We start from the raw sequence: 63,436 nt of genomic DNA on the forward strand, positions 1-63,436 counted from the left end.
AGCTCAGTCCACAACTTAAAAATAGGACTGATCTCCACAAATCATAATTTGCTGTTGTTCGTTTGTTTTCTCTTCTTTCTTTCCCAGAACAAAGATACTTCTGTGAGGAATGGTACTTGAGCATCAATGTTTTGAACCCAGTGGACAAGAAATTCCTTTGCAGATTTGAGTTCATTCACATAGATGAGGTCGTGTTTCTTACCAGGACTATTGTTTTGTCAAAACCCAAATATATTTGTGACAAGAAATTTTGCGAATAGGAGCCGACGGCCTCGTTTGCAGCACAAAATTTTCACAAATCGCCACTTGCATTCAGTGGTGATTGTGTAGGTGTAACCTTTTCCGTGTGTTTTACTTTAAATGATAGAATGTTTGCTCCTCATGGAATTTGTGAAAATTTCATGCACGCATTAAGTTCTAGTGTTACAATACCTCCATGGAATTCCTCTGAGATTCAGTCAAATATACAGTATGATTGTGCTTTCGAAGTTCACTCACTGACCTTTTTATTCTTCAGGGAACATTCCACATAGTGTTTTTCTGTCACTGTTAAGTCCATTCTGATGTGAGGTTTTGAATGGCCAGGTGAGGATAGTTGTGTCTAGAGCTGCATTGGCAGATGAGTGTTTTTATCCATTCTCTCTGTCATATTTTATTCTTGTGAAATTCTTTTGGTGTTATTGCTATGAGAGGAATGAGAGGACCTTCAGGAATTTTACAGAAGAGGAATTTTGTTCTTTTCTATGAATCATTCCAGACTGGGGAGCTCATTTAAGCATGGACAAAACAAAGTAGTACTGAATTGTGAGGTCAATTAGGGAGAATAATCTCATTTTCCATACCAGAAATGATACTCTGGAACTTAAAGTTTGAGGGTGCATTTGAGCACTCTCCAGAAGCGTACCATACTGTACCTGTGCCACAGGACCACTCCAACGCTCGCAACATGTAATTGACCATACCGTACCTAACCGTGCCAAAAATGGACCACTAGAGGACCACTTGATGTGTTCCTAAAGCGTACTGTACTGCCATACAGAGCACTCAAACGCAAAGTGGTCCAAAAGCGTACTGTACCAGAAATTGCATTGAGAATGACATGAGAAGAATGCACGTAATACGCACTATGTCATAATGCCAAGAGTTGATTCTCTTTGTTCGGAACACCTGTATGTAGTGTAAGTGCACCAGGTGCATGACCCTGTTGCTACAAAAGGTGTGACTCCTCTCACTTGGGTTCAAACATAACTCTTGAAGTGCGCTGTCTCCACAGAGTGCTGGAATGCTCCAAATCTGGCATGGTATGGTACGGTTCAATACGGTTGGGTTCGGTACTGTTCATTTTGCTGTTGAGCTCCCGATCGCGGCCGTAGTGTTCGATGTCCATTCATCCTTTCTGATAATTTTTATGTGTCTGTAAATAGAGAAACAGCTACAGGGATTATGGCAATTATAATCAGCGTTTTTTTGTACATAACACTTGAACTCGCAACACCTTATCTACATCAGTTGCTAATTGAATGTCTTAATATATATGTTGCTACGAGTTGTATGTTGCTACCAGGCATGGACTGACACAACCACCTCTGAGGCTGTGTCAGAATTGTACCGGGAGAAGTTGCATGTCGTTTTATACAAGACAGTGAAATTTTGTGTCTGTTTTTATTGTTTTGAATTGCATTGATTTTATTATGTCCATCAATAATGTGTATGAACAACTTCAACTGAACTTCTGTTTGCCGGTCTGCATTATAAAAGATTTTATTTTCCAATGGAATAAGGGAAAAAAAATGAAAAAAGGAAGTGGAAAGAATGAGATGAATGCACAAGTTCTATTTTCATACATTCAGGTTTTGCATTCAAAAGCTCGTATAAGCAGAGTAACTTAAGATGTATCAACTCTGAGCTCTATGGCATTTTGTATAAAGAGACTGGAAACAGGAATTGCTCGCCGTGTGAAACGAATGCACAGAAACACAGATGGCTATATATTTATACAAAAAACAAAAAATGACGACAAGTTTTACGTCGTCACTGTACTTGGCCTGACTGGCAATCGTACAATTCCTGCTGTATGCCTTGATATTTCTGAAAGATGTACATGCATGTCTCTGACATGCATTCTTTGCTTCTTTCTGTGGAAATCCTAATTCCTACTTTGTGCATGAAGTACTTAAAGTTTTACACTGCTATACTGGTGACTCAATAAGCTATATAGCAACACTTAAAATGCTGATATTTGAAGTATACGTACAATTTTTTCCTTGTCTTTATTTCTTTTTGGTGGGGGTAGGTGGAAATGGAAATGGGCATGGCAGTAGTTGCCCTTAACTTAAAATCATTGTGGGTAGGGGGAATTATGTCTTAGACTGAAAAAAGAAATACAAGAAAGAAAGTGGAATAAATGCTACTTTGCATCACTGATTCAAGAAATGGGACACAGTGCGACATTAGCTGTATCTGCTGGGAAAGACAAGATGATGAAATTGTTTTTTAGGGCCCAAATGTCAATAGACAAGTGTTTCCCTTTAATGATTGATAGTGGCAAGAGAGGGCTATGTACCCTTTTTGTCCAAGTTGCTTTCAAGCCAGCTGTTTGTAATTCTCATTTTATTTTTTTAAAGAACATTTATGAGACTTTAACCAATGGAAAGTATTCAGAGCAGAGGTCATATGTAGTCAGTTTCTCTCAAAATCTTTTTTTTTTTTAATCACTTAATCTCTACAGGGCTCTGAAAACATTCATGGGTGAATGTCATTGCAGTACTACATTGGGCAGTAAGAGTGTAATTTCACAGATGCTGTTTTGAAATCAAATCATAAAGTAGAGGTAACATTGGAATAAAAATGTGCAAAACTTGCAGAAGGATGTAGCCACCCAGATTGTAACAGCTTAAACATTGACATCTCATGGATTTTTCATTTTCTTTCTTTTCTTTTTTTTTTTTTTTAAACATAAGGCATTCAGTATTTGGCAAGGCTCAACATCAGGTGTTAACAGTTTTGACAAAGAAGACAGGATTTTGATCAATGAAATGTGAACAATTGAACAAGCTCAATTTGTGATGAAGACAGCTAATTACAACAACAACAAAAAAGAGGAAAGAAAAGAAAGAAGATAAACGGGTATCTTTTATATTCTGTCAACAGTAATTACTACCGTTCAGCCGATGCATTATCTGCAGAAAGAAGTGAGGGGCATTCACTTTCCTATCTTCATTGTGAAAATACATCAAGGCTGTATTTAGGCTGACTAAAGACAACATTGACACTGGGAGTCAGGAAAAAACATCAATAGATTTTGCATCTTAAATTCCAAATGACCATACTTAATTGTAACTTATTTTTTTCAGCTTCTTAATCTTTCAGTTTGTTAGTTTGTTTATTTTTTTTTTTCTAGTATGTTCTGGGCAAGTTCATGTGTGCCTTTGTTGTATGTTATGTTTATAGAGTGTCATTGCCAAATAAGTACTCAGCAATTTGATTTCTTCATCGTTAAAGGTAACGTTATGGTGATGTGTAATATCAACAAAAGTAGTATTTTTACTAATGTTGGTGGTTAACTTAATGTATTTTGTTTTGTATAAATGTTTTCAACTTGATTTTTTTTTTCTAATTTGGGATATTGGGAGTATATTTGTAATGTGAAACTATTTTTGTTGTCTATGAACATGCATCTATTGATACAAAATATGACCAGGTTCTATTCATCTAGCTTTTAACTAAAGCAGATTGTGGTCAGAAGGAAGAGAAATTTTGAAATGCATAGATAACCAGTTCTGTCAGTGAGAGTGACACCTGATCATTATGTTGCTGCTAACACTTTTGTGGAATTGTGGAACACACAATGTCAGGCAATCAGATTTGAGAAGGGAATATCTGATGTTGTGCATCAGGTCCTGCAAAATAGTCCCCCCAGTTGAAACGGACCTTTCGCGCTCAGTATTGATGTACCCCTTTTTTTATTGTTTCAACAACAGCAATACACATGCCTCACACTTCAGCACACGGTGCGCAGGCTCTGCCTCGGAGCAAGAATGAATGATTTTTTTTTTTGGACCAAGATTACTCATAGTCCATGTTTCACAGGCAGTCAGAAATTCCAAATTGTTGTAGAAAAAGCAACTTCTGTCTTGTTGTAAAGACAGCATGTCACAACACAGGGACTACCAGAATGTTCTGCATGTTCTTTTTATCTTATAAAACATTTTCACAAGGCAAGTTGTGACCAATAATTCCCAGTCTATTTCTGTAAAGAGGAAGAAACGCTTACACTCTACGAGGTGAAGAAAAATGTGTTGACTGTAGAAGCATGAGAATATATCAATCAGTGAAATCGATCAAAGATGCGGCCAGCCTCAGTCGTTGGCAGCGATACAAAACATATCACAGGGGCTGTTGGTTCTTAGTCTGATGTTTCCATTGATACTTACCCCCAACCCTGCATAGCTACGTTTGTGTCAGTCAATCATCGTCATTTCAAACTCCCCCAAGCTTAAACCTTGATGTTTTTTTCTTTGTGATTTTTGCATCACAAGTGATGCGTGTACAGTGTACAGACTTAGGTACAATTTTCAATAATATTGTCGAAGACGGAAAGCGATGCGAGTCATAGTATCTTTCTTCAGCAGTCTTTCCTGTGCTTCATCTTGATCTGTGTGGACGTGTGTCATTTCAAGCTCATAGTATTATGTACTGGTACATGTTCATGTATACTTGTGCAAATAAGCCATCAGCACTGTGGCATGACCCTGTACACCAGCCCCATTTCCACAAATCTTTTATGTGAATTGGTGTTTGTGTGTGTTTGTGTGTATGCATGTATATGTTTGTGTGGAGATATTATGTCATCCGTTGGGTGTTTCGCGGTTATCGAAGTGATGACGTTAGGGGATAGTCACTGTATATTCATGTGTCTTTGTGCTGAATGCACTGCAGTGAGCCAGTTCTCAGTTAGCACTTATCTGCAATGATCTCCAGAACCAGACTTCACAAAACATGGAATATTAAATCTATTAGAAGAGTGGTTGAAAGCAACCAATACAAGCAGAAATAAGTAATGCTCATACATGTACAAGTGCCCCAAGAGTGGCTTTTGTTTATTTGGTTGAAAAGAATACACATTCACCTGTACATTCTAATATGCACCTGGTTCATTCGTGAATACGCATTCACCTGTACATTCCAATATGCACCTGGTTTATTCATGAATACACATTCACCTGTACATTCCAATATGCACCTGGGTCATTCATGAATACACATTCACCTGTACATTCCAATATGCACCTGGTTTATTCAGGAATACACATTCACCTGTACATTCCAATATGCACCTGGTTTATTCATGAATACACATTCACCTGTAGGCCCTACATTCCTGTATGCTCCTGGTTCATTCAGGAATACACATTCACCTGTTCATTCCAATATGCACCTGGTTTATTCATGAATACGCATTCTCCTGTACGTTCCAATATGCACCTGGTTCATTGATAATTATACAAATAATGAATGTTTATGAGTGCAATGGACAGAATATTTCATGACGTGAAAGATGAAATGATCCATTCAACGAGGCGCAGCCTCGTTGAATGGGTCAAACATTTCATCTTTCACCGGATGAAATATTCTGTCCATCGCACAAATGAAAAACATTTATCATTTGTTTGATATAACGCCTAAAATAGATTCTTCTCATTTGATGTTTTATTAATTTAGAAACAAAGAGAGAATCTAAGATCATGAGAGTGCTCGCTGAGCGCTTTACGCTAGCGTGCTGTCGCATACACACACTGCAAACGCAAGCTTCTTGCTAGCGCGCTGTAGCATACTACACACACTGCAAACGCAAGCGTTTTACACGCGTGTGTGCCGGGCTCTCAGCGAGCGTGCAATGGACCAAATCGTAGGGATCCAAAATTGAACGGTAAATGGAGCCACAATTGCACGAATGATGATGTCATAGTGAAATGGTCCGAATGATCAATGTCAAACAACCAATCAAATGACAAGGATCTCTCCAGGCGTTATATAATATATAACCTTGTCATTTGATTGTTCTTTTGCTCTTGATCATTCATCCCATTTTACTATTACATCATTATTTGTGCAATTGTGGCTCCATTTACCATGCAATCTTGGATCCATACGATTTGCTCCATTGCAGGCACTTCGAGAGCCCGGCACACTACGCACGTAAAACGCCTGCGTTTGTAGTGTGTATGCAACAGTGCGCTGGCGTAAAACGCTCAGTGAGCACTCTCTCAATCTCAGATCCCACACATTCTCTCTTGTTTCTAAATTCATAAAACATCAAATGACAAGGATCTATTTTAAGTATTAAATAAAACAAATAATAAATGTTTTTCATTCATGCAATATACAGAATATTTCATTCGCTGAAAGATGAAATTATTGATCCATTCAACTCGGCTGCACCTTGTTGAATGGATCATTTCATCTTTCACCTCGTGAAATATTCTGTCCATTGCACTCATAAACATTCATTATTTGTATAATATTCATAACATCGTTTTCATGGAGACTTACAAGTCAATTTCAAGAGAAGGTCTGCAATGATCTCTATCTGCACTTGCTCAGACCAAGGAGGTTCTAGAGAATGGAGTCACAACCGTCTTATTCCCTTTGCTAGATGTTCGAAGCCGCCGCTCAAAAATATTTGAAGCATGTGCCAAACAGGGTCTGCTGTGCAGATACGAAGACAATTGACTCGTGTCTCATTGCATAATCACCAGCCACTTTCAAAGGAAGATATGTCTTTGTGATGGTAATTACTTTTCGCTATCCCTTCTCATAAAATGTATGTGGTACAGACACGAGGATGCGCGAATTGAAATCGAGCAAAAAATGCTGAAATAAAGATGAAAATTACTCGACTGGGCATACCCGGGCACTAATCTGATATATCTATCAATAAAGAATTATACTTGAAGATTATTCCATATTATTTTCACTTGTGGAAATTAAGTGGACAAATGATAAAACCAGCTTTCTAGGATGGTACAGTTTCAAACATTTTCACATGATACAGCTCTGATTTACTCTTTTGCGCAAATTTCTAGACGGAAATGACTTTTGTTTTACATGCTTTATCATTAATTGAAATTTCATTTCATTTAATAAATGAATAAGCAAAATATGGCCAACATTATGATAACGTTCAAAATGAATCTTCAGAGTGCTCAGCAAGACGGCGGCTTGGAACGTCGATCTTCAAAGGCACAAGTGCACCTGTGGAATTCTTTTGTACATCAATAGAAATCTGACAACTGTTTGAATAATCACAGCCAGTTGAAACTCCAGTGTGTATAAAACCTCCTTGCTCAGACTGTAACTGTGAACTGGCTGATTTCATACATGTTGCTGCTGATTGAACCAACATTAGCCACACTGTATACCAAGGCACAGCATAGCACAGCACATGCATTGACACAGAAAATGGTCAGAAAACAAAAGAGTAAATTGATGTATTACAAATTCACGATGATATACGCTCGACACAATATCTGTGATTGTGATACCACATTTATTAGAAATGATTTCATGATCCTGAGCATTATGTGAAGGCTGAACTATAAATAGAGGTCCTGGAATATTTGACTGCAGACAAACAACAAGATTTAAAAAAGCATAGCCTACACACAACCCTATTCCATCGAGTGACAGCTTAACACGGGTAAGCCTGATACATGTATCACGTAGAGAACAGAGGTAGAATGGAAGACACTGAAAGCACTGAATCAAATTGTTTATAACAAAAAAACAGGGTGACTTCATTTATATCTTCATTCTTCAGTGTGTGTTATGTGTTCTCGGCCTCTCTCCGCTCTATAACAGAGCCCGTCAAGTACGTGCCGTACTAACTATATACTTAGTTGGCATCCATCATCGCAGCATATAATATTCTGCATTGTCATGTGTGTTGATAGTCAGAATGAGAATATCTCAGCTGCCACTGTCAAAGTTTATAATAATATCTGAAAAAATCCCAGCAAGTCAGTTTCTTGTAATACGATAATGATTTGATCTCTCATGGTACAGTATCACATTCAGCATGATAAAAAAATGATAATGAAAAGTGGTCTTCGTAGTCAGCGAGTAGTGATACCAGGTATTTCTGCTCATAAAGCAAGACAATCCTTGGCACTGGCAGGTACGACAAGATAATTATGATGGTGAGAACTGATTACTAATTATTACATTCCATTTCTGAATGATAGTTCAATCCAAAAGCAATCAAAACAACAAAAACTATATTTGCCACTACCATGAGCCAGACTAGCCCACTGTCAAGAAACTTAAGAATAAAGAGAAACAATTTCAGAATTTTACATTCAAATCTAGGCACTCCACGATTTCCACTCATTTAACAAAGGCAGAAGCAGTAATATGATGGAGTCCTAAGGACCCTTTAAATTTGCCACAAAATTGCTTGCGCTGTTAAAAACAAGTGGTGCAACACACAAGCAGAAAACTCCATTATTTTGGAACAGTGCAAGTATTTTTCATGAGACACCATAGATTTTTCGCTTTATGTTTGATTATATGCAGTATACATACATCAACATATGGTATGGCATTACCGGTACATCAAAACTACGGAAATTACACATTCAGTTGTAAGAGAATCAAAATAGCAACAGAAATGACTTCAACACAGCCTGAATAACATCTTGAAAATATATCACCTTCAATTGCTGATATAATTCTTCTGCACTCACATGATTCATTCTCACAAATATGTGACTGTGAAGATTTCAGTTGAAAATCAATGCAGTCTTACACTTTGCACAAGATGACATTGCCTCGTTGTGGCAAGCAAGCTAAATGTGTTTGGGCAGCATTACATAAAGTACACTACTTAGTCTCTGATTTCAGGAAGTGGCAGCACTCATTTCATTCCTTTAAAAAAAAAGAGAGAAAAAAGAATCTAAATAGAGGTCATGTTTCATACATATAGCATCCACTTAACAGCACAAAAATGTATGAGTATAACGATCAAACCTGTCTATGCAGACAACTCAAAAAATAAAGTGAACAGTACTGCACCACAAGTGAGTAGGCAGCCCTTTTGAATTTGTAACACATCACAACAATAGAGCTGCTATGTTATTAGTTTTAACTGCAGGAAATGACTCCACATTGTGGAATGATCCTCAAATACCATTGGTAACAAACTACACTGGCAATTAGCATATATATATATATATATATATATATTTTTTTTTTTTTTGTGGGGGGATCTGAAGTAGGAGTTATTGACATTCATGAATCACCATAAATTTAGCCATAAATGGAAAAACCAGGGATCATTACAAAAACAGAAAAATCAACTGATTAAATTCATGTCATCGACTTGCAAAGCAGATGCACGGGAACGAGATGTTTGAGACTACTAAAATGTGCCTGTTACATCAGCTATCTTGTTTTATCTGGGATAAACATGATAAGAAAATAATAGCGATGGGACTTACAAAATTACCTTTTTATATCTGGAAAAATTCCTCACATCGACTAGGAATGGGGGCCCATGGAAAAAACAAAAGTAAAATCAATGATTGGAGGCTACACTACACAGATAATCACTATACTTTGACTGTGCTTACAACTATCTGAAATATAATGTGCATTGACATTGTATTGTGCAGGGACATTCATGTGTGTGTGTGTGTGTGTGTGTGTGTGTATGTCTAGCCACTATGGAGTGGAGGCAGAGACTCCAACTCTCCCACTTTCGATGGGAGATCTTCCATCGAAGGTCCATTTTCGCAAAATCTCTCGTTCTCCCGCTTGCGATTTAATTTCTCCCGTGCCCTGCTTAAGATGTATTTTCTCCCGATTGAAAGGATTCTTCTCACACCCAAACGCCGATGATTTGAGTCAATGAAATATTACTTACTTAGTGTCATCGTATGTTGAAAATAAGCCTGAGATAGCACAAGAGAGCATCTACAACCCTAGAGCTAGAACCCTGGATCCCGGCCGCAAGAGACTTGGCGCTTCGCGCACATCAAGTTGGAGTCTCCAGTTTGCCAGGGGTTTCAGGTGGGAGAATCTCCAGATCAGAAAGTGCTTGGGGTTGGAGTCTCTGTGGATGTTGTTGGGACAGGCTAGATTGTAAGTACATATTAATTGCTGTGTTTCTATTTACCTGAATCACACTGCAGCACCATGAATTAAAACACAACCAAGAAGCAAACATCTACAAAGACTCTTGTGTTGAAAGCAAATATAAACAATGAATAGAGAAGCACTCTGAGAGCGCAGACCTCCGCCAAGCAGCTAATTTCCACCAACGATCTTCTTCTACCACATGAGTGATTTTCACCCATGTGTATGCATGCTGAAAATCGCCAGACTTCCCAATCATAGAAGCCTTTTGCTAAGTCATAAACCCTCGCAGTAGAGCACGCACCTTAGTGCGCGTATGAAAACATAAAAAAAGCGCAGCTTGAACTCCCAAGTTTATTGACCCTACCTGTCAAAATATAGAAAACCCTTCATAAAATCCAGAAAAGTTTTTGGATCACTACCAAAATTTAATCATCTGTTCCTTGTGTCATTCTCAACCTTTCCTGCAAATTCCATCCAAATCTGTTCGTAACTTTTTGAGATATTTTGCACACAGACAAACAAAAAAACCAACGGTAATGAAAACATAACCTCCTTCCTTGGCAGAGGTAAATATCTCCTTTCAGCTGTTTTTATGATGAAGTATACACTGACATAAGTGAGACAAGATGATATAATAGCTTTTGGTAATAATTCTACTTACATCTAACAGACGCATACATTTAGTAAATTTCAATAGAAGAATGAACAAAGAATGAAAAAAGACCCTTACATCAGCAAATCTTACCCACAGAATAAGAGAGCCCTTTGTGAGTGGGGCAAAACTTTGTATGCATGAGTTGTATGTAAAATTTGAGGCCATGGCTGTATCACAGCTGGCAAATTAAAGAAGAGGTGCAAAATTAATCGGATTGGTGAAAGAATAAGAACTACTGCAGTATATTGACAAATTGTAGCAAACAATGAAGCTACATGAGTTTCCACACTCTATGTGAAATTCCCTGCCACATGATTAACCATCTCTTATCTTGATAAAAGAAAATATACACACTGCACAAAGAATTGGGAGACACGTTACAATATACAAACATTTCTGATAACCTCAATATTTTCTCTGATGCATCAACATTTGCTGCAAATGCAGAAAGAAAGAAAGAAACAAAATAATCCAGGAATTTCATATCATTTAAAAGACATATAAAAATAGTCTAGTTGCCTCAACACTTGTTGCATCAACATGATTGTGCATTTATCATTCATTGCATGTTGTATAACAGGAATGTCCTACATGTTATGATACACAATGGTGCTCATTGACATACCTGAACACACACATACAAACACACACATGAAATATAATGTGCGCATGACCAACTTTCGGCACTTCTCAGATGCTACGTTGTTACGGAGGCGTCCATTTGAGATGGTAGGCATCCTCAATCTCCTTGATGAAAGGGGGAACTGGCAGGCCGGACCGCGCGTCGTAGAGTTGACAGTTTTTGTACGTGCATGGCATGTCGCGCCAGATGTAACGCACCACCGACGCCCGGCTCCCCAACGCTATGCAGGGATCCTCCAGGAGTACATACGACGTCCCAACTTCCAGGGTAGTTTCCACTTCCACCCAAGGGGCTTTGATCCCTGCGAGAGGGCAGTTTGCTGGTGTTGTGCTACAGCATACCTTTGAGAAGAAAAAAAAATACTCATTAGGGAAAGTTTGACTTTAAACAAAAAACACTCTGTTGAAACTGTGCTCTTACACTACAGTACAATGTACAAAGGTGGACATTGTGTGAGTTTTCAGGTTTCAGAGAGGAAAACACATATTGTTTCCAGTCTTTCACATTTTTAATTTCCTTTTTTTTAAGGCTCCTAAGTTTAGTCTCAGTTGCCTCCCCTTAAAATGTTTCTTTGTCACATCAACTATACAGGCATTTTTTCCAACTGCCTATAAAATGTATGCAGTCGTTGAATTTAGACTTTATATCAAATATATATTTTTTAGTCTTTACATTAGTTGACATCAACATGGATGTTATTCTGCAAAATTAAACCGCTAATGAAGATTTTTTTTTTTCGCTCCTCTAAAAATTCTTGATTTGGAGATACAAGGTTTTGTTACCCTATAAATCTTTGTATTCTGTGGAATGGTTAGCAGCCAGAGTACAGATGACCTTGTATTTTTTTTAAACATTCAATCATGCATTGTGAAACAATGCCAGTTGTAACTGTCATCAAATTGTCACAATCATCATCATCACTGCAGCAACCCACAATACACATTAACATGCTGTGGTAATGTGAATGATTTTCACAAACCTTAACAAGACAATTTCATGAATGGTTGATTGATTTTGCCATCCAGGAGTACAAGTAATAGAATGACAAATTTGTTTCTCCCATTAAGGAAAAATGTTGGTTATATCCTGGGGAAGATATAATTGTGAGTTATATTCATGTTAGTGGAAGCATAGTGTGCTCTTCATTTCTACACTTATATCAGCTGACTACTGAATTTGTGTGTTGATATGAAATGCATGAATATTCATCATCCTCATGAATATGCATGACTCCCAGGGTAGTCATTCAAGTGTGAACATAAATGTCCATACATCACAAAAACTAAGTTCTTTGGTTGTTTGTTCATAAGTTTGTAGAATTATTGTTTTGTAAACAATGATTCATCTGTATATAATAGTTGATTTATGTTACAGAGTTTATATGAAACAGTGGAGTTTAAGAGTACAATGCAGAGAAGTTTAATTGTACAAGATGAACTGTTCACTCTGTGGAGCAATATGGAACACTGAGAGAGCTTCAGTAGTAGCCAAGTACTGAGAGGTGGAACCTCCCAGGAGCTCAGGAGAGCTGAGTAAGTTTTGTAGATATTTCTTTTATTACTTCCACTACATGTGTGACTTGTATAAGAAATTAAGCACAGACACATCCTGTGTGTAGTAGCCACATACCCAGAGAAAGGTACCTAGGCATGTAGCAATTTGTTTTTGTTGTTTACAGCAGGTTCAGCTCCGTTGTGTGTGTAAGCGTAAAATGTGCATAGTGTATACACACGCACACACAGGAATGTCGTTCACTGCACAGCAGTTAGAGTGCATTGGCATAAATGTATCAATTTGAAATGTATCATTTTTAGAGCTAGGCATTCTTGCAGCATGTGTGTATGAAGTTTGCAATACACTATACACTATATTCATAATCACAGAGAGTATGTGAAGTTATGAATGAAAAGTGCAATGACAGTGCGGGAAAGAATTTGTGGCAATGTTTATGTTGACAAAAAGGGGAAAGACCTATTGCAATGTTTATAGTATCATAGTGCATTGTTGCTACCGAGTATGTTAGGATGTATACACATTATGCATAATAGTTATACAACTTGCACGACACTAGATACGATTGTCAATATCTATATGTGATATGTGAATAATTTCTCAATATATTCTGTATAGATTTAGATGAGAAATTAATGTAAAAAATGTAAACACGAGAAATATGTGTTTTGTAATATTGTATAGATTTTACATATAGGCTTAGACCACTATATGTAAATTGTTATCTTTTTGTAGATGAAGGACTTGGTTACTCAGCTGGTTGGAAAACCAGAGCGATGAGGAGACAGTTGGGTGAGTCAGGATGGCTCGATGGTTCATATGTATAGAAATTACAATGTACTTTCTTGACAGAATACAGTTTATGCTTTTGTGTTTCACAAAATGAATATGACAGAATGTTAAAGCATGTTATTGTGAAATTTTGTACAGTGTTGATGCATTGAATATCTCACAGAGAAGAAAGAATAAGTTCCATATTGTTTTATTGAAATTGTACACTGTATGAACAAAGAAATCAATACTCTTAGCATATTGTCATGCTGTTTCTTTGCCCTGTTTCTGATTTCTTTAAATCTCACAGGGGTCGTCTATTGTAAGGACAAGGTCTCTTCTCTTGTTTAGAGGTCATCTCTTTTACGAGTGAACAAGGTCTCTTTTAGAGGATCATCTGCTTTAGTGGACATGGTCTCTTTTAGTGATCGTTGTCTTATATTCGTCTTTTAGTGGACGAGAACTTTGGATGTCAACTTTTAAAGGACGCAGTCTTTAAATGGACGTCGTCTCTTGTGTAAAGGAACATCTCTTTTAGAGGATCATCTCCTTTAGTGGACGTGGTCTCTTTTAGAGGTCAACGTGTTTACCATAGTGTTCAAGCGGTCCATTGCAGTCTTCGAAACAGACTTTACCACAACGTTTACCAGTTCATATGTTGACAGTCGTCAACACAGTCTTAGGTCTTTGTGTTACAGGTTTTGATCCAAAGTTTGTTGTTATCAAATTGTAAATAAATTCAGCTTATTCAGTTATATCCTACATGCGAGTGAAAGTGTAGTGGTTTTACCGTCCCACGTGAAAGCCGGACTACGACATTGGTGTCAGGAGTGGGATATACTGAATAGACTGGATTGGTTGATAAGACACAAGACAACGTTTAAAATGCTTGAACAAAGTGATGAACAGCGACCCTCAACTGTTGGAAATCTTCGTCGGTGTTGACGATAGACGATAAGGAATCGTCGGGATAGTCGTCGAGGAAGAGACTTTGTAAACATTGTACAATTGTGACTAGTAGATACTTGAGTCATTAATTGTGTATTTGATACTCTGTGTATACAATTGTGTATTGTTATTTCTCTCCACGTAAATCAGCAGCATGCCTCGTGATACTGATACTGGAGGAGTAGGAGCTGGAGATGCTAACAGCTCTGGTATTTCTGAAATGATAGCTGCTCTCACTGGAGCTTTTCAGAGTCTTTCTGCCACTAGAGTAGTTCCTGCAATCAAACTGTCCAAGTTCAAAGGTATTTCAGTGAAACCTGGAGACACAACGATCACTGAATGGCTTGACGAGTTCGAAGAATACTGCTCATTCTATAAGTTGCAAGGCAGAGAGAAGGTGCAGGCATTGGTGTCTCATTTGGCTGGATCAGCAAAAGATGAAATTCTCTGTCTGGAGCAAAATGAGAGAGAAAATTATGAATGTCTGAAATCCGCTTTGAAGTCTAGATTCGCTCTTCGTGAAACGGTGCAGTCTCTTACAAGTCAGTTGCACAGTCGTATTCAACAGGAAGGGGAATCACTCGCAGCATATAGTAGTGCACTGATCAAGATATACGATCGAATGGAATCGGTTGCATCCACTGATGAGCAGGCAGCTTTGTGTCAATTACGTGACAGTACACTACGGGAAAGGTTCATCCAAGGTGTACGAGACAAACAAGTAAAGAGGGAAATCAGACGAACAGCACTGGATACCACAGGGAAGTCATTTCTTGTCATGAGAAAGGAGGTGCTAGAACTGTTCCAGGACGACAGCATTTCACCATCTAAGGTTAGGATCAGGGAATGTGAGGTAGAAGCGGCAAGGATCACATCGCCTGATAATGTGTGCATGCAACACCTAAAAGACGAAATCTTGGGACTAAAGGAGACACTACAAGAAGTGGTGAAAGTAGTTGCTGAGATGAAGCAGAACTCAGGTGTTCAGCAGCGTCAGAAGAAACAGGAGAAATGGTGCTCCAACTGTGGACAGAAAGGGCATGTCAAGAGTGACTGTCAATCACCCACAGTTTGTTTTGGATGCAGAGAAACTGGGCATATCCGTCGTGACTGTCCAAAGGAAGTTAAAGATGAGAACAAGAGGAAAACAGAAGCAGAGGTGAAGGCGGTACATGACACAGGAACAGGTGATGTCATTTCTGATCTGATTGTTGAAAGTCCAACGATGGAAGCAACAATTGCTGGTGTATCTACTGGGTGCATACTAGACACTGGAGCAGAGACCAGTCTAATTCCAGTCAGCTACTATGAGGAAAAGTTGAAGTCCTCCTTAGGTCCACTCGATGGTACAGGCAGTGGAGTGAAAGTGACTGGAGTAACTGGAAATATCATTCCCATAGTGGGCTATGTGAGAACTCCAGTGGTCATTGACGAAAAGGTTGCACAAGTAGGATTCTTGGTAGTAAGTGATCAGGTCTGTTCCAAACAGAGAAGTGAATTTCCTGTAATTTTGGGATGTAATGCCCTAAAAGCCCTTATGGAGGACAGAGGGGTGCAGGACGTGCCAGGTTGGAATCTGGTTGAAAAGACCCTCGCAGGAAAGAAATGTCACTTTCTTCAGGAGGAAGTCAAACGCCATGGACATGTCGTCACATCACAGGGAATATCTGTGGATTCAGAGAAAGTGGAGAAGATAGTCAAATGGCCTGTCCCAACAACTGTAGAGGAATTGCGGTCATTCCTCGGTTTAGCGTCTGACTGTCGCTGCTTTGTTCCAGGATTTGCTACAATGGCAGCACCTTTGCATGAAATAGTAGGTGGTTCACAGAAGTCTACGTCAAAGAAGGTCAAAAGGCACAACACAAAGGGAACAAGGATATTCAGATGGACAGATGAGGCAGAAATCTCCTTCGATGGACTGAAGAGAGCATTGTCATCTGCACCAGTGTTGAGTTATCCTCAGTTCGGTAAGGACTTTGTGGTTGAAGTTGATGCTTCTTTGAAGGGTCTTGGTGCTTGCTTGGCACAGTACGATGAAAATGGACTTCTACACCCAATTGCGTATGCGAGCAGAGGACTGCGGAAAGCCGAACGCAACTATCCAGACTACTCTACTTTCAAGCTAGAATTGCTTGGACTTAAGTGGGCCATAGCGGATAAATTCAAGGAGTACTTGATGGATGGTCATGTAGTTGTACTGACTGATCACAGTCCACTTGCCAACTTACAGACAGCCAATCTGGGGGCTACCGAGCAACGTTGGATGGCCCAACTTGCACCATTTGACTTGGACATCAGATACCGGTCTGGAAAGACTAACCATTGTGCAGATGCACTGAGTCGACATCCTGCTAATGAGGTGGATGATACGTCGGGTATCAGCATACAAGCAGCGATGGTGGGAAGTACAGTACCAGTGGAGGTAGCCGCACATACAAATGAAGGGCATGAGGATCACAAGAGTGACTTTGTTCCTGGCATTTTTCCTTCACTTAGTTTGGATGAGTTAGCCAAACTGCAGGAGAAAGATGATGTCCTTCACGTTGTGAAACAATGTGTTCAAACTCATTGGCAACCAGGAGATGAGTTGCCAAAAGAGTCACCAGAAGTAAAAAGCTGGTTGAGAGAATGGAACAAACTTGTACTCATCGATGGAGTGCTATATCGACAGATACAGGCAAGTAATGGTGACACACTGACTCAACTGTTGGTTCCAAACGACATGCGAAGCATCATTTTGGAAGCAGTTCACGATAAATGGGGCCACCAAGGAGTTAGTAAGACAAACCTTGCACTACTCAGAACAAGATGTTTTTGGCCTGGGATGTACACAGATGTCCGTCATACATCTGTGAGTGTTTCACCTGCACAATGTCAATACATCGTTAAGTGAAAGTAGTGAGGATGAACAAGACAATGAGTGTCCTTTTGTCATCTATCCTTTGTCAGAATGGCAAGACATTAGAACTTCAGATGAAGTAACAATGAAATCTCTCAGGAGATCTAACAGAGCAACTAAAGGAAAGCATAGTAATCCTACAAGATTACCAAAGTTAGCTCTGAAATAAGCCTGTCAGTTATGTGTGTTATACATACATTTGATAATTCATTTGATATTGTACATATGCTGACATTCGCGGACGAATGTTATTTGTCAGGATGGATTGTGGTAATGTGAATGATTTTCACAAACCTTAACAAGACAATTTCATGAATGGTTGATTGATTTTGCCATCCAGGAGTACAAGTAATAGAATGACAAATTTGTTTCTCCCATTAAGGAAAAATGTTGGTTATATCCTGGGGAAGATATAATTGTGAGTTATATTCATGTTAGTGGAAGCATAGTGTGCTCTTCATTTCTACACTTATATCAGCTGACTACTGAATTTGTGTGTTGATATGAAATGCATGAATATTCATCATCCTCATGAATATGCATGACTCCCAGGGTAGTCATTCAAGTGTGAACATAAATGTCCATACATCACAAAAACTAAGTTCTTTGGTTGTTTGTTCATAAGTTTGTAGAATTATTGTTTTGTAAACAATGATTCATCTGTATATAATAGTTGATTTATGTTACAGAGTTTATATGAAACAGTGGAGTTTAAGAGTACAATGCAGAGAAGTTTAATTGTACAAGATGAACTGTTCACTCTGTGGAGCAATATGGAACACTGAGAGAGCTTCAGTAGTAGCCAAGTACTGAGAGGTGGAACCTCCCAGGAGCTCAGGAGAGCTGAGTAAGTTTTGTAGATATTTCTTTTATTACTTCCACTACATGTGTGACTTGTATAAGAAATTAAGCACAGACACATCCTGTGTGTAGTAGCCACATACCCAGAGAAAGGTACCTAGGCATGTAGCAATTTGTTTTTGTTGTTTACAGCAGGTTCAGCTCCGTTGTGTGTGTAAGCGTAAAATGTGCATAGTGTATACACACGCACACACAGGAATGTCGTTCACTGCACAGCAGTTAGAGTGCATTGGCATAAATGTATCAATTTGAAATGTATCATTTTTAGAGCTAGGCATTCTTGCAGCATGTGTGTATGAAGTTTGCAATACACTATACACTATATTCATAATCACAGAGAGTATGTGAAGTTATGAATGAAAAGTGCAATGACAGTGCGGGAAAGAATTTGTGGCAATGTTTATGTTGACAAAAAGGGGAAAGACCTATTGCAATGTTTATAGTATCATAGTGCATTGTTGCTACCGAGTATGTTAGGATGTATACACATTATGCATAATAGTTATACAACTTGCACGACACTAGATACGATTGTCAATATCTATATGTGATATGTGAATAATTTCTCAATATATTCTGTATAGATTTAGATGAGAAATTAATGTAAAAAATGTAAACACGAGAAATATGTGTTTTGTAATATTGTATAGATTTTACATATAGGCTTAGACCACTATATGTAAATTGTTATCTTTTTGTAGATGAAGGACTTGGTTACTCAGCTGGTTGGAAAACCAGAGCGATGAGGAGACAGTTGGGTGAGTCAGGATGGCTCGATGGTTCATATGTATAGAAATTACAATGTACTTTCTTGACAGAATACAGTTTATGCTTTTGTGTTTCACAAAATGAATATGACAGAATGTTAAAGCATGTTATTGTGAAATTTTGTACAGTGTTGATGCATTGAATATCTCACAGAGAAGAAAGAATAAGTTCCATATTGTTTTATTGAAATTGTACACTGTATGAACAAAGAAATCAATACTCTTAGCATATTGTCATGCTGTTTCTTTGCCCTGTTTCTGATTTCTTTAAATCTCACAGGGGTCGTCTATTGTAAGGACAAGGTCTCTTCTCTTGTTTAGAGGTCATCTCTTTTACGAGTGAACAAGGTCTCTTTTAGAGGATCATCTGCTTTAGTGGACATGGTCTCTTTTAGTGATCGTTGTCTTATATTCGTCTTTTAGTGGACGAGAACTTTGGATGTCAACTTTTAAAGGACGCAGTCTTTAAATGGACGTCGTCTCTTGTGTAAAGGAACATCTCTTTTAGAGGATCATCTCCTTTAGTGGACGTGGTCTCTTTTAGAGGTCAACGTGTTTACCATAGTGTTCAAGCGGTCCATTGCAGTCTTCGAAACAGACTTTACCACAACGTTTACCAGTTCATATGTTGACAGTCGTCAACACAGTCTTAGGTCTTTGTGTTACAGGTTTTGATCCAAAGTTTGTTGTTATCAAATTGTAAATAAATTCAGCTTATTCAGTTATATCCTACATGCGAGTGAAAGTGTAGTGGTTTTACCGTCCCACGTGAAAGCCGGACTACGACAATGCTAATCACAAGAAGCTCTCACATCAAATCCGTTTGTCCCCCTCGCCGCGAGGACGGCCTTCCCGTCATCGAATTCCACGAAGATGTCGCTGGAGGACACTCGCAGCACCTCCGAGGGGAAGGGACCCTGAAAGACCACGCCTTCCTCTCCGTAGGCCACTGACCGGGCCCCAAGGGTCAGTCTGTCTGCCACGTCTTGCTTGTATCTGGGGTGGATGCTAATAGGACAAAAGAGAAGACATATGTAAACAAAAGCGTAATTGCAACTGATTGACAAATGGTCCCGCATCGACGTAAATAGGCACTGACTTGATAAGTGTTTAGTAGTAGCCATGATAAACGAGACATGAAAACTCGTCACATTAGGGACGAGTTAGGTGATACGCTTGTGGTCATCAGATGACGGTCATCTGTGATGGACAAGAAAAGAATGTGATATAGGCACCTTGAAGTTATATTGAGCGTGCATGCGAAACCGTTTCTGTAACCACTCGGCCACGGGTCATCCACGGAAATGGTAAGACAAAAAAAAAACAACAACAATGTATAGATGTAACAGGGGGAAAGTCAATGCCCACTCAACTAACGTGGCCGTGTGAACATCTATTGCATTGCTAGACGGAAAAGCGGCCTTATAACGACTGAGGGCGCTATGCCATTTCTGGCAACTTGGGAAAAATACGTCCCGCAGACATCAAACCTATAATCGGCTGGTTTTGATACCTTGCCTTTAATCACAATTTTCAGTGTAATGACGTCATCAAATTACAAAACAATGACATCGTCTTGAAAGACAATTGTTCAAAGTACAACACCTCAGTCGTCGTCATTACATACTATGATCGGTTTGACAAAGTCAACCTGGAAAGTTTTGCTGCAGTCGAAGCAATGTGGTCTCCAACACACAAAAAAGAGGGATATGGCGTGTGTGTGTGTCTGTGTGCGTGTATAGGTGCGTTTATATACGAACGTGATTTCTACATGGACGAATATGTAATACAAAATTGAAGAAAAAAAAAGTAAAATAGCTAAGTATTTTGTTTCGTGATCTTGTGGGGTTCGAACCCGCAACCTCAAGTCTCTGAGACGTCGCCTTTATCCACTCGGCCATACGTCTCGACGAGAAAATATGGGGAAAGTAAACTTATGTATGTGAAAGATACATGAGGAATCGTTTTGTCCACATTCCATTTTCATTTTCAGTTTTAAACTGCAAAATTGTCAATCTGATGAGAAGATTTCAAAGAATAAAATGCATGATTACTGCAGCTTATTGTCTCAGCTACAACATACTAAAGTTTCAGAGGAAATGGAGCAAAATCAGCTGAGATAGAGGTGCTTAAACGTTGTCAAGTCAATGCATGGTTTTTAAAAAAATCACCTCCCATAGACATAACACGTAAACTTGTCCGATTTTGTGTCTTTACTTTTAATCACAATTTAAAGTATGATGACGTCATCAACTTTCAAAACCATGACATGGACTTGAAAGGCAAATGTTCAAAGCAAAACATATCTGAATTTGGGGTAATATTAAGCTTAAACAATAGAGATACGAGCAAATGAATGTCAGAAACAGTACCTCAAAAAAATTAATTCCACTTTTTTGATTTCAGATGATGATATGATGACGTCATGAGTTTTCCTGGCAATATCGGTACTTGAAACGTTATTTCCAATTCATATGCTTTTGTAATATGCAAGAGAAATATAGGGTCAATGGACGATTTTAAGAGCTATGGCGAAATAAACAAAGACATGTTTTTTCACTATATTTGCAGAAAGACGCGCGCGCGGAATTTCAACTTTGACGCCAGTGCATTCCTTTGTTATAGGTCAAAATCGATCGGAAATCAATGAATATTGTTACTCAAAGTATCAGAAATCCAAATCGGTCAAAAAAATTGCATTTTCATGTTAGTTACGCCCTCTGCGCGCGAAATTGCGCGGACGGACGCGCACGCGAGAAAATGTTTGAAACGCTTAAAATTGTCTGAAACTTCGAGATTTCCCATTGGGAAGTCGTTTTGAGCCTTTTAAAATTTTGACGCGCACAAACGCGCGCGTAATGATGACCTGGGTAACTAGCGTTAAAATGTAAGATAGAGCGTGACCTGAACTTTATGTCCACCGAAAATGATACAGAAATGATATCTAGTTATGAAGTTATGATCGATCATGTGACAAGGTCCGAAAATCACAAAATGGCGCCTAGATGACGTCATAGATATGTTACTGTCATGAAAACCTTATTGTGGCTAGATATTGTTATGAGACATGTTGACTGAAAATGTCATGTTATTCCGTAATGTCATTGTTGAGATATTGACGACACAAAATGTGGCAGAAAGAAAGAAGAATAAAAAAAAAGAGAAATTTTGACAATCACAATAGGTGATACGCTGATAGCGTATCACCTAAAAATCATGGGCGTACATACTCGAGCGGGATTTGAACCCACGACCTCCTGATCACCGGACAGGCATCATCTCCACTAGGCCACCAAGCTTTCGCCCAACAGCAAGTGTTGGTTCTAATCCTTATAGCATGCAGCGGGTACTGCGTAATTATTCAAATTCACGCAAGAATAACACAATCTCTTTTTCTTTCTTTTTTTTTTTTTTGGGGGGGGGGGTGGGGGGTGGGGGGATATACTAAAAAGCGTGGCTGCAAGAGAAATAATACAAATGTAGGGCTGCTTACGGGCCATATGGTGAACTAAGATCGGGCAGGTCGATGGCCACTGCCATGAATACATTAGGTTGGCTTGGATTGGGCACGTAGCCGTAATCGACTGTCTGGTGCCATCGAATGGCGCAAAATTCCTGGTCTGGCTCCGTCGTGGGTTTATCTGAGGTGCAAAGCTGCAGAGAATGAGAAAAGAAGAGGAAAATGTCACACATAATCAGGTCTGTTTTGAGACTTCACAGAGGCAGAATGAGACTGGGGCCTGAGATTTTAGCCATGTGTCATTATCTGTATGCAGATTAAAACAGGATTTCAACAATGTTGATTATCCTGAAGAGTAGAAACATTGTTTATACAGCATTTACTGTAAACGTCAATATTTTTGCACGATTGATTTCTTGCATTGGGGCGGCTCAAAAACATATTCACTGGTTCTTGAATTTGGGCTGTGCAATTGTCAACCCATTCATAATGTGTAGATAAAATTGTCAAAATATTTTAGTTGGTTTTAGAATTTGCTCTAGCCGAAAGTAGCACAAAATACGCAAAAATGTCTGCGTTTAAAGTACCTGCCTACTAAGAGCAGTCCATGAAGAATATTTTTGACCTTATTGTGTCTTGTACAGTACAAAATAATCGTATCCGATAACAATCACCAGGAACAGTAATATAACGTCAAAGGGATGAAGAATATTTTGTCCCTGATGGCTTTAACCCTAAAAAGGCCGGGGGGGGGGGGGGGTTGAATCAACCCCCCCCCTCGACATTTTTCGCGACTACTCCGCCGCGCGAAATTTTTTGACTGCGCCATTCACTGACTTTTTACTTTCAAGTCTCGCGCATCTTTTGACACCATTTTCGTGAAAATCGCACATACCATTACGATGCTGCATAACGTTTTATACATGCCTGTCAGACCGAAAATGGCTCAAAAACGTGATTTTGTGTATAAAATCTATGCAAATGGAATTTTCTCTTCTTATTCATAAAGATATGATTATTTTCACTTTTTTAGGCTGAAACTAATTAATTTTAGCATAATTATGCTTGAAATAGGTTCTGTCATAAATTTTGCGGAAAAAAATGATAAAACAAAAGGTCGATAAAACAAAGAAATACATAAGAAATTCATAAAGCAAGAAAATACATAAGAAATTGATTTTGATACCAAATTTTTTTCTCAAGTACATTGTTAGGAATGCTACAAAGAATGTTTTCACCAAAAATTAGGATTCTAGGAGCTTTAATTTCTGATTTAGAGCAAAATGTATGATTTTATGCATATATTAGCATAATTAATTATTATGACGAAAATTTTCATTTCTTTATGTATAGCTTGGTAGATTACACCACAGGTAATGCACGTGCCAAATTTCATGGCGATTGCGCGATCGACGGCCGAGATCTCGGGGGGGGTTGAATCAACCCCTCCCCGGCCACAGAACACCCAAAAAAGCCTGGCCTGGTTAGGGTTAAAGAAGACTCTTTAATATAGCCCAATGCTCTCATTCTTACTATTCCCTGCTATCTAGAGATGACTTTAGAGGCAGTAAAAGAATGATGTAATCAGATAAAGCCATGAAAGTCTCTAGATAGACAAAGTGTTGAAAATATTTTTTTGATAGAAATGGTATTTTGAAATTATGAATCCCTGTAAAACATGGGATCTATTCAACCAGCTTATAAGAAGCAAATCTAAACATAGTTGGTATCAAAAGACTGAAACTGTTGATAAAAAAAGGCACGGTATTGTGTGATTTGGGGGAGCTTGCATTTAATTTCTTGAGTTGCATTTAAACACAGCATTTTCAGTAAAGGGGTCTAGGTACCTGGTAATCAAAACTCTATCAACATGCCTACAAAGCAAAGAAAAGGAGTCATCTCCATCCATATTGTTTACCTGGACAAAGCCAAAGGGAAAACTTTGGTCCGTCTGTCCACCGGTCCCTTCGTACCACTTACTGCGCCAGTCCTCAATCATCCCGGGAAACAGACACTTGTAGGGCGAGGGATTGACGGCGTTTGCTTCACCTGAGGAGTGATGAGGGCGGCAGACTTTTTCTTGTAGAATTGGTTCTGGTACATCTCTTTCCTCAAGGTTTTTACTATGCATTTCAAAACTTCCTTGATTAAGGCACAATACCCCCCCCCCCTCCAAAAATACAATAAATATAATGATAATAATACTAACTAACTAACTAACTAACTAAATAGATAGATAAACGTGTGTGTGTTGTCACACACAAACACACTGCTATAGCTTCTGACCATCCGAGCATTGAGAATTTAGGGTTTCTGGGACGAACACTGAACTAGGGCTTTCTTTAGCTCAGTTGGTAGAGCACCGGGCTAGCATTCCAGAGGTCTCGGGTTAGAATCCCGATGGAATCCCATTTTCTTTGCTCATTTTTCCATAGATAAATACATACATGCATACATACACACATGAAAAAATACAAAATCAAAACAAAAATGTGTCTAGAATTGTGGTTCATGGACTTGAGCCTTAAATAGTGTGATATTTTGATAAGACACCATCTTCTTTTATCAGGAGGGATTCGTCCCTTTTAAAATCCATTCTGACATTGCTTAGATCGATAAGCCCAATGGAACAATAAATACAATTCATCTTGTAAAATCAAATACAGAATTGATTCAAGGTCTTCCCCAGAACTTTTATGTAGAAAGTGGCATTTTCTGTCATCTTAACCCGTTGAGGATGGACTGATTTTGCTATAACATGCATTTCCCATTGACACTTGCCAGAGTATACTCAGGACTCGTCCTCAACAGGTTAATGCAACTCGAGGTTGCCTTATTCAAGGAAAAAAAAATCCACCCCCCCCCCAAAAAAAAAAAAAAAAAAAACCAGCAACAACCACAAAAACCAAGAGATCCGAGGTAAAGATGGAGTAATAGATTGACAATTATGGAAAAAAAAAATAGCTATCTAGGGAGAGGAACTGGAGCAAAAGGAGGGATGGTCAGAGTGCTTAGACATGTATAATAATATGCATATTCAAATTTATGAAGTTCTTCCGTCGAGATGTTTTCATTGCAACTGATTGACAAATTGCCCTACATCGACGTAAATAAGCACTGAATTGATCAGTGTTTTAGTAGTAGCCATGATAAAAAATCATGGGCGTACATACTCGAGCAGCATTCGAGCAGGAGGTCGTGGGTTCGAATCCTGCTCGAGTATGTACGCCAATGATTTTTTATCATGGCTACTACTAAAACACTGATCAATTCAGTGCTTGTTTACGTTGATGTAGGGCAATTTGTCAATCAGTTGCAATATGCATATTGCTTGTGACTAATTTTCAGCTATTGGTTCATGGGAATGACTTCCTTTTAAAGTGACAAAAAGAAGAAGATAAAACAAACAAACAGACATTTGAGGATGCCCCACCTTGGTACCAGATGGCTCCCTTGATTGTCATGTTGATGAGGGGATGAATCATGGCGTTCCACAGCCCACTGTCATCATGGGGACCATACAGTCCTTGTTTCCTCACCCCTTTCTTGAACAGTACATTGGCGCTGCAGATGCAGAGGTTTTGGTAGAGGAATATCAGTAAAAAATAAAAATGTTTCTAGTTCTGATAGATACTTGCCAAATACTTCACTCTTTTTCTACTCGAAGCTCACATTCAAATGCCAGCCATAGTGGCAAGAACACTGAGATCAACAACCAATGTACAAGTACATACATAATGAAACATGAAATATATATATACATATATATAAGATACAATTTATACTATGGTATAAGCATAACTTGACTTCCGCTGACATGCAATATTATACTGTATTTATGATTGTATTTGTTACTCTGTATTAAAGGTATGGTACAATGCATCACCTCTAGATACCGGTAAATGTATTATACAGGGGGTGTTAACAAAATAAACATAAAACAAAAATTAAAAGAATGGAACAAAACATTTTAAAATGTCTCTGGGATCATGTAAGTATACCAAAATACCTAGATTGGTCAGTTAACCTGAAGTTAGAGTCTTTCATAGAGAGGATGAACAAAGAGTGGTATTACAGGAATGTGGATTGGCATTTGTTGGTGCAGATATGAAATATGTGGTGTGAATCAGGGCTGTTGCCTAGGAGACAAGTAATACTTTCAGACACACCAAGTTATTGTATACTGTATACGCCATATAATTAGCGAGTCTAAATCTTCATGAATCAGGACTTCCCGACAATTTCGCGAGTGGTTAAATTCGCAATCGTGGAGTATTGTACTGAATGTAGAAATGTACACATGTGCATCACATTCATATCGGGATCAGAGTCATTATTTTCATGTGTCTCCTATTTCGTGAATAGCTCCTGACTCACGAAATTCGCGAAAATAAAAACCTCACGAAATATTCAGCGTATACAGTATTCATATGACATATGGATATACGATGTATTGATACAAGACCACTCAGACACAACATCTTGATATACCATAATTGTTTTGCCTGCATCGATCACACCTCACCTGCTGTCATATGGGTCTCTCCCTTGCACAGAATGAACTTTGCAAATAAAGGACTTTGCACATGGCATGCATGCTTTGTGGTACATTAATGTAGTAGTTTGTGCCAACATGAGCGTGCACTGTGAATAAGCCCTGCACCATGCAGTTAAGGTGTTGTATTATACTGGTAGCCACAGCGCAACACGTGTACTTATACTGGTAGTGGGCAGTGAAACAGCGCCATCTGGTGCTTGGGACATCATACTTTTTACTTGTACCACTGCTGGGTTAATATAATAAAGCGGTTGCTATTATGATCACAGATCAACCCGGATACCTCGTTTTACTGCGCTGCCTATACATTACACTTATTTGACGTAAAAATGGCATTCAGACACAATATATACGTCGAATGACGTTTTTGTCTCGAATATGGACAGGTAATGTAAAGTGAATGCAGAGAAATGTACCAGTAGGTATCGAGCATTTCTGTTTATTTATTCACTTCATCTATTCAACTAAATACTGAATTGTGTAGGCCTGTACGCAGGTCAGGGTCAAACTATAGGCAATAACATCACTGCCCATGCATTGAAATAAAATGTTGTGCTCAACCAGTTGACATAATTTCCATCACAATACCCACTGAATCACTGGAAGGCCAGCTATTGTGTCCTGTGTGCAATATCTGACTGTGCACAGCGACCACAGGTCCTTGTAGAGCCCTATCTGTTCGAGTAGTAATAAGTTACTATTCTTTCTGCTAGAGTTTCTGCATCTCACTTTTAATGACCTTTTTCAGGCTGAACTGTCACGGTTTGTTTGTTTGTTTTCTAGTCATTTCTTTTTTCTGAGATAACTAATAATGTCCAGTGAGTTTTCTCATGCATACACTGCACTATAGGTCCCCCCCCCAAAAAAAAAGGACAAATTTAAAAAAAAAAAAATTACAATGGGACCCTCTGCAATGATAACTTTAAAAGTGGGGAGTCAATCCAAATACAATTTCAAGGTATGAAACTATAACTTATTACCAACATATTACTGAAAATCTCATTCGATTTGCTTCAGTGGTCAAAGAGAAATGAGGAGTTTTGTACAGCATGTCAGGAATCCCTTCCCCCGAAGTTCTGTCCATTGTGTTTGCACATTTTGCAGTTCCAAGAGCATCCAAGTGCTGGACTTAGAAGAATCAGACCCATGATATGCTTTACAATGATCCACATTTCTCAGTGACCACTCAGCCAAACTGAATGGGGTTTTCTGCACAATATAACTAAAGATGTTATGTTCTAAGACACTGAAGTAGCATTTAGACAGTTCAATCATATCGGAAGTTATCAATGTGAAAATCTGACTGTATTTTTTTTTGGAGGGACATACTGTATGTGTACAGGAGACATGCACAAGATGTCTTATCATGCATACAATAATTAAAATGATCTAAAAAAATAGTTATGTAATTGGTTTGGTCTCCACACTGTCTATAGTGGCCACTCATCTGCTATGGCCATCTGCCTGGAAAGATCATCTCTTTATGTTCCCCCATGAGTGGCCATTTCGTATTAGGTTCTTCTATATCATTATCAATGTACTTTATAAACCATAGAATTCGCAGGGTTCTTATCACCGGTACTGCAAATTTCACCAGTTGGGTACTTTTCGCATATTCAACAAGACGTGACAATAATTATGAACTTTGAAATCGACTTTAAAATGGCATGCACACATACATATCTTTATTAATTACAGTACTCTATGTTTACAAATTACCACTAGGCCTACCACAATAACCACTCACAAAATTGTTGGGAAGTCCCAATTCGTGAAAGAATTAGAATCCCTAAAATATATGGCACATACAGTTATCTGTACCTGTCTGATGTGACATTGCACTTTGCCAGGACGGAGGGTGAGGACCAGGCCTCCACTGGGGTCCCGCCCCAGTTTGAGGAAACGAGACCGATAGGGTACTTTAGGTGGTTGTAGAGATTGCGACCGTAGAGCCAGCAGAGGGCTGAGAAGAAGTAAAATCCTGGCTCCCCTTGCCCGAGCACCGCTTCATGGATTAGGGTTTTCACAAAGATACAGTGAGTTTTTACTAGGGTTAGTATGGTATGCACACGAATGTGACTCATCACTACAAAAATAAAACAAAAACAAAAACAAAACAAAAAAATTATGTGGTGCGTAATATATGTCCCCGCCGGAAGTAGCATTTAGTAGCAAAATGTACAATATAGGTAAAAAGATCAAGGCCAAAGGTCAAAGAAGTCAAAGGTGAAAATTCTATGTAGAAGTTTTGAAGCCCTCACCTAGTGCCATCACATAAAGCAAACAGAATCGAAATCGGGTTAGAAATGGCGAAGGAGTACCGCATTTTGTAGCCAATGTACAATATAGGTAAAAAATCAAGGTCAAAGGTCAAAGAAGTCAAAGGTCAAAATTCGGTGTAGAAGTTTTGAAGCCCTCACCTAGTGCCATCACATAAAGCAAACGGAATCGAAATCGGGTTAGAAATGGCGATGGAGTAGCATTTGGTAGCAAAACGTACAATACAGGTCAAAAATCAAGGTCAGAGGTCAAAGAAGTCAAAGGTCAAAATTCTGTGTAGCAGTTTTGAAGCCCTCACCTACTGCCATCACTTAGAGCAAACGGAATTGAAATCGGGTTACAAATGGCGAAGGAGTAGCATTTTGTAGCAAAATGTACAATATAGGTCAAAAATCAAGGTCAAAGGTCAAAGAAGTCAAAGGTCAAAATTCTGTGTAGAAGTTTTGAAGCCCTCACCTAGTGCCATCACATAAAGCAAACGGAATCGTAATCAGGTTAGAAATGGCGAAGGAGTAGCATTTTGTAGGCAATGTGCAATATAGGTCAAAAATCAAGGTCAAAGGTCAAAGAAGTCAAAGGTCAAAATTCTGTGTAGAAGTTTTGAAGCCCTCACCTAGTGCCATCATATAAAGCTAACGGAATCAAAATCGGGATAGAAATGGCGAAGGAGTAGCATTTTGAAGCAAAATGTACAATATAGGTCAAAGGTCAAGGTCAAAGGTCACAACTGAAATTCTGTATAGAAGTTTCAAAGCTCCCATGTAGTGCTATCATATAAAGCAAACAGAATCAAAATCGGGTTAGAAATGGCGAAGGAGTAGCATTTTGAACATTTTGATCACACACGGACGCACAGACGGACGGACACACAGACACACACACGTACGGAGCCCGTTTCATAGTCCCCTGCTCGAACTCGTTCGGCGGGGACAACAAAACCTGTTGAAGTTGTCAAACATTAATTTTTTTCTGATTTTAGGGGGCAAATGGTGCATTCTTTTTTTTTTCTTGTTCTTTTTTTTTTTGTTCCAAACTTTTCCATGATCTATCTACTTGTAGCTGTTCCACTTTCTTTCCAAAATCTACCACAGAAGCAGTAGGGAAACCAGTTACCAGACCAACATAGTTATTTTTTTCATGGAAAAAAAAAATCAAATTTAAACATGTCAGATTTAAAGTTGAGAATGCAGGCAGGCATGCTGGCACTTCACAAGTGAGCATAACAAGTTCATTCAAACACTAATGCAACCATGCCACTAAAGAACTGAAAAGTTTCCCCACTTCATAACACTCCATGACCCTTGAGATAGCAGGTAGTAAGATATCAAACATTTGATTCCTAATTAAAGTTTTCTCTTTTTTTTACTTGAAATTTTCATTTTCAAAATCACATTAATTTGCAATTTCCTCAGCTGGAATGTCTACAACTTCATCAGAGTATCATGGTGACAGCGCTCATACATGTGCACTATTGATAAGATTATTTGTATCCATATTTGTGACCACAACATATACACATTTCTCAAATGAACAAAACCAGTGATGTTTGGAGCATTACAGGGGAATTCTGGACCTGCGAGAAGTTAGTCTGAAAAAAAAGGAACATTTTACAAACACAACAGTGAAAATCTGATCCAAATTTGAGTAGAATCAGCAAAGTCATGGAATGTTAAAAGATGTGCTAATTTTTGCAAAAACGATTTCTTGAACAGCTGATTTAAATATGCGAATGAGTGAACTGATGCTCTAATGGCCAAATATTCACAATTACCCATATTTCATTCTTCGCAGACTTGTGCACATGCCCCCTTATATTGTAATGGAGGCCAAGTCACATCATTTACTAACAGCAAAGCTTAACACAAGACTGCACACTGGCACTGGTCCAACAGTCCAGACCAGTAAAAAGCACTGTCGGGCAAGTAAAATTTGCTGGTCCAATGAAAAAAAAAATCTTTGTTAGGGCCAGTAAAAAAAAACAACAACAACAACAACAAGTCGGATGAAGAGAAGATAGAAAGACAATCACACTGTTCAACAAGTATTGCCTGCTAGGCAAAGGAATGCACATATGCATTCCTTCACTCCCCACCAGACTGTAAACGGCACATAAAGTGCATGTAGGTTTTCGGTTCGGACAAGTGAAAATGGAAAAAGTGGGTACCTAGTGGACCAATAGGGACTTGTTGTACCAGTAGAAAAGAATAGGTTAGTGTGCAGCCCTGCGTAACATTCCAAGGTCTCCAGATCCACTAAATTGCACTCACATAGATTAAAAAAAAATCCCACCATCAAAGTCATATCTCTATGTGCTATTTTTGTGAATGTGCTTGAACTACATAGGAAAATCATTATACTAATGCTTTTGTGAATAACTACATCATTTTTTTGGCTGTACCAGGATCTGGTCTGGACCAGGGCTTGTAGAGTTTCATGAGGTCGTAGTAGGGCGTCGGCGAATCTTCCTGAAAGACGGACATCACCCTGATGTCTGTGTACTGGTAGGATTGCTGCAGATCCACTGAACCATTGAAGGCCTGCAGATTATGCACAGTTGCACAAAAAGGATAAGACAGGCAAAATCAGACATTTATTGGATCACACGTAGTAATTATTCCTTATCATCAATGTCATTCTTGTCTTCATAATTCATGAGAAACAAATCAAGATGCATATGTCCATAGCAAAATATTCTGAGGACAATATTATAAATTTCCTCCAGTATGATTGTTTCTTACATTCCATTTGTTTCTGTTTCAATCATTTGTTATCAAATCATTTCATATGCAGAGACTCCAACTTCCCGTTTTCGACATCTCCCGCCGAAAACCCATTTTTATGATTTCTCCCGCCCTGGCTCTTTGTCTCCCGTTGGAAGGGATTTCTTACTTATTTCTATCGTATGTTGAAAAAATAAGCCTTAGATAGCACAAGAGAGCATCTAGAACCCTAGGAACTTCGCGCTTTCAAGTTGGAGTCTCCCGTTTGCTAGGGGTTTCAGGCGGGAGAATCTATCAGAAGGTGCAGTCTCTGCATATGAGATATTTATACACACATGTTTTTTTATAATTTGTTAAATGCATAGGCCTACTGTAAATGCCATATATTTTGCGGGGTTTTTATTTTTACTAATTTAGTGAGTCGAGTGCTATTTTGTGAATATAACAACAAAAATGCAGAAATAATAACTCTGATCCTGACATGAATGTAATGTGCACACACACATTCTCAGTGCATTTCTGTACTCCATGATTGTGAATGTAACCACTCACGAAAGTGTCAGAAAATCCCCGTTTGTGAAAAAATCAAAGTTGCTAAATATATGGTGTACACAGTCATTGCATCCTGGCAATGGTTAAATGTTGAGAACAGCACATCTACCTCCTTTCCTAAACAATGAAAAAAAACAAGACAAAACAAAAACAAAAACAAAAACAGTCCTGGAGATCTATCAAGATAATATCAAGCACCACTTAACCAAGAAATATAAGTGCCTGCACCCTGCTTGTAGTATGGCAGGTTGAAATAAATACCCACGGAACACCCCAACATCTGTTTACCTGCTTCACATCAAAGGCCATGTTGCTTTGACCACTGCACACCCAGACGTCTCCGAACATCACATCTTGCAGGTCAATGGCCTCCGTGACCCCATCACTCTCAGAGGTCACCTTGATGGTGAAAGGGCCGCTGGGTGGCTGAGGGTCAAGGGTTATTTTCCACACTCCAATGGTTGTGAAGGCAGCTTCAAAGAGACAAAAGGACAACATGATTTTTCATGATGTTACGATCAGAATTATACTGTACTTGTACATGTGAAGTCAATTGTCAACCATGCAACTTGTAGTTGTTAAAGGACAAGTTGACCTTCATAGACATGTGGGTTGAGTGAATACAGCAATATTAGTAAAACACATCAGGGAAAGTTTGAGGAAAATCAGACAATCCGTTCTAGAGTTATGAACTTTTGAAGTTTCTGCTCACTGAAGGCTGGATGAGAAGACTACTATAACTTGTGATGTCACATGAGTACAACGATATAAAGAAAATATAAAGAAAATTCAACATATTTTCACTTTCCTCGCTTAATAAAAGGTCTTTTGACTTCCCTGTTTTAGAAGGCAAGGGGAATATTATTACCCTTAACATATGTCTGTGACAAGTTGAGGAAATGTACACTTTTTTCAAACAGTAAAATTTTGTGAAATTCTCTTTTTATTTTCTTTATGTCGTTGTATGCATATGACATCATACACTGTAGTAGTCTTCTCATCCAGCAGTAAATTCATAACTTATGAACGGATTTTCTGATTTTCCCCAAACTTTCACTGATGTGTTCTACTGATATTGCTGCATTCACTCAATCCACATGTATATGAAGGTGAACTTGTCCTTTAACTGTATTACAGACAAGGTCACTTTTGATGGCTTCAAATCAAATGTTGCATTTTTCTCCAACATCATCAAAGTGCCCCATAGTTTGCAACTACAGAAATCAAAGTAAGAAGGTGACAGTAAATGTACTTGTTTTTGCATAATTTTGCCAAAGAATGATATGTCATCTCATCACCATACAACAAATGGGGCTTATTGGTATCACTAGTTCGTAACCAGGGTTTGTTTTGTGTATTTACCTCCTCCTGCAACGGTTGGGTAACGTTTTCCTTTGAACTCCAGCGTTACGTTGGCTCCAATGTCAGCATAGCCCCACACCACTGCCCCGGAAGGCTCCATTTGGAGAACCATGTGATCCGAGTAGTATGCTGCCAACTTGAAGTTGCTGGCGGTCGGTGCTACAAAAGAGAGAATAGAGAATGTGGTGTCTATCATGCACACAACAAAGTTTGCTAACTTACTTTACAACACCATATATTTGCGGCATGACAATTTCGTGAATTGGAGCCGACAGCCATCCTCGCAGCATGAAATTTTCGCGAATAGCCACTGCTCCTGGCATCTAATGCATATTGTGTATATACAAGAACTTTTGCGCGCATAATTTTGCAGATCTTGGCATGCGAATTAACATTCCTCATTTTACAGTATGTAACTCTGCTGCTCAGAGTGGGTCCCTGATCTATGCTCTTTTTGCATGTGCCTTCAATCTCAGCCAAAGTTGCATACATTACATGTTTAATCTTATTCTTATATTCTTTGATTTGTTAAAGACAAATGAAGTTTCTTGTTTTGAGGGATCAGGGTCATTGGCTCATAATTGTGATATTTTATTCTATTCTAGCTCCTAAAAGAGAGGAGGTGGTATTCTTTATGGTCAAAGCTAACTTGGCAAGATCTTTCTCATTTGTTAATCATTGGTCATTACAATCTTAAATTGACATTGCTTGATACCTAAAAATTATTTTACTGATCATTGTTTTTATTTGACATCTCTTCTGACACTCTGGTTTCTGTGTTCAATCTCCCTACTACTCCTACTCCCTATACAAACTTAAGTTAAGTACATGTAACTACATTTGTCATACTCTGCTGCAACAACTGGGTGATCATGGTGGTGATCTCAAATGTAATTTTGTGGGCCAATGGCAATGCACCAATGCACCAATGTCAATGATTTAGACCTATCTAGTTCATATAGCAAGATTTGAAGGCCCATTCTCAGTAAAAGCGTTCAAATACAGAATTTTGGTGTCGCCGACATTCCATGACAGTTTGCGGTTCCCTGAAACCTATTAGATACTATTTAAATGTTTATAATATATCACGAGGACTTTATTTGTTAAAAATAAACACGATCAAATGCGGATGTCTGCCTTTTTGTATAAAATTTTGCTGTTAAACTTCGTTAAGACCCCCAAAACGCAGTGTCGCCAGCTATTTCAGAATTATGTTTTATTGCTCCTCTCCGTCCACAAACACACTTTCCAAATATCATTTTCATGGACGATGAGCATATCATATGTGCTAATCACAATACTCAAAAAGTTCCAAAATCTTAATTGACTTCTTTTTTTATAGCCTTTTGAAACCTGTCGCCAAGTTCACCACCAGATACGTTACCAGTTTCTTTAGTGTTACAGCATTGCGAAAATAACAAGACTATGCAATAACCCTGTGTATATGAAACCTGAGGATGTACTTCATACATTGCAAGTACTTAGATTTTTTGTGCAACAGCTCTTTTTTTTGAGAATACGGTACAATGTTTGAAATATCAGTTTTCTACATTTTTATTTGGACAGATACGTTACATACATTTCATGCCACCCACTGCGACAGATATTGCAATGTCAGACAAATTGTATATTATACATTACTCCTCGGAATGACGCATCGATTCAACATTAGCCAAGTTTAGTACAAGTGAGAAATATGTGGTAGATATCGCTCTCATAATAACATGATCGAAAATATATGTTACCACAGATACGTTACCGCAGATACGTGACCAAATTTTGCTTATTGGTCTTGTGCTTTCTGGGGATCAAATCTGGTCAAAATTCATCCCTACACATTACATGCTTCGTTTTGTTGGACCTCAGGATTATATTCTTACACCAAAAGGACAGAGAGGTGAAAAAGAGCAACACTTCCACATGGTTTTTCTTTCTGCGTCAGTGTCTCACAACTTAATGCCAAGTTTTCTGATAGATACGTTACCACATAATCAAAATGCTGAAAAAAAATTGTAAATGTTTTTACAAACAAATTGTTATGTGCTCACAAACTCCAAAGTTCTATTCTATAAAACCCAGCCACTTTCATATTCTATGCAACAACTTTGAACGTTTATTTTACAAGACGAAGCTATGATTCAGCATATCAGTTTTTTGCTTTTCAGATTTAGCAGATGCGTTACGTATAATTCGGGGCACCCACGGTGACAAATAATGTTATGTAAAACAAAGTGTTCATAAAACAATTCTGCACAGAATGACGCTTCCATAAAAAATTAAAGTTATGTTCAAATGAAGAATATTCAGTAGAAATTGCTCTGTAACTTCACCGACAGATTCATTTACGGTACGCCAGATACGTTACCAAACTTTGAAAGAGTAAAAAGTAGTTTATGAAAAGCTTCCGAGAAAAGTTTCAGTGTTCTGTTGCATATTCATTCTAGTGTTTTTCAACATATCGAACTACTCAAGATTCATTGATAAGTTGAACAATTATTTATTCATTTTCATTAAAAGGGGTGAGCCAAATACATTACCGTAGGTCAAACAACTTTTTAGTATATCGAGTTCATAGAGACTGTACCTACTTCCTTCTAAGTGCCTGCAAAAATATATTTTTTAAACCTTGTTTGCATTATCCATCAAAACTTAATGAATATTCAGTCAGATGGATACACATTCAGACGTAAGATGAGAATATTCTGTGAATGAAGAACTCAGCTTTCACATTTAGGGCTCTTTTCCACTACATTTCATAGTTTAAATATTACGTACAATGTTTAATATGGTTAATTTGGGCTTACATCATTCATTTTTACATCAATTCATAAGGTAAATAACTAAACAGGTGATATTCATTAATTCATACACAACTAAAATTATTACTTATATTTTACCAGATACGTTACCAAAGGCGATTCGATGTTTTTCAATAGTTATTTCCCCAGGAAAGCAATTAATATTTGTTTCCTGTGGAAATTCCAGATCGGACCGTTCCCTTTGCATGATTTGTGGGATTCCAAACTTTATTTGTAAGCGAAATTTGCTAAAAATTCAAAGTGAATCTTAAGGTTATATTTCATTTCAGCAAAAAACATATTTCAACCTATCACACAGAAATAATTTCTACCAATTAGCAAGGGATGACAACATCTTTACCTCTTGAAAAACCCCATCTTTAGGGGGGACAGATGTCTTTTCCTGAACAGAAATTGGATGAAAACAATAAATTTAATTCAAAGTTAGGAATCCATTACAACATGTAAATTTGCGGTAACGTATCTGATTGGTGATCAAAAATCATATATGATGCTCTATTTCAATTCATTTGTACTCAATGAATGGCCATCATTTAGAATGTTCCACTTTTTGTTTCGTATTTGACCGGTTTTGAAGTTACCGAAAACACATCTGACTTTGAATGTATTACTTTGTGGTTGATTTTTCGGTTTTACTCACATGGAATTGAACACTTAATCTGAGAATGGCCCTGAAACAGAAATGCAGTCAGCTAGCAGCAGCTGCTGCAGCAACTCACCTGATGAAACATGGCACATCAGCATCGACAACAACACAACCAGGAGAAGAACTGTTTTAGTCGCCATGGATGGTTAATTTACTGCTTCTTCACCCTTTGACTTTTGTTGACCTCTCTCCTCTTCCTGTCGCAGTGTCGTTCGCGTTCTTTTCTACAGATCTACAGGTTGTCACCTGATGTATTGTCACGTGATCTTTATGTTGTCTTTTTTGTTACTAGTATCTAATGTACGGCGAGTCACGAGACCTCATTGGTCTCCACTACACTGCAACAACTTCTCCAGTATGCTGCATGCATGCTGCGGGGCGCCGGGCGTGCTACGCACGGCGTTTCACAGCTCAGCCCAATCGGCTCGCTCCAGTTCGCCTACACACTTCACACAAGCTGGGACAGAACACCTGACAAGGCAACAAATAGGCCTTCTTTTTCAGCGTTTCACATTCTCCCTTTTAGTCTCAATTCGTTTATGACTCGTAATAACCATGCTCTTTTCAACATATTCATCAACATGTATTTGTTTAGTAGTTTTCCTGACTTTAACAACATCATGGACATCTGCCGCACGAAGAATGGCAAGCTCAGGAGCAGCGCAACAGGGTAAATTTAAATTAATCTGTTCTGTGAAGTGCATGAATACGAAATAAGAATAAAAAATATAAAAATATAAAAAAAATGAAATACATGAATGAAATTTCTACTGACTGAACAACTTGCAATATCTATCTCTTATAGGAATTAAGGTAGTGACATTTCATCCCCATCAGCTGTTAAGTATTCTACTAGTGTATATCTTTGAAATAATTAAAGGGACTGTACAGTACTGGTTGAGGTAAGGGATTCATGTTTTGAACATTTCTAAGTGAGATAATGAGAAACCTCTTATGAAATATGAAAGAGCATGTAATTTTAAAGAGGATTCAACGCTTATTTGATGAAAATTGGTTTTGAAATGGCCGAGATATCCAAAAAAGTGATGATAATAAAAGGCGACATGCCACAACTTTATTAGGATCGCTTTGTTTCACCTTGTTTTTGGATATCTCAGCCATTTCAAAACCGATTTTCATCAAATCAACTTTTGATACCTTTTAGAAATGCATGCTCTGTGACATCTCATAGAGTAGTTTCTGAATATCTCGCAAAATGTTAAAAGCTAAATCCTCACCTCGACCAGAACTGTACACACCCTTTAAGGAGATAGATCGAGTAGACTAGGTCTAGTACTAGACCTAGTCTAGTCTAGTAGTAGTAGCACTAACCACTAGTACTGTAGATCTATAAAATTATTATTCACATTTGGCTCTCGATCGAGCAAAATCTTGGGAGAATTTGGGGCACATAGCCTTTATATAGTATACTCTAGGATTGACCGAAAGATCAGTCTGTATCTGTCCGTCGGGGAATGTTCCGCGGAGACTGCGTCTGGCTTCACGGATCCCCTCCGTATACAGACCGAAGTCAATGATTGCGGCTCCTGTGTGGAGCAGTCGCGCACAGATCAAACGTTACGATAAACCAAATTTCAGACAGCTTTTTTACATTCAAACAAGTATGACATGACATGACACATTATGCAGCAATATTTGGGATAAATTTCTCACATTGTGCAATCGAAATACTCACATAACCTCGGTTATAATGCAGAAATTTTATCGATATCGCAACATCGCCGTTCGCGAGCAGTAAGTCGCCATTTTGAATCTGTAACAATTGCTAAGCCAATCACATGCGAGGTACGTGTTTTAGTAAAACAAACACGTAGAAACTACCTCGCATGTGATTGGCTAACAGATTCATAGTGTATGTTTCTGCAGTTTGAATGTGACGACGCGACAGGCTGTGTTTTACGTTGAAAATTCTCCTAAAATGTTGGATTATTCATTAATCTGGTGAGTGTAACATATTCTTAAAAAAATAATTTCACCATACAAGCTTAAATTTGCCGACCTAGGGCCGTGAATTAGACGCAATCGAGAAGGGTGAGGTACCTCACCCAATTTTCCATAGAGACAGTGCTTAAGAACATCCACACAGCAATGGGTACTGCAACCTTCCGTCTGTCTACGGAGGACAGCGTTAATGGCAAAATATGAAAGAGTCCTCCGGACAGACGGATCTTTCTGTCTAACTCTAGGAATGAAAATTTTGAGGATTGAGACTGAGAGTTTAATATATATCAGTCCGGGAAACCCGCTCATGAGGACCGCTCCTGCGTACAGGACTGCCCCGCCTCATGAGGACCGCCCCCACGCCTCATGAGGCCCCCTATTCACTTCTATTCATCTCACATCTGACGTATGAATTGTCGCAACTTTGCACGGTGATTTTTTGTTACACACACATGTCCACTATCCATGATGAAAAGAAGAAAAAATCCTATCTGGTTTTTTTTTCAAAAATCGAGTTTTAATCAACCGATGCAGAGCGCCCATCAAAACATCCGTGTCCCGAGGGCCCCCCCCCCCCCCCCCCCCCCCCCCGGGCCTCGTGAGGTGTGGGGGCGGTTCTCATGAGGCATGGGGGCGGTTCTCATGAGGCGTGGGGGCGGTCCTCATGAGGCGGGGCAGTCCTCGTACGCGGGAGCGGTCCTCATGAGCGGGTTTCCCGGACTGATATAGTCTGCTGATAGAGTAGTAAATTAACTTTATTATACTTATACTTGTATGATCATGATGATAGAGAAGGGGTAAATAGCTCATTTGATTTTTTTTCTTTCAGACAAGAGACTTTCATGTGATATGTACAGTGGTTGCAGTGATTTCCTCATTTTATGGATGTCAAATGATATAATGAAGAAAACTACATTTAAAATAGACCTAAATTTATATATGATTCACAATACGACACACGTCTCCTGTTGCAGTGCAGTGAAAGTGACAGTGGTGATTCAAGTAGCTGTCATGGGATGTCGCAATCTGTGCTGACCCTGAATTAAGTTTGCAGTTAACTTTCTATCTTACTGTTCCCCATGTTTTGACAGTTACATCTTCTGTTGTAATTTAATAATAAAGATATAGCCGTGAAATTGTTCAGAAAGTATCAGACAAGCAAAAGAGATAAAGAGATTGTATTAAATGGAATGTAAACACTGTTCAACTACTCAAGGTTACAATTTAGCAGAACACATTGAGATGTTGTTGGTTGTAAACTTTAGCAGTGTAATATCTAGTCAATAGTACCGGTAGTCATTAAAATTACTCTTTACAGAAAGGATGCTGCTATCATTAAGCTTAATGCTTTGAAAACTGCTATTGATGTTACTGAATCTTTGGTGGATGAAATTAACGTCCCATCCAGAATTTGTGTCATACTTATTGGACTGTTTAACTTTCTTTTGCAGATACATTTCGTCTGGCCACATACTACTCTGACCACATGGTTCTGCAGAGGGCCCCAGACAGTGCTGTCATTTGGGGCTTCGCTAAACCAGCCACCAACATAACTCTGATATTCAAGGAAATGAAATACACAGCGATTGCTGAAGTTGGTGAGTATATCCCAAGGTATAGGTATTTTAATCAATCAAAGTCTGGTTGTGCAACGTATCTCAAAGCCAACAAAGATAAAGGGGACAAATTTCAGGCTAAAATTCCAGAGGTAAAGATGGCAGAGCCCACATGAAATTGTTACTTGTAGTATTTTCACTTCTACTTCAGTTTTCACTGCAGTGTAGTGACATGTTTGCCTCAAACCTTTCATTCTTACCTATGACATATTCTACTGCACCAAATCATTTGTTATGGGTTATACATGCACTGTACATCCATCAGTTCTGTGAGATATCGGTCTCAGTTTTGATGTTCATGCAGGATCGAATCATAAATCATGGTTTACAGTAATCAAACTTTATATTAAAGGAGGGATGGGCTTATTGTTACATGAGTCTGATGTTTCAAAGTCAAATGAGCTCGTTTATGTGGTAGATCTTTCAGATAGTGAGGTCTGGATTAGCCTAAGTAGGGGATCACTAGATAGTATTTTTTTTTTTTTGGTAGTTTAATGATCAGTGTTTTGTTCAGAGCATTAAAGGACAAGTTCACCTTCATAGACATGTGGGTTGAGTGAATGCAGCAATAATAGTAGAAGACATCAGGGAGAGTTTGAGGAATATGGGACAATCCATTCAAAAGTTGTGAGTTTTTGAAGTTTTTGCTCATTCACGGCTGGATGAAAAGACTACCAGGTACTATAGCTTGTGATTTCACATGTCTACAACGATATAAAGAAGAATAAAGAAAAATCAACATATTTTCATTTTTCTCGCATGACCAAAGAACACCCGACTTCTCTCTTTCAGAAGGCAGGGGGGAATAATATTACCCTTAAAGGTAGGGAATCCCATTTGCACGCCTTAAATGAAGAGTTGTATAAATACAGTGGTATGTTGAAGAGAATATTCATTTTAGAAACTCCCATAAAGTATTGAAAGTGGAAGGTAACATTTAGTACATTTTTTTGACGGTTAGATTTTGAATTGAATTGTTTTCGGGGCTCACCGTAAATTCCAGTACATTACTAGGCTACCTTTACAGACCCATGTACTGCATGTGTGTCCATCATGTATATTTTGTGAAGAAAGTTCATCAACACTTACAAACATTTCTATATACATTCTTACCACACACTCTATATGTTATTACATCAGCTCTTGTACTTTTAGATTTGTGTTTATAGATCACAAATACAGAAGAATGCAACAAAAAGGCTTAAGTGTGGCTGACACACAGAACTACTGAGTAGTTGAGTTTTGTGCATTATTCAAATTTTAGATAACTGTTGACTTCCAAATTTCTAAGCAGTGGCCTAAGCAAGTCCCCTGAGGTTCATATTTAATGTTTTGCTGCATTTTGGGAGGTCTGTAAAAGGTATCCCCTACCTTTAACATACGTCAGTAACAAGTCGAAGAAATGTGCACTTTACTAAAAAAGTAAAGTTTTGTGAAATTCTCTTTTTATTTTCCTTATTACGTACGCATGTGACATCAAACACTGTAGTAGTCTTCTCATCCAGCAATGACTGTGCAGATACTTAAAAAATTCATAACTTTTGAATGGATTGTCCCATTTTCCTTAAACTTTTGCTGATGTGTTCTACTAATATTGCTGCATTCTCTCAATCCTTATGTAAAGATGGACTTGTCCTTTAATGCTCAAAAAGAAGTACACATTGCAAGGAAAAATGAAATGCTGTGAGCTGAAAGGGAACAATGTGGATTGTACTCTTCATACCTAGAGTTTTTTCTACCTACAAATGCAGTTTCTCTTCTTTTTTTCTCAAATTTGTGATAGTTTCCTACTCCTCAGAGGGTGTGTGGAAAGTGACCCTTGAACCACAGCCCCCAAGTGGACCCTTCACCATCAAAATCACCGCAGACAATGGAGGGGTGGTGGAGGTCATTGAACTCCAGGACATTCTGTTTGGGGATGTGTGGGTGTGCAGTGGCCAGAGCAACATGGCGTTTGATGTCAAAGCTGTGAGTAGACCAAACCCCCTTCAATCAGCATCTTGCCAGTCAGTATCTAAAATAGCAATAATAGCAACTCCAAGTCTGTCCAGCCTAAACTGTAAAACCTGACACATTCGTTGAATGAAACTTTCACAAGTTGGAGCCAATAGTCCTTTTTCGTGGCATGAAACTTTCACAAATTGGCAAATGGCATTCAATGCAATGTGTAGACAAAAACTTTCATGTGTACTTTACTTTTATGAATCTTGGCACTTCATGAAATTTGCAAAACTTTTGTGCATGCAAAAATTTCTGGTTTCAGAGTATATCATCCTGTGCAACGATACTTATATTTGTTTTAAACTGGTGAAAGAAAGCCATCAATGTCATATGACAATACAAAATCAGTACCATCACCCACCCAATATTTTCAAGCGAGCAGATTAATGGTAACTATAATGTTTACATATATATGTCTACAGTACTTAGCGCAATATTTCTATGCACTGGCACAAAGTTATGAAATGGAAATACTAACAATGATTTAGCACAGGAGCAAAGCAAAGGAGAGAAGAAGGAAAAAAAAAACTGATTAGAAAAAGTTATTCAGATACTCTTTGTACATGCTTTAGGCTTAAATGCGTTGTTTGTGTTTGATTGAAATTTCATTGCTCAAGAAACAAATTCATAATAATGATAATTGAAGTTCATATTATTTTAGCCACTTCAACAACCTATTATGTAAAACCAACATTTATTAAGCTTCACCTTTTAAGAGGAAAAGGTAGGCCCTCCTGGATTTATGAATGAAGAAATTGTTTGATGAGGGTCGTATTGTTTATCTGGCTGTGATTTGCTCCATTGCATGCACGCCGAGAGCCCGGCACACTTCGCATGTAAAACGCTTGTGTTTGCAGTGTGTAAGGTTATGCGATAGCGTAAAGCGCTCAGTGAGCACTCTGATCTCGTGATCTCAGATTCCCTCTTGTTTCTGAATTGATAAAACATCAAATGATGAGGATCTGTTTTAGGCGTTATATAAAACAAATAATAAATGTTTTTCATTTGTGCAATGCACAGAATATTTAATTCGGTGATAGATGAAATCTTTGATCCATTCAACGAGGCTGCGCCTTGTTGAATGGATCATTTCACTTTTCACCTCATGAAATATTCTGTCCATATTGCACTCATGAACATTCATTATGGGTATATTGTTAAAACATTGCAGGCCTTCAATAGCAGTGAAGCTCTTGAGCAGTCCTACCAGTACACCAACATCAGGCTGCTAGCTATCACTGAAGTGATGTCCACCACGCCCCTCTATGACCTCACCAGCATCTACGAGCCCTGGTCCCTGCCCACTCCAGGTGAGACATGTCAAGGCTTGCTGTAACTATACACAGCCCTGTCGCTGTACACAATGCAACAGGACTATACCAGTTGGGATCCAAAACTCAAAGCGACGCACGTCAATCACGTTGGGTTTTGATTCATGACATCATTTTTGTCACCTCAGATGCATTCCCAGGCCCGGGGGGGCACATATCCCCACCTCCAATATAACTTTGTTATTGTTTGATGTATCATTGTCATATTTGGCACATGGGTAGAGCAACTCATACTCTACGTGACCGAACATTTGATTTTTTTTTTCAAGGTCACCCATAGAGGACACTATTCACCAAAATATAAAGAAATATATTGGAAATATGCTAAAAACATGATTTTTCTGTATAATTTCTTTAACCCCGGTATGTATGTCTTATTATAGATCAGCCATTTTCATATTTGCCACAAGTGATGTCCAAGTCGAATTTCATTATTTGTTATGGTTGAAATTTATCAAGGTCACCGCATATGGGGCGCTATTCATAACAACATTAAAAATACATTATGAGACATGTGATGTATTGTTTGGGATAGGTACATGTATAGTCACTCATCACATGTCATATTTCCATAATATTGGAATTTCAAATTTGCAGATCAATAATATGATAGACAGATGATATTACAGGCATAACTTCAGTGAAGGAATCAGAATGACGCAAAATAGAAGGGCAATCTTTGGAAAATACTGTTGTTTTCTATTAATTATATCTATTGTTTTATGTTTTAGGAGATAAAAGAGTATCAGCCATTATGACAAACGGGTTGGAATAAACAATACTCGAAATTATTTCTTACCTAAAGAGTAATTTCAATAAAATCGTAAAATGTATGCGCCTTCAGCACTCTACAGAGTGGATTTGGTGCAAAATATGTATTGTCATTATTTCAAAATTTCACACTGTAAACTGGTAATGATGTTGATCAACAAAATTCCAACCATTAGTATATTACTTTATTTTTACTTTTCTATATTTTTAACTGCAAATTCCACACACTTGAAAATTCAAGGCTTCTGCCTCTTTTTTTTTTTGTAAGGTATTTGCTAACTGCTTATCGTATTCTTGTAAGCTATGATTCAAGTACAGCAGAATTTGATAAAATTTGAGATGTATGTGAGTTTAGACGGGAGCAAAAATGGTGTGCATCCCTTGTGGTATGTCTTTGTGTAGAAATAATACACATGCAATTTGTGGTGGGAATTCTTTATATCAATTTTTTTTTTTTCTGGCCGACTCCCAAAGTCGGGGTACGTGCACCTTATGCACAAGTGTGCTGTGTACACAGAACTTCACTGTAACAGTTAAAGTCACTGGTAAGTAACCGCATGGTGCAATAAAACTTGAGAAAGCCAAAAACAGGACAGTGTGTACACTGTTTGTCGGTAGATTAGCATTTGTGGAAACTTCAAATTTTTTTGTATTAAATCTCTCTTCTTTGCCCTCATCACACTCAGCTACTCTCGGTGCAGACAATGCAGCATTTCAGCTTTACTTCTCAGCTGTGTGCTGGTTCTTTGGCCGCGACCTCTTCGATCACCTGCAATACCCCATCGGTCTGATCTCGGTAAACTGGGGAGGGACTCCCATCGAATCTTGGTCGTCACCGCGGGTGCTGAAGCAGTGTAATATGACAGCACCATTGAGCTCTGAATCTACTTACAAACAAAGGTAAGTAATTGTTTGTGATTTTGTGTGTTTTTTTCTCAGCTTTTTAAACATTGTATGGCAAATATTTCATCACAAAGTGCCATAAACATATCTTTTCATGTCATAACAAAACATTACACTGTACCTGAATCATCAGAAAGTGTAGTAGTTTTGTGATCAACTTGTATATGATACATTGTATATTTCTATATGAATATCGGCAAAGCCATACTTGGCTCTTCATCCTACATGCAGTCGAGGAGCCATTGCACTCACTCAACCCTTTTTGTGCTCTGGTTGCTGATTGGTACAGAAAACCCCATAGCACTGTGCACACTGTCCAAAGTCCCTGGCACAGAAAGGGTTCATACAGTAGGAGTGTTACATGAATTTCTCATTCTCTCTCTTTTCCTCTCTTTTTATGCCTAGGTCTTCTCATCCAATGAGGTTGAATGAAACAAAATTTGAAAAAAGGACCACGGGTAAGCCTTTTATCTATGACGGACCTAAGGCGCACTACATCCTGTGGAATGCTATGATCCACCCACTCCTCAACATGTCCATCAAGGGAGCCATCTGGTATCAAGGTCAGTGATGCAGTCATGCTGTTTCCATAGCAACGATAGAGAAGATGTCAGGCGAATGATGAGATGATGTTAGAAAATCATCTACACTGCAGAAAAAGATGTTGGACTTCATGATAGGAGTGCATACAAATATAAATGTACAATTTTTAGCTCACCTGAGCCAGAGGCTGGAACAAGCTATTGCAATCACTCATTGTCCATCGCCTGTCATCTCTCATTTATCATCTGTCACCTGTGCTCCTTCGGGCTTAGATTTTCTACATTTTCATCTTCTTGAGAACCCCTTGACAGATTTTCACCAAACTTGGCAGGTAGCATCCCTAGGGAATGGGATCTCAATTTGTTCAAATGGCATGGTAAAATTTTCACCAAACTTGGCAGGTATTGTAGCTGGAGTATAGAAAACATATTTGTACTTTTTTTTTTTAAATTGCATAGTCAAATTTACAGTGCACTTGGCATGTATTTTTACTTGTGTGATAGAATATTTTGTATGTACAAGTATATGCCATTCCCCCCTCCGTGGGCCCTCAAAGCTGCCTCTAACTCCCAAGTTTGCTATGTTCTCAAGTAATAATCTGCAAGAATGCATGGAAGGTGAACTTGTGATACTCTCGTGAGCGTGGACATAGTCAATGGGCTCCTGTCCTCAAATGTAAAAAAAAAAAAGTATCGATAAACACAGGAAACCTGAAAGGAAGAGGAAAATAATAACAGAAGAGATGTTTGACATTTTTGCAATCATTCAGACAAGTAAACTATGTATTGTCTTTGAATGTACATGGTAGGATGTATGTTACTGTAATTGTTTTCTCGCTTCATGTCCAGGTGAAGATAATGCTGTTGCTGACCCATCGACTTACAACTGTCTCTTTCCGGCCATGATCAACGACTGGCGTGAGCAATGGTACATTGGCACTGGTCAACACATGAGTAACCAGTTTCCTTTTGGATTTGTCCAGGTATGGCCAGCTTTCATCTCCTGTCCGATAATCCGCTCTCATACTGTGGGAGTATATTTTATTAATTATCTACATGGTTTAAAAGTAATATACTGGCACTTAATCTCAGCAAAACTAATTTTATTCATTTCAAATGTAAAAAAGCTGATCTACCAGAATACGAATTGTATATTGATGGTATATCTCTTGAAAGGAAAATATCTAATAAATTTCTCGGTGTGTATATAAATGAAAACCTAAAATGGGATGATCATGTAAAACACATCATTTTGCCTATATCCCGAAACGTTGGCCTGTTAACTAAGCTTCAGTATTTTTTACCAACTCGTGTATTGTTTACCCTGTATAATGCCTTAATCTTACCATATATATCGTATTGCAACATTATCTGGGCAACCCACAAATGTAACACAGACCGTATACTTCTCCTACAGAAAAAAGCAATACGAGTGTGCAGTGGAGCACGCTCTCGAGATCACACCGACCCATTGTTTTTCCAGCTTAAATCCCTTAAGATAAATGATACAAATTTTCTTCAAAAAGCTGTATTTATGTTTTGTCTCAAGTCAAACCTCTTGCCTCCAATATGTAACAGAATATTTCGGTCAAATTCAGAGATTCACTCTTATCCAACCAGACAATCCACAAATTAACATTTATTTAACCCCAAAACCGTGCTCGCCCATCATTCTATCAGACACTCCGGCCCTGACACTTGGAATTCCCTTCCCATCGAAATTAAAAACATGACCACTATGTATTCATTTAAAGGGATAGTACAGTTTTGGTGGAGCTGAGAATTGGGCTTTTAACTTTTTGTGAGATACCAAGAAAGCACTTATGAAATAGTACAGAGCATACCATTTTAAGAGGAATTCAAAGTTCATTTGATGAAAATCGGGTTTGGAATGACCGAGACATCCAAAAACAAGGTAAAACAAAGCGATCATAATAAAATGTGGGTCCCACACTTTATTGAACCACTCTGTTTTGGATATTTCAGCCATTTCAAAACCAATTTTCATCAAATAAACTTTGAATTCCTCATAGAATTACATGCTCTTTCATATTTCATAAGAGGTTTCTCACTATCTCACCAAAAAATGTTAGAAACCTGAAATTAGGTCTCAACCAAAACTATACAGTCCCTTTAAGAAGGCTGTAAAACTTCACCTCCTTAAGCAGTATTCCCCAGGATAACATACTGATTCCTTTATTGTATTATAATCAAATGTACATATGAATATGTACGTGATACATAATGCATGTATGTGTGCATACATATATTGATTTATTTATCTATCCATATTATGAATATGAGTATGTATATGTATGTATAGGAGAGGTACATCATGTATATTATATGAGCATATATGTGTACGATGTGCCTTTATACCATTATTGCGTACATAAAATAAGCACGATATATTTTATTCCATGTCAGATAACAATATGTATAGGATACTTTGTATTCACACATTATTATTTTCATAGTGCATATTCGGTCAATAATCCAGCAAAGGCAACTGAACGTGTTAACTTTGATATCATTATATTATTGTATTTATCATCATTACTATTATTGTAAAGTAGTTGGAGTGGTACCCATACACTCTGTAACTTTCCCTTTTCCCCCTACCCTTCCCTATTTCTCTCTTTCTCTATTCCCTATTCTATTCAGAGTAGGTAAGCATATAGTCTCCGTACCGTCAAGCCTTGGCTTATTTTGGAGACCCTTCTGCTTAAGTTCCATAAGCTGTTTGTATTTGTCTTGTATAATTGTACTAAAAACTATGTGTTGATATACTGTTTGTCATAAATGACATGTACATAATCATATCTGATGCAAATGGAATTAAGCAGAAATAAATCAAATCAAATCAAATCAAATCAAATCAAATTATGATAAAGAAATAAAAAAAATGTCAATGGAGCCCTTGCGCAAGCACTCTTGGGATTTTATCGAGAGAATGAGACATTGAAATGTGTTTGAAGTTTTTAGGCTTTAATGACAAATCATGACAGAAATTTGAATGTGATATGGCTGTGCAAACTTTTTTATAATAACATGTATATAGTCGTGCTTGTGCCTGTCAATGTAAAGTACACTGATTCTGAAGGAATTAAATTATATTAACAGAGTAAGAGGATTCTACTTTTCTTCTTTATATCTGATTCATCAGAATGGGGGAAAAAACAGGACTGAGGCTATCTATACTGCTCTAACTTGCCTTGTTTTAGTATACATTATTTTTGTTCCTGGGTCAAGAATATGATAATCTTGCTGTATTTACCAAAATCATTCAGACATTCATTTTCTAATCCTTGACATTGTGGTCAGCTTCTAAAAGGGATGATTTTTGTGATGAGGAGTATCTTGACACTAATTCTAGACATCAGACCAATCTGTACTGAGCACCAATCAGGGCAGTACCTGTGACGTTGTCATGTGTATGATCCATCTCACAGCTATGCAATTCGGAGTACCCCGAACCAGGCAACGCGAACTTCACGTCCCTGCGTTGGCACCAGACAGCAGACTACGGCTATGTGCCCAATCCCACAATGCCCAGTGTTTTCATGGCTGTTGCCATCGATCTCCCCGATCTCAAGTCTCCCCACGGACCGTAAGCCAAAATTTCTTTTGTTTTGTCCAAACTGTCTCTTGCTTCTGCAACTAGTCCTGTTGCCAGTGCTTGTATACTGTAAAACGAGGAATGTCCGTGTGGATTTAAATTTCATAAATTTTGCGAGAGCCAAGATTCATGAAATTTAAATGCACATGAATGTTCTTGTCTACACTATACGCATTGAATGTTAGAGGCAACTCGTGAAAATTTCATGCCGTCAAAACGGTTGTTGGCTCCAATTTCGTGAAAATTCCATGCTGCAAAAATTTTGGGTTTTACAGTATATGCTATTACTTCAGATGGTAGTGATGATAATGACAATAAGAGCAATCCTTGCTAGTTAGTTGGTACCACACCATGGAGCTGACAGCATATTGGTAAACCCAGCCACTGCAATAATTTGTGATAGACTTATGCTGAAATCTCATTTTTCTCCAGCTTTTCAATGCCCATATGAATGAAGAAGCTTAACTTTGCCCTTTTGTTTCATGAGGGGATGTGTTTTTCTTGATATTGATTAAATACATAATGGAAATTTGTTGCGATTGGATCAAAGGTGTTGAGGAGGAGGAAGAAATCGGCTTCTTGCTCCTTCCTACTAAGCAGACTTTTAACTGGTATCAAGTCATTATTTCATGTTCTGTCTCCCTCTCTCACAGAGTTCATCCGCGAGACAAGCAGGATGTTTCGGCCCGACTCCTGCTTGGTGCGCGTGCTGTGGCCTACGATGAGTCCTACGTCACTTTCCAGGGACCCTTCCCCAGCTCCGTTGTCGGGATGACCAACCAGATCCAGATCCAGTTTAACTCAGGAAAGGTCCAGCTGGACTTGATCAACAATGAAGGATTTGATGTAAGAATTCTGAAGCATGAGTGAAATAGTTCTTTATTATTTATTTATTTATTTATTTATTACTATTATCATTTTGTTTTAGAATCAGCATGCCATGAGATAATTGGGACTAGATGAAGTTGAATTTGATTTTCAAAGTGTATCCGTGACATTTTTCTATTCCTTGTGATATTCATCATGTAGAATGGTGGATTAGAAATGGCCAATGATATTATTTGAAAACAGGGAAATGTTTATTATGAAGTCTTTACATGACTTGCCATGCTGCTAAAGTTCACATTCATGTGTACACATATGGAAACATATACACATCATGAGGTTGTCATGACAGTAATTCACAAGACACACGTGATATTATTCCAAAGTACAGTGCACTCCTGTTATAACAAATGGTTATAAAAAATTCTTGTTATTTCAAAGCAAAAATTCAGGTCCCAAAGTTATCATAAATGTATCTTTTATACGTGACTGTTCAGCTATGGCAAAATTTCAATATAATGAAAGAAACACTGCTGGTCCTGAGGACTTTTTTATAGCGGGAGTCCCTTGCACTTACCTTTAATAGGTAAGTACTGGGGAACAGGGGAACAAATTTGAAGAGATTTGCTCCCCAGGGAGTGGAGAGTGAGCACTCTCAGTGCTGGCAGGAAATAATGTATCCAGAGACCAGTCTAATAACAGTATGTATGCGCTTTGAAAACTCCACAGAGTTGATTTAGCGCAATATAAATTCATATTATTATTGTTATTATTATTATTATTATTATTATTATTACTATTACTATTACTATTATTATTATTATTATTGTTATTATTATTATTATTATTATTATTATTATTATTATTATTATTATTATTATTATTATTATTATTATTATTATTATTATTAATTTATAGAAACAAGTATGTGATGGGTTTGAAATGGCTCATGTCAACAGTAGGTCCTACACCCCCCCCCCAAAAAAAAAAAATAATGACATTTTGTATGACCTTTTTTTCTATCAAATGGTAGTACATACCAAAGAGGTAATCAATTATTTGAAGGTTCAATATGTGTCTTCATTCATAGGTTTGCTGTGCACAGACTGTAACAGATTGTCCCATTCAGGGGAATATGTCCTGGACTCCTACCAACATCACCAACTCATTCCAGAACTCCACCATCACCATAAAGGATCCCTGTTTGTTCGGACAGGGCGTCGCCGTGCGGTACATCTGGCGGGACCTCCCCTGCCAGTTCAAGAAGTGCCCCCTCTACGACAGCGTGACCAAACTCCCCGTGCCCCCATTTTTTTTGCCCGTGTCATCGGGGTCATCGAAGCAGGGGCCGTGGGGTGAAAAGATATGTGGCAAAAAAGTTTTGACAGTGTAAGGCTTCCTCTGCGGCCAGTCACAGCACTAAATCTGAAGAGATTACTGTATACGCCATATATTTTTTGCGAGTCTTAATTTTTGCAAATCGGGAATTCCTGACAATTTCGCGAGTGGTTAAATTCGCGATCGTGGAGTCCTGTACTGAACGGAGAAGTGTACACACGTACGTCGCATTCACATCGGGGATCAGAGTCAATATTTTTGTGTGTCTTTAATTTTGCGAATAGCACCTGACTCGCGAAATTTGCAAAAATAAAAAGCTCGCGAAATATTTGGCGTATACAGTACTTTAGAATATTTCATACAATACTTAAGTTTTTTTTGGGGGGGGGAGATTGTTTGTGTATCTTGGAAACCTCAGCTATATGATTGATTCTTAATTTTTAATGGAAAATCGTCTTTCATCTAAGTTATGTATTCTAGCTCAGGCATCATTTTGAGTGTCAAATATGCTTATAACTTGGTTTGACCCTGCCCTCTTGTACACTTGTATATGAAGTACAGCTTTTCATGGATGGTGCAAAGTGATCAAAGCCTGTGTCATGAATCAAAGTGTACTCAGAAATATACATGGCATAATCATGTTGTATACCACCACTGGTGAATTGCCAATTCAGACCTTAAATTGCAGTAATGCAGTAGCACTGCTAGAGCCTTTTGATGCTGGAGGACCCCCCCCCCCCTTTTTTTTTTCTCAGTCAAGCCTACACTTCCTCAGTTGAGTACCTTATGATTTGGTGTTCTGTAGTGTAATTATATAGGTGTTGAGTGCTTTCATAAATTACATGGTATGCTTTATTATGGTTCATTTGAGCAGGACTTGTAGTACCAGTAGGTAATAAGTCATTCATTTTTGTTTGGTTGATTTTTGCCATAAACTCTTGCTGTCTTCTGTTGCACAAATCTCTAGTCTAGTGGGGGATCTTGTAGTTGTCTGCTAGTCTGGATATTTCCTTTTGCAACTTTAAAAGAAAATCATAAATTTCATGAACATTATCTAGCTGCACTTATCCCTTCTGCAGGATCATGTACATGGAGTTGTCTATAAGTCTGTACATTTCATAGTACAACTTGAGAAAATCATTTTGACCCCCCCCCCCCCATGTAAGTCAGCTGTCACTGTGTGTACTAAGTGCAAACGTTTCTTGTACTTTGGTTATGTGTATGGAATTACGATGAAGGGATGCAGCAGTTGCCGTTAAGTGAAAGTGATGTTAACATCGTGTCAACTTCTTATATCTCTGCTTTACAAAGTGTCAAGGGGATGGCATTCATGTTTATTCTTATGTTTTGCACTTGTCTTTCCGTAACTCGATATGATATGTCTGAAAATCCTGTTAGCCTGTACTTTGCATGCTTGCCCTATATTTGAAATATGTATCCCATACAAGTAACAAAGCCTTGCACGCATTCATTAAGACAACGCAGGCTCAAGATCCACAAGCTCTTCAAAATTTGGTCTTGTGGTTTTAGGCCTCTTGAAGAAAATCACATTTGTATGCACTTAACATTTGTGATCATCGCATTCGTCATTCCATCATGCAACCGAGAACAAGGAACAAAACATGGATCACAATAGCCGGATTTACACATACAAAATAGCAGGATGACGATCACGCTCCATATCTCGAGATTTTTTGCAACCATTACACGCTCCAAATTAGCGGGATAGCGATCGCGCTCGGAATCTCGAGTTTTTTTGCAACTGCTCACACGTACAGAATTATCCCGCTAATTGCCGATCGAGATAACAGCAAAGCCTGCAAATTGGGTCACACAGCGCCCTTCTCTATCACTGCCTGCACGCGCTTCTCTTTGCCCATTTTTTTTTGCACGTCAGTGATGTGGTTCGCGCGCTGTTGTTGTGGTGCACCAAAGAAGTTATGGACCTCTTCACAGAGGCCTCGCTGTTGTGATGTGCGCATTGTGTGATGGGATATAAAAACTCAAGATTCTAAACCACTGTTCACACGTACCGGCGCGGGGCAAATTATCCTGCTAATTGAGGAATTAGCGCAAGATTTCTTGGGATTAGCATCGCGATGGTTATCGCGCTAATGTTTGAGCTTTTTCTGTCCACACGTGCATAAAACTCGAGATACCGATTGCGATGCAAATCTCAAGATTTGTATCCCGCTAATTAGTGTACATGTGAATCCCCCTATTAGTCGGCAGGAGCTAAGAAGGTGAAGTTTTTTCCACTTGTTTAACCCTTTCTGTGCCAGGGACTTTGGACAGTGTGTATAATCCTCTGGGGTTTTCCATGCCAGCTAGCACTTAAAGTACATAAAGGGTTATCACCATAATTGGTCCAGCCTATTAAGAGACAAATCAAGGTTATCCAGAGGAAGTGATCCAACTATCAATGGCAGTGTAGTTACTAAGTTTGGCAATTATTTGATAAAAACTGTGATATGAGGTTCAGATTTACTGAAATACATTGAAGCAAGAGCAGAAATGGCAGTGACAACTCATTTTGATATAAAAATTGTCTTTCAACTCCTTTATTTTTGATATACTGTATGCATGTTATATTTCATGGTGTGTTTATTTTGACAATTTCATGAGTCAACTGATATTCACAAGTTATCCACTAGTCATGTTATTGCCTTTTTTATTATGTACAAGCTGTTACCACTTATTTTTGCCAGGGCTTCAATTTTGCAAATTTCGTGAATCACTGTTGGACTGCAAATTTAACAACATGCAAAACTGTTGCTATGTGCCTATATAATTGTGCACTCGCGAAAGCCTCAGTGTCCATTCACAAAAACAACATTTTGATAAAATGTGACCTCCTCATTCACAAAAATATCTGTACCTGAAAATAACAACTTATACAGTAATGCAAGTGCATTGTGTGTTGCCTCCGAGATGGGAAGTTGGCAACTTTTCTGTCAAAGAGTGATATAACACTTCTTTGTAGTCCCAATGCAGTTCTCAATAACATATTTAACGAGTTGTGAAATTGTTGTACGAGTCCTACTTTGCATAATATTATACATTAAAGGTGCAATATTAAATCAGTTCATCTGGACTTACTGTTTTAATTCCGAGAACGGTTTCACGTCCGATCCTGGACTCTTCATCAGCTCGTCTGATTTGATGGCGGGACGGCGTCATTGCCAATCGGTGCAGACGCACTACCGACATTGTTCGAAGTCAGTCACTGAGGAATTCTCCAGATGACAGAGCTGTACACCCAGGAGAGGTTGTGTCACAGTCCCCCACCTTAATTAAGGGAGGGGTTTTCAGAGTTGACGTAGATGGCTTCCCGGACCCCCTTCTCAAACCACCAAGGCTCCTTGTCTAAAATGCGCACATCTTTGTCATTGAAGTTGTGTTTGAAGGTCTTCAGGCAGGAGAAGACGGATGAATCGTTGCCCAATGTACCTGGTCTTCGATGTTGATATAAGCGCTTATGTAGCGGCTGCTTGGTTTCTTCAATATAGTTCTCTTGGCAACCCTCTCCTTGACACTGTATGGCGTAGACAACGTTGCATCTCTTTTCCTTCGGTACCTTATCTTTTAGATGGACCAGTTTCTGTTTGAGTGTGTGAGCCGGTTTTCATTACACCATTGGTTAATATTATACATGTACTCACAAAATATATGGCATATACAGTAGGCCTATATCAGTTTCCAACAAGCATGTATATTAATAAAAAATGTTTAATTTCTTACATCTTTGTATAGTACTTGTATAAATGCTCACAGAGAGTCAAAACTGCTGCATTGAGAGATGTGCCATCATTGTTTCCCTTTTAATGTATTGTGAAATATTGGTGAATATTGCTTTTCGGAGTGAAATGTATTCTAGTTGGATTATTCAAAAGTGGTTTGTGGAAGATCTCATAGACAAAGAAATACTTTAGGAATGACCAATGTTTTCATTATTTTTGTATGAACAGTTTGATTGCAAAACAAGTTGCCATGGTAACTCCATTCTTGTAAAATTACAATATTTGCAATTAGATCTCAGAAAAAAACAAACAAAGAAAATGATAAGAAGATATGGGGTAGTTTTAATAATAACTTCAAAGATATTCCTTTTTATGCAACAAGTGAAATATCAGTGAAAAGATTTCATTTTACTCTATCTGATGATAGACTTGCCTTTAGAATATTTGAAAATGGCACTCAACCTGTTTTTCGATTAAACTCTTCATATATTCTCTATCTGTTTTACATTGCAAGAGGTACTTAATACCAGTATGTGATATTGTACGTTTTACATCTTTTTCAGGCCAGAGTATTAAAAAAAAAAGAAAAAAAAAAGAAAAAAAAAAGAGGCAAGAAGAGAACACTTTCTAGATTGGAAAATTAGTTTTCTATGCACTTACCTTAGCATATACAATGTACGTATATTGGCCTTAGAGTTCCTCCTGCTGTATTTGTGATGTTAGAATTTTAACTAAAAAATGCACCCATCTTGTCTGACTGCAATATCCGTGTACACCTTGTGTACCTTCTTGTGCAAGCTGGCCGTATTGACTGGACCACAGTATGTAAACATGATCAGCAGAATAAATTCATTACACATGCTAAGAATGTTTCAGAACAATTCTAGTGTTGTTGTTGTGTAAGTTTGTACACGTGTAAATTCTTCTGGTGATCCAAAATCTGGTGATCTGAGATATTGCATGCTCATTTCAAAGTATGTGTATGATGTCATCGATTTCCAAATGTGAGCTGAAATGGAAATCAGTCAATATCTGTTATTTCCAAAATTGTCAGCTGACATTTTATGTACCAGTAATTTGTTAACATTCACATGCAATCTGTAATTCAATTATTGAAGTGTTGTTTGTTTTAGTTGATTTTATGATTTGTAAGACTTCAAGCTTAAGTTCAGTTATGTTCGAACATGCACCTAAAATTATGCTGTATTTGAAATAGTGGCAATGCCTTCTCATTGTTGCTCTACATTGTATGTGTCGTAATTTGTTTACCGTTATCTCATTCTTCATATAGCATTTTATTCATCTCATGCATACACACCTGTATTGCCAGTACTTCTTTATAGAGTTAAACCTGAAATAAATAAATTGATTTATATTAGTGATTTGCAATTTGCAAAATCATTGTAAAGAAATGTTTCTGTGTCCACTTGTGGTGAGTGCTATTTTGGAAATTTGATAAACAACTATGCAAACTATACTGTTACATGACGTGTGTATCTGCCCTTCTTTTTAACTTGAGTTTTACACTGGTTTACAGCTGTACTTAGTTGTAACCCTTCAACCTCTGCAGTAATTTGCTGCAAAGACAACACTGCATTTTACCACATGTTGTTTATTGTAGAAGGATTTGATAAAACTTCTTAAAGTCTTTGCTGAATGAAAAAGAAAAGTCTATTACAATTTGCCAGACTGATATTTCAAAATTTAAATTTTGTAAATGATTACTATTAAGGGATCAGTTATACAAATGAATCAGTTTAGAGGTTTTGAGGGTTCTGCAACTGATGTAAATGATGTCTTATAGCATGCACATACACTGTAAAAGCCAAGAATGATGAAAATTATCATAAAACAGATACAGTACTTAGCAAACCACAATTTTTTTCACATGATGGCTTAAAGGTATAATTTACCATTTGCAGATGAAACAAAAAACTAACATTAGTGCTTTAAAATAGTTCTAAAATGTGAGTTAGGGATAGGAACAACCACTGTAAAAATTTGATTCCGTATCATCGATGTTAAGAATCTTTAAATACACAGAATATGAACAATAGTTATAAAAAGAATGCTTCCAGACTAAACCGTATACAGTTACGGTTTATTGAGAAAAATGCTGATATCTCCTCATATTTTAGGCTTTATTGCAAAAATTTTATATGGTAAGATGTTTTGTGATACAACAGACCTACACGTATGCATCAAATGTGATATCTTGAACATTTTTGAAATCACTGCTCCCAAAGGTAAACTGGACCTTTAATACTTATTTAGTGGTTGGCATCATCCACAAATTGTCTATTTGAATAAGGCAAACATCTTGAGCTCTGTGCATGACAGTGACATTTTACAATGAATATAGCACCATCTGATATGGTAATGAGTTCAGTGATAATTTTAACAGGGATTCAAGGATATACAGGGCATATCAAAACAAAAAGTTATACTTTTGAAAGAATTTGTGTAAATTACATTTCAAAATATATGGAAGATTTTTTTTCATATTTATGGATGCCCAATAGTCTCATTTATCAAGTGCAATCAACAAAACAAATTTTTGTTCACGCTTGGCTGAACACTGACGCTCTTTGTCCAGAGTGTGAAAAAGGGACTTGCGCCAAATTGAAAGAAGATGGAAAATTCAGCCAGCAGTCGAGATAAGTGGTCTCATTCAAACAAATTGGTCTTTTGCTCACAGTTTTGATTATGATATGATAGGAATTTTCTGGCAATTTTCTGTCACGTTTGAAATTATTCCATTGTGTTATGGAAGGTTGATTAACAACATCAAAATCTTTTAAGCACAGTTATCACAAATCATGCGCAGACATATCGAACCCACATGCCAGTCACTCAGTCAAGAAGAGAAGAATGAAATTAATGCATCCTCAGATCATTCATTCAATCAATCTATCAATCAATTAATCCAATCAATCAATCCAATCAATTAATCTAGTCAATAAAGCAAGCAAGCAATCAATCATTCATTCAATCAATTAATCAATTAATCAATCAATCAATCAATCAATCATTCATTTAATCAGTCAATCACATATGCATGTTTAAAGTGGCAGATCGACATAGGAAATATTACCTTCCCCCCCCCCCTTGTTTTTTTGGTTTTTTTATAGGTATTTTGTTCATCCGGCCACTGCTCTCTTCCTTTGTTGTTTCCACCACCAGCCCCTTTACTCATGTATTGATGGGTTGATTGATTGATTGATTGATTCATTGATTCATTGATTCATTGATTGATTCATTGATTGATTAACTACTTGGTCAATCAATTGATTGATTAATGGGATGAATGATTAGAATGTTGATTAATTTGGTAAAACAACACGTCAATGAATAACTGGCATATGGTATTGATGTGTCCGTGTATTGTGAAAACTGTGCTTTAAAAATCTTACGCACTTAAGTATTTACACACTCTAATTCTCACCAATTAATTTAGAAATGAAATCATTAGAATTACGATAAAGCTAACAAATAAAACTCAGACTATCATAACATAATCAAAGCTTCAAGCAAAAGAGCAATTTGTTTGAATGGGAGCACTTATTTGGACTGCTTACTGAATCTTCCATATCTTCTTTCAATTTGGCGCAAGTCCTTTTTCACACTCTTGACAAAGAGCGTCAGTGTTCAGCCAAGCGTGAACAAAAATTTGTCTTGTTGATTGCACTTGATAGATGAGACTATTGGGCATCCATATAAAACATGAAAAAATCTTCCATATATTTTGAAATGTAATTTACACAATTTTTTCAAAAGTGTAACTTTTTTTATACGCCCTGTAGATCATAGCATGAGCAAATGATACAGATGGACTTCTCTGTTTTGTTGGTTTTTTTTTTCAGTTGTAGATGATAAAAATGACGGAAATAGAGCAGAGAGCCCTACACTGTAATGTGCACTACCAATTCAAGTGGGATATAAAAAGAAAATATGTATTTTCACAAATTTCTGGGTGGGCTGCAGAACATGTTATAATTTGTTTGAATTTGCATTATTCATCTTCTTTTGAAGGAAGCACCCCTGCCACCCCCCCCCCTTGTCCTACACTTTACACTTTGCCTTTCAATTAAAAAAAAAAAATAATGATAAATATTAATAAATAGTTTAGTGTCTCTGTAATCCATGTTCATCCATGTCAGAGATATTTGGGATTTATATGTGTTTTTGTTTATTTTGTCTCTCAAATCTCGATAGAATGTTAGAATGTTGTGTGCAATATCTTTATATATATATATATATATATATATATATACATTATATATATATCATGGCCGGCGGAACCGTGGGGGCCGTGGGGGCTCGGGCCCCCCACACTTTTTGTGCACCACACAAAGGAATATATAAGGCAGGGCTCGACACTAACGGTGGCCCGGTGGCCCGGGGCCACAAAAATTGAAAGTCGGGCCACCAAATTTCAAAAAAGGGCAAATTTGGTGGCCCGTCTCGGGCCACCAAAATTTTTTGAAAAGTATGTCAATAAATTCGTAACTTTTTGCGCCGGAAATTAGCAGTTCAATTTGTTTAAAGGATGGATGAAAAGGACTGAATGAGTGCCTGAGAGTGAGTGTTGCAAGTTTGTTGAGTAGATATGTCCAACTTCTAATTCTTACTATCATAAAACTTAAATATTTGACTCATTTTAAAAAAAAGGACTTTTAATGTTTGTTGTGTTTTTTCGGGCCACCAAATTTTTCTCTCGGGCCACCAAAAAATTTGAAATTTAGGATTTTGGGGGCTCCATCGGGCCACCAAACAAAAAAGTTAGTGTCGAGCCATGTATAAGGTGTCATCACTTTGGGCCCCCACACTTTTTTTAACCTGGAAGTACGTAAGTGGCACTAAATAGAAATAGATACAGATCTTGAAGGGTGAGCGCGGTAAGGTTATGTTTTTCCACTGAGGACCTTTTTTTTTTTTTTGTCAGCTTAAAAAACCCGGAAATGGGAGGGGAGAGATGAGCTGAGGACCTTTTTATTTATATATATATATATATATATATATATATATACATACATATATAGTTTAGATGCAGTTATGTTGTTTTTTATGTTCATATCATTAAACTATAAATTTTTTTGGAGTATGTGACAGAATTCCAATGAACAGTTTAATTTGACAGCAATATATCATTTTATCATCAAGGTGCATGTGAAAACAGTCTCCAGAGTTAACCTCAGATTTAATTGGGATTATATATTGCTAATTTCATGTAAAAGATCAGCCTACAAGAGCGCAACATCAGTAACAAATCTGCTGTAGCGTAAAGTACCGAAAAACTAGTGAATCTCTAAAAATAGAATGAACTTTGATATCTTATGATGTCACTCTATCCGTCAAACAATGGTCGTGCAGCACTGTTTCTTTCCCGTAAAAGTACTGCACGCATTCTCATAATCACGGCAGTAGTCATATGACATTACACCTACACGGTAATAGTAAGTTTGTGCAACCACGTCCGTAACGAGCGATAGCGCGCTCCGTCCGCTCGCCAGTTTCTATGGTTGGCTCATTGGACATAAAGTAGGTTTTAGTGAATTGGCTTGGAGGATCAAGCTCTCGTACTACAGAGAGAAAAAAATAATAATATAAAAACGACTGTATTTGCCTGGAGAGGCGCTGCCTGTGAAAAGCGTCACAGCATATTTTATCCGTCTTTGTTATAGGTCAGTTTTGGGACCATATGTTTACAGACTGTCACTTTAATGTCATACTGTGTCTTTTTAAACACCACGGGTTAAAATTTGGAATTTCATAACTGCCTTACTTTCTGTCTTTCAAAACTTAGTTATTTAATTTCACTTAATTAAAATCAATAACGCGAAATAAGGAGCATTAAGGGTGAAAATAAAAAGGTTCAGTCACTGTCCACAGATGATAATAGAATCGAATACTGAATGATAATTGTATATGCTTGGTACAATGAATATTTCAGAGCATGTTAGGTATTTTGAAGTACCCAAGTTTCTGTCTGAACATCATATCGAGATAAAGTATAGGCCCAACTACGAGTGTTGATCTCATCAGCTCTATATATCTCCCTCAGCATCTGGCAAAGTTACCGTTTTCTCTTTATTTCATGCATTCTTCGTTTCAGAGTCCACTTTACACAATTTCAATGAACTATCCTCAAATAGTATTGCTATGACTGGGAAACACAAAACACTTTCGGGTTACAGTTATAATTTCTTGCTAATCTATTAGTGTCACATGACAGGCATTCCATTTATCGATGGACTGACACAATATTAGCTTATGTTTTCTCTTAAATAAATGGGAAAAAGAAACAATGATACATGGCAGAAACTATCGTGACGATGGCCATGATGATGAAGATGATGAACAACATTCATATAGTGCCATTTATCTGTAGAGAATTCAAAGGTGCCCAGCTCTCGTGAAAGAATGAATATGATAATAACCACAAATGTAAATTAAACAAGGCGATCAGGTAATCGACTCTCAACTTCCCATTGGTTTGTTTGCAAAGATACTGCTTGAAGGTTACAGATATACAATAGATTTCAGGGACAGATCCAGGAATTCCGCAAAAGGGAGGCCCCTTTACAAAATTAAAGGTGATTGCATGCACCACCCCATTTTTTCTTTTTATTTCTTTTGTTTTAACCAAAATAATGAGGGGATGCACACCCCGTGCGCCCCCTATGGATCCGCCATTCATTTATTGATATGCAAGATAAAAATTAATGTTCCTTTGAATTCAAGTTACTCTCTAAAAAATCGAGTGAAAATATTCACTCTTAAAAGAGTGAATACAAAAAAGAGTGAATTTAGAGTGAAATTGGAGTGAATTTTGAGTGAAAATGTTCATTTTCATTCATTTTGGAGTGACTTCAGGGATCACTCCAAAATCTTCGAGTGATCCCTGAGGTCACTCCAAAATGAGTGAAAATGAACATTTTCACTCAAAATTCACTCCAATTTCACTCTAAATTCACTCTTTTTTGTATTCACTCTTTTAAGAGTGAATATTTTCACTCGATTTTTTGTAGAGAGTAGAAGGTAGAAAAGGGAATATATTATAAAGGAAAAAGATGTATTCAGACAAATGGAAGACCTGTGATGCTAAAACAGTATCAGCTTGTTTCAAATTGCATAAAGGCGACTGCAACTAATAGTGAGGATCTATGCTCCGGGAAAATGTATGAAATGTTGAAAT

The 63,436-nt window shown here is 37.8% G+C and overlaps 2 protein-coding genes across 2 annotated transcripts; one reads left to right on the plus strand and one right to left on the minus strand.

Annotated features, from left to right (window-relative positions):
- Nucleotides 1–11,497: 11,497 nt before the first annotated feature.
- Nucleotides 11,498–37,801, minus strand: LOC139710029 (sialate O-acetylesterase-like). The gene is made up of 10 exons (XM_071621977.1): nt 37,664–37,801; nt 34,126–34,284; nt 33,052–33,236; nt 31,890–32,028; nt 29,033–29,216; nt 26,087–26,217; nt 24,572–24,702; nt 22,687–22,847; nt 20,006–20,201; nt 11,498–11,776 (listed from the first exon to the last, which is right to left on the minus strand). The coding sequence occupies exons 1-10, from the start codon at nt 37,728–37,730 to the stop codon at nt 11,498–11,500; spliced, it is 1,632 nt and encodes a 543-aa protein (XP_071478078.1). The 5' UTR covers nt 37,731–37,801.
- A 278-nt stretch (nt 37,802–38,079) lies between these two features.
- LOC139710030 (sialate O-acetylesterase-like) lies at nt 38,080–52,553 on the plus strand. The gene is made up of 10 exons (XM_071621979.1): nt 38,080–38,260; nt 41,004–41,150; nt 42,952–43,136; nt 44,341–44,479; nt 45,958–46,171; nt 46,580–46,737; nt 47,566–47,699; nt 50,169–50,326; nt 50,989–51,181; nt 52,251–52,553. Exons 1-10 carry the CDS (start codon nt 38,146–38,148, stop codon nt 52,551–52,553), a joined length of 1,746 nt encoding a protein of 581 aa, XP_071478080.1. The 5' UTR covers nt 38,080–38,145.
- The last annotated feature ends 10,883 nt before the right edge of the window (nt 52,554–63,436 follow it).

Source organism: Diadema antillarum, unplaced genomic scaffold, assembly GCF_040938485.1.
Source record: "Diadema antillarum isolate AM-2024a unplaced genomic scaffold, OU_Dant_1.0 seq00001494_RagTag, whole genome shotgun sequence".
Taxonomy (NCBI): domain Eukaryota; kingdom Metazoa; phylum Echinodermata; class Echinoidea; order Diadematoida; family Diadematidae; genus Diadema; species Diadema antillarum.

What these genes read in the sequence shown, in the direction of transcription:
- LOC139710029 (XM_071621977.1), bottom strand. Translation starts at nt 37,730, where the DNA reads ATGGCGACTAAAACAGTTCTTCTCCTGGTTGTGTTGTTGTCGATGCTG. An exon ending in GATGTGCCATGTTTCATCAG is followed by an intron (nt 34,285 to 37,663) that starts GTGAGTTGCTGC and finishes TCTCTTTTGTAG; the next exon opens with CACCGACCGCCAGCAACTTC. An exon ending in CTTAGTTCACCATATGGCCC is followed by an intron (nt 20,202 to 22,686) that starts GTAAGCAGCCCT and finishes TTGTCCTATTAG; the next exon opens with CATCCACCCCAGATACAAGC.
- LOC139710030 (XM_071621979.1), top strand. Translation starts at nt 38,146, where the DNA reads ATGCTCTTTTCAACATATTCATCAACATGTATTTGTTTAGTAGTTTTC. An exon ending in GAATCTACTTACAAACAAAG is followed by an intron (nt 46,172 to 46,579) that starts GTAAGTAATTGT and finishes TTTTATGCCTAG; the next exon opens with GTCTTCTCATCCAATGAGGT. An exon ending in TCAACAATGAAGGATTTGAT is followed by an intron (nt 51,182 to 52,250) that starts GTAAGAATTCTG and finishes CTTCATTCATAG; the next exon opens with GTTTGCTGTGCACAGACTGT.